Genomic DNA, 72,089 nt, shown 5'->3' with positions numbered 1-72,089 from the left:
ATCTAGTTTACTTGTTTCTCTTATATATCTGGTCCCTCAAAAACATTTTTGTCCACCCAAATTTGCATGCTAATTATTTTTTTCCCAAACATTATCTTTGGATTAAGAGTCTTGCAATTGAGACTTTTAAAAGGGTATGAATCTGCCAAGAACTTGAAGGGCCTGAGATTCAACTTTACTTCCATAATAACAAGTAGTAGCACAGTTTCATAGAGTTGAAAGAGGACACAAGACTCCTGTGTCAGAGACAAAGAATTTCATTCCTCTCAGCAGAGCAAGAAACATGAGGTTTATGGTTCACATCAGTTCCCCTTGCTCCCAAAGGTTGATACTGTACACACAGTAGGTTGTGTCACAGCTCAGGAACCTCAAGCTTAGAAAAATCTCAATTTTATGAAGGGGATGCTAGCAAACCTATTCAATATTAGCCCTGGAGAAATACATTGTCTTTATTGTCATAGTCAAGAAAAAAATCTGCCCTCTTCCCTGGAGGGAAATATTATCTCTGTCTTCCAAAGGTATTTGCTATATAAACTACTTGAACAAAAGTCAGTGTCACTTAAGACTTACAGAAATGCAAGAAATGCAAGAGACATGGAGAGCTGCCATGGATGTGAGGGTGGCCAACAGCAGTTACAGAAATACTGGACTTCATAAAAAAATCTAGAGATTGGACTTCCTAGATTTGGCAAGGGAATATTTCTAAGAAAGCCTCTAAGAGTTTAGGAAAGTGTGGGGAACACTTCTGTTTTTCATTTGCTAATGCAAAATAAAGACATTTAATGGTACGCTTATCCATTGAGGAAGACAGTATTTGTATTATAGAACTTAGGGTGATTGGGGGCATCTCATGTAACCACCAAGTGGTAAGAGGATAAGGTTATTCAGGAATCCCCTTTCTTGTGGGAAATAGTAGATGTCCAGATGCTGGAAGAAGGAAAGTGAACTAGAAGGTGGGTCATAATTCCAATTCCAGTTGGAACCCGGAACACACACATTACCTCCAGCGATTAAGTAAAAGATTGTCTGAATATGCAACAACCACTAGTGGCAGTGAAACGGGCAAACAGTTAGCCATTGATGATTAAACAGCTAGTAACTATGGGGGATCAGAATTGGCCCCCAGCCCCACTAACTACCAAGTGAGTTTGGGATGGGATGCCTGCCCCCAGAACAGACCATTACCATAGACATCTCCTGTGTCTGGGTGGGTCCGTGCTAAGCCCTTTCTTAGTTCAGGTTGCCCTTTATAAAAGACATTTACATTTGTAAAGGAAATCTCCATTTGTAAAGGTATCTTCTTCCCTGCACCAGGAATGGGGTGGGGGATGGCCTTACCTAGAAACTTATCAGAACAGAAGGCAGGCAAGGACTTAAATCTGCATGATAAACTTACCCATTGTTAACTGGGCTGTTTAGGCAACATGCTATCTGACTCCCACTAGGTTCCTATAGGTAACATCCCCCTGGAGCCGGGGTCACCATGGTAATGGGTGTTTGAACTACTTTTTTTCAGGAACTGAAGCCCTTGTCCACTTCAGGCTGGATCGAGACCACCAACCGATCTCTTGGGCCCACACAAACATTTCCTATAAGCGACCTTTTGACGGCAAGAGGTTGGAACTCCACCCTCAGGGCATGCTAATGCCGCCATTCTGTGAACATGTGTCCTACGAAGAGACATGAAGCCTGATTACGCTTGCGCAGATCATCAATTACCTCATCTCTCCTCACCTCCAATCATTTCAGACCACCTTACCTACTTCCCTATAAATACTCCTGAGTCCCTATTTTCCGGAGGCGGATTTGAGACTCATTCTCCCATTTTCCTCACTTGGCTGCCTTGTGATTAAACTCTCTCTCTCTGCAATCTTGTCGTCTCGGTAATTGGTTTTCTGGGCAGTGAGCAAAAATGGACCTGGTGTAGTAACAGCAGGAGAACTGCTATCTGCCTTTGTGGCTGGGATGAGTGAAGATGCCTCTTATGAGACATTGTACTTTTGTGGGAATGAGTAGGTCTCACGTGAGGAAGATGATGAATTAGTGAGTAATCAGAATCACCTACCTGACAACCGTGAAGTCTGCACCTGTAATGCAGGCATGTGGAAACCACTACTCAAGAGAATATAGTTTGAAACAAAGAATCAAGTCCCTGAAATTTGTAGAGGAGAGATGTTTACCTGGAAATGAAATAAATTTACAAGGACAATAAAAAGATTCTGATGGATTCAAAAGTCAAGATATCCTACAAGTCCATTTATTTTAAAAATTTTTTGTATCTTCTTTCTTTCCAATAACATTGCTTCTGATAATTATTTGGGAAAACTGGCTACAAAAATTCTAAATCCCTTCTCTCCCTCTCAATCTTTCTTTTTATTTCTCTCTCTATCTGCTTATACACAAAAACACACATGCAAAAGCAAAAAGTGTGGAAATAGCCTCTCCATATAAGACATCAGAGCTGGTAATCACAAGGGGAAGAAAAATTTTAAAATTTTGTCAAGATAAAAATTGGAAAAAAATCTTTATGAGTAAAAATAAAAAGATCAACCTAAATAAGATTTAAATAATGAGAAATAAAATTTGCAATGCATTGGGAATACTGGGAAAGTGTTAGCTATAGATTGATATTCAGTGGGCTAAATCATTACTATACATGGAACATTTACAAACACAAGCAGAATATCAATACTACAAAGAGAAATGGTGAAAGAACATGAGTAGGTAATTCAAAAAGTAAAAAAATTAAATGTCTAATAAATATGAATACATTCAATCTCATTATTTATGCAAGAAATACAATTTAATAACAATTTATCAAAGCAACAAAGATAAAATCGTTTGACAAAGAACCTGCAATAGCAACTACATAGAATATCAAATAACCACTGGCTGGAGTGTAACTTTTACAATTATTCTGGAGGTCATTTTTATAAAGTGAATGAATTTATCACAGGCTTTTCTGTTTGTTTTTTTACTTCCTTTTCTCTGTTTTCTTTAGTGGAGTATATGAAGGGAATGGTTTTGGTTATAGTAATGTTGTAGAATTAACACATTGATAGTGTTTAGTGTTTGGTATTAGAGGTACTAGTTGCTTTATTATTATCTATTAAATTTTAAATGTTTCTTTCGTATGAAGTAAAATATTTAATAAGTTACCCAAGGGAATAAGATGGAAAGATATTTTAAAATAATGTATATATTTTTAAAGCACTGCCAAACACACAAGGATGTTTATGCTTTAGGAACAATGTCCTTCATTAAGTTATCAGTTAGGCAAAACATAGTGATTTTATGTAATGGAAACTCATGACATTAAAATTGTGCACTTATTTTGATATATTGACACCACAGTGTGTGATTGTTTTCAAGGTTATAACATTATACACACACAAAAACACTGTGTGTGTACAAGATTAAACACTATATCCCCCAAAGTCTTGGAAGAGATCTGCCTATGCCCTAATGACTGAGTGGGAGTATCATAAAAGACCAAGTCATGATCAGTCGAGTAACTTTAGAGGCACACATTTTGCTTTTTCAGATACAACATGACTCTTTCCCCTTTCCCCTGATAGAGCTAGCAACTGGACAAGCTAGGTCAGAAGTGGTACTATAATGGTGTGTAGGAAGTGATTAGTTTCATCTCAGTCCATCTACATTCACCCAGAAGGTGGCTAGGCTGCTCTGGGACGAGATTGTAAATACAAGATAATCAAAAAGTATTGACACTGACTTGTTTCTTTATTTAGGATTACCCAATGCCAAAGTTAATTTAATACCAATACCAAATTACCAAATTTTCTTTTTAAATTCCTCATATTGATTTTTAAGTTTACATTAACCATGTAAGTAGAAGTGTACAATTTTGAAGACCATATCTTCCTCCTAAATTCCTTTGGGTATACCAGAATAGCCATTAGATAATTGAGGATTTCTGAAATAATAAATATTTACATTCTGACAATATTACTATAAAATGAGGTATTTCCTTTAATTTTTTAAAACGTATTATTTTTGTAATTAATTACATATGGTATATGTATGCTATTTTAATAAAATAATAAATGGCTTAAGATAACAGCATATCTTTAAAAATAACAGAAAGGAAAACTAGCACATGAGAAATAACAATTTGGGGGAACTATTTGCAATACATACAACAAAAAGTGATATTTTAATTATGATATAAATAGGAGCTGTGCATAGGAGCTAGAAAATTCATACATGAACACTAAATTACACATGCAAAATAACTACATAAAAACTCAGTCTTATTAGTAATCAAAGAAATACACATTTAAATAATGAAACACGATGTTGCTCAAATTTCCAAAGATTTAGTAAAATGTTAATACTCTAATTTGTATCAGATTGAGGAAGCTTTGACACAGGCAATACAACTGTAAATCATTATAGGTAATGATGGCAAATTTCCGTAATTAATCAAGAATCTTAAGTAGTATGCTTTGAACCAATATTTTTATTTTTATGATTTCATTCATTCCATATTTAGAAACATTCAACATGATATATGACGAAGAACTATCTAAAGTTGTGAGAAATTTTGAACTGCATCATGTACAGCAATAGGGATTCATTAAAATAATAGTTACTATTATGAGAACTAGCATCTATTGAATACTTTCTATTTTATAGACATTGCCCCATGTGCTTTATATGTATTATACATATATATATGTATATACAGTGTTTCATTAATCAGCATAATAATGTATATAAGTAGTTATTTTTATATTACAGAAAAGAAAACAGGTTTAAGGAAGTTAAATTACATGACCAAAATATAGGTGCTGGAGTCAAAAGGTTATCTCAGATTTGTAAGACCCCAAAACTTGTGCTTTTGAGTACCGCAATTACTTCCATTCTTATCATAAGATAAAAGACAACCCAATTCTAAAAATTATTTTATGGAAGTATTTAGAAAAATGCTCAAAGCATATCAAATAAAAGTAAATAATTTAAAGTATAACATGTAAATATAATCCTATTCATGTGTTTATATTCAGAAATACATCAAAATATTTTTGTTATTTAATTCTCGATGTCTAGAATATTTGGTCTTAAATATTATTATTATCATAAAACTCATGATAAGATGAGCTATTGTTTAAATTTAAAGGTATTATTAAATTTGAATAAAACAATGTATGCAATGAATAAAAGATCAAATGCCAACTAGTATCTGAATCAGGGAAAGCAATTAGCAAATTATTTCAACAGTGAATATTTATTCTGCAAATAGGGTTAAACATTTGTTTAAAGATGATGACCTAGTTTCATTAACATCATCACTGCATGTAAACAGTGTGATTATTTTCACAAATATTGTAGAATTACACACATTTTAAACCTCACAGCAGGACTCTGTAATCATGGCAGAAGGTCTTTCTAAAACGAACAGTATTTCTCTCCCAATAGAACCACAAGTAGACAAATGAGGATACTATGAATAATCATGGCTTCCATAAAACAGCAATAATGTTAATTTAGTATAGTTTAAGAATTAGATCTCTTGAGGAAATTTCTGAGAAAAAAAACAAACAGGATTTGCCTGGAAGCCATTGCACAGTACAAAAAGCAAAATAAATATTTTAGTATCAGAATAAGAAATGCATCGTTTCCCAATTTTTTAACCTAAGCATACATTTCTGAAACTGTTAACATGAAACATTTATTGAAATATAAAACTATATATTCTTTTTGACTCTAGTAAAATGAGATTAGCACATGGATTTATCATGGAAACTTGAGTTTGTGAAATATATATGTGTGAAGTAAACATAAATTGCAGCGGTTAGAATTTTGAAAAGTAAACAAGAAAGTAATTTAAAGGACAAATTCTTCCTTCTTCCATTATTTCTTGCAAATGTTTGCTTTTAAATTCACATGATGTTAAAGAGAATTCACTCCTGGAGATAACAGAAATTTAATTAAAATATAGTTATATAAAAATAAAAATTTTTAAGCAAGGATTCTTAAAGGTAGAGTGAATAACAACTTTAAGTTGGAAGATAAACTAATACAAATTAGAAGGTAACTAATTTTTTTAAAAATGAATGGTGAAAGATAGTACCCCTAAATGGTAAAATTAATATTTCCCCTTGGTTGTATAATAAAGTTTTATTTAATTTTTTGTTTTATTTAATTATTTTGACCATTTCTTTGAAAAAAATAAGGAAGTGTGCTATATGGAAAAATATAGTATTTTACCATCAACAACTGTAAAGGATCTGCACTTTTACCTACTTGCAATCTAATAAATTAGCCTACCATCATTTCATTGATGCTGACAGAAGATAGGAAACTCCTGGGTCCGAGAAAAAGGACATTATTACTACCAGAAATAGTAGTAGATACAGTATAAGTATTTTTGGTGTGAGCCTCTGGAGCCTCGATTCTGATGGAGTGACATGAAGAGGATTCAGTGATCCCTGCACACTCAGGTGACATTACATGGGAGGAGCCCTGATCTTAAGAAACCCAAACTTTTTATACTGGACACGAAGCATGCCCACCTTCCATTCTGGAGGGAGATACTACCTCTATCCTCCAGCTATTTGCTATGAAAACATCTTCAAATAGATAATCCACAGTAAAGATAATCAGTAACTTGGTTCACAAAAAATGCTGAAAAATGTGGACTCATAAAAATTATCTCCTAACTCCTATAAATTGAAAAATATCTCATTAAGATTTTGTATTATACAATGAAATCCGTTAGGTATCAGTCTACCATTTTGGGAAAAATCATTACAATCGGATCAAAATATCCATATTTGTTCTGAGTTCACATTATTGAAAAATAAAATTGATATTTATAGATTTAATAAGTGCATTTCATATTTTATGTTTATTTACACTGTTAGAATATAATAATAATTTCATAAAACACCTGACGAAAAATTGGAGGGTAACGTTGTAGGCAGAGCATAAGACTTGGTGACAGAATACATGAAATATTGGCCAGCTCCAATATTAACTGAGAATGTGTCCTCTGACAAGTCACAGAACAAAGCTGTGTTTTATTTCATTTATCTATAAAACATGAAAAATGAACTAGATGATCCCTAAGGATCTTTTAACATCAAAGCGTTAATAAAAAATATGAAATGTGCTAGAAGTTTACAAAAAGTTTGCTATTTTCCTTTTTCTCTCCAATGTAATTTGTTTCATTTCAACTCAGTGAAAATGTATTGTATAAAAGTAGGCTAATATGGATACACAGAGGAGCAAAATATGAACACTTTTCCCCAGGAAATTTAACATATGGGGAAATAGAATTGCCAGGTAATTGTAGGCTGTGATATGAATGGAATTCCCTATATTTGTGTATTATACAACCCGAACAACTATAAAAACCAGTCTACATCTGTTTTCTATTACTGTGTCCCTAATTTCCATAAACTTAGGTGCTTAAAGAAACACAAATTTATTGTCTCACACTTCCTGGTTCAGGAGTCCAGGCCTGGGTTGGCTGGGTCCTCTACTTCAGGGTCAATTACAAGGCTGCAATCAAGATGCTACCTGGACCATGGTTCCATCAGAAGCTCAACTGAAAAAAAATTTGCTTCCATGCTCTGTCAGTTTGTTGGCAGAAATCATCCCTTATGATTGTAGGACTGAGGTGTCCATTTTCTTGCTGGCTATTACTGGGGTGCACTCCCACCTGCTAGAGGCCACCACAGTTTTTTGCTATTGATCTCTCCATAGACCATCTCAGAACAGGCTGTTTACTTCTTCAAGCCAGCAAGGAGAAGGTATTTACTTCCAGTGTGTCAACACAGTTTTATAAAACATAATCACAGGAGAGAGTGCCATGGCATCACTTTATACATACGTGTAACCTAATCAATGAGTGACTTCCCATTACGTTTGGCACGTCATCCTCGTTAGAAGGAAGTCACAAGTCCCACCCATAATCAATGAGATGGACACAAAAGCATGAAAGGAACAGAAACAAACAAGGATGCAGGAATTATTGGAAGACAGGGCTCAACCTAGAGTTTTTCCATCACACAACCCTAAAAGGAAAAAAATAGAGCTATGGAAAAAATAGCGTATATGTTATTGATATTGAGAGTCAATGGTACAATACCCTTGAATATAAGTGTGAAATATTGCTGATATTAGTTTAAAGGAAGTTTTAACACACACACACTCACATGCATAAATGTATTTATTCTTAAAACACAAAAAGCATAGTATAAAAACTGCTCTAAGAGAAGCATATACAAAGTGAAACTAATAATATTTTCTTTGGGGTTGTGAAAATAAAATGAGAAAGCACATGAAACTAGTTTGTTAAATTGAGTTGATTATTGAATGTATAAGCAGAAAGTCACTGTATATGACAAGCATCATTATGCTTTCTCTGAGTACACCAAATTTCTTCATGCCCAAGTTAATAGCTTACGCAGCAAACATGGTATTTCCAGTCAATTGTTAGTATTAAAAAGTACTCTGGTCAACTGAGTTAGACAAATGTGCAAATGCGATTCAATAGAAAAAGATTCTCTTTTTGAGAAAATATCCTGGAACATTTACAAAATAATGAACCTCAATACATAACCTCATATTATATAGAAAAATTAATTCAATATGGACCATAGACTAAGTTGTAAAATGTAACACTATAAAATTTCTACAAGAAAACAAAGGAGGAAATATGTGTGGCCACGGTTTTGGTGATACATTTTTGGATATAATACCAAAAGCTCAATCCATTTAAAAAAATTGAATGTTATAAAAATATCCATAAAAAATCGAACTTTAACTAAATTAAAACAAAACCTTTGCCTTTTGAGAGACACTGCTAAAAGAAAGTAAAGCCAAGGTGCAAACTGCAAGAAAATATTTGGAATCTCACGTCTGATAGACAACACGTCCACAATATATAAAGATCTCTTAAAAATAATAAGAAAATAAACAAATATAGGCAAAATATCTGAACAGACCCTTTACCAAAGAAGATATATTATTGGTAAATAAGTGTATAAAAAGACGCTCACCATCATTTACCGTTTCCAAAATGCAAATTAAAACCACAATGTGACACTACTATTCACCCATTTGAATGATTAAAATCTAAAACACTGACAATAAGAAATGCTAATGAAGATGCAGAGCAACCGGAACTCTCATTAATGGCTGTGGGAATGCAAAATGGTACATCCTCTCTGGAAGACAGCTTGACAGTATCTTATAAGTTTAAGCACAGAGGTCATATGACCCAGCAATTGTACTCTTAAGTAACAGAGGTGAGTTAGAAATTATGTTCAAAAAAAATTCTGTACATTACTATTTATAGCAGCTTTGTTCATAATCATCAAAAACTGGAAGCAATCAGCGTGTTCTTCAACAAATAAATGAATAAACAATATTCTATCTAATGGAATATTATTTGGAGATATAAAAGGATTGAGCTATTAATTCACAGAACCATATGGATGAATTTAAATGCAACTTGCTAAGGGAAAGAATCCAGATTCAAAAGGCTCCATGTTGTATGTTTTCATTCACATGATATTCCAGATGAGGCAAAGCTATAGATAGGGATGAAAAAAGATCAGAAGTTCCCAGGAATTGGGATAAGAGTTACTTGTCTGCAAAGGGAATGCACAGCCAAATTTTTAGGGTGGTGAATACATAATTCTATACCTTCTAAAATCCCATACAAATGTCCATCACAAAGAGTATAGTTTAAAGCATGAAAATTAAAAACACACACATAGGATGATGAGGGTCAACCGTGAAAGATTAATCTATCTCATACATTTATGACATGACCTCATTAAAGGGCATGAGAGGAAAGAAGCTGACCTATTTAGCTTTGGAACAATGTTGATTTTACTGGAAATTCTAAGTCTAAAGGCAAACAGAACTTTACTCTAGTTGGTAACTTTTTTCTCTCATCAGTAGGGTTTAACAATCTTGATAGTATTCTATGTAAATATTAGTGTAGAAAAAAGAAAATAAATGGAAGACAGTGAGAGCCAGGTTTCTCACTGTCAGAAAAAGACTAGAATAAACTCTGTCATACTAAACTATAATCTGAGACATCATTATAAATCCATGTTAAGTTTAATATATACACAGATAAACAGATACAGTAAGAAGTATAAATATGCGTGTATGTATGAGTTTTTATATTTAGATATATTTCCTACTTCTGTCTGTTAGGAGGGCCTAGAAGCAGTGACACTCCAGCAGCAACAAAAATATCCAGCACTCAAATTCTGGTTTCTAAATACCTTTCTACAATAAACAGAACCAAGGTTCTTGGAAAAATGGCTGATTCTAGGGCTGGTGCAAGGAAAATGTAAGATGAACCTAAAGCATCTTGTAGCGCCAGGAAGCAAGGAATTTCTCCATAAGCAAAGAGATGGCAGGCCAAGAGAACATAAGGACCAAACTGAAAGAGCTCCCAATAGCCAAACTTGAGCAATTTGTCCAATAAAATAAATTATCTAGTATTGGATTATGATACTCGATTAGTTTTTTTTTTTATTAATGCTGTAATAACACAAATTTAGAGGCTTAAAACAACACAAATTATCTTATAGTTCTGTAGGTTAGAAGTCCAAGAAGAGGCTCACTAGCTGAAAATCAAGGTGCTGAAAGGGTTGTATTCGTAGAGACTTGTAAGGGAGAATCTGCTTCATTGCCTTTTCCAACTTCTAAATGCTATTCACTTACTTTGACTAGTGGCCCTTTTCCTCCATTTTCAAAGCCAGCAATGTTGCCTTCCTCTGACTATTCTTCCTAAGTGTTAACTGTCTCTCACCATAGTCAGGAAAAAGTACTCTACCTTTAAGGACTTGTTGGAGAAGAATGAACTCACCAAGATAATCGCACCATCTCAAGGTCCTTAACCTTAATCACATGTGCAAAGTCCCTTTTGTCATGTAAAGTAGCATTCACAGGTTCTAGGAATCAGGACATGGACATATTTGGGGAGATGTTATCCTGCCTACCATAACCTAAAATATAAAATAAATATGAATGATTCCATACTGATATAAATAAATGTTTGAATATATAAATAAATAGGGAAGAAGGGACAAATCTTTCTTAAAGAAGAATTTCAAATAGTATATGTAGGTACTCCCTTCTCAAGGAGGTAGAGCCTTTTGGTGAACTGAACTTTATGACTTATTTCTAAAGAATAAAGACTATATAGGGGAATATAATAACTGTAGAGTGGAGAAGCCTTTCAAATGCTACCTTAACCAAGTGATCAAAGTTAACATCACCAGTTGTAAGTCCTATTTATTCGATGTGCCCCTTGATATGATATGTTGAGAAGGCATTTTAACTCTGGTATTCTTCTCCAATATTTATAACTCTAGTCTAATTATGAAAGAAACATGAGAAAAACCCAGATCGAGAGAATTTTACAGGTATCTGACCAGTACTTGTCAAAGTATTCATGTTCATGAAAAATAAGGGCAAGACTGAGAAAGTGTCACAGACCAGCAGAGATGAGGGAGACCTGATAACCAAACACAAAGTGGTAATCTGGATTGGATCATGGTTTCTACTGATTCACAACTCATCTGCTAAAATAATAAAATACCTAACATTAATCATATACCGTGGATTGCTAGAGCATTTTATATGTTCTGGTTCATTTAATATTCACAACAATCCAATATGTCCCCATTTTATAACTGGAGAAACTCGCTCAAGTTTATGATACTATAAATAGCATGGTTGGGCTATTAACCAGGGCGTTGGACTCAGGAGCAGCTGGTCTTTATCATTTGGTACACTCTCTCACTCAGAAATGAAGGACCTGTGTCCAGCCACTGTGGAAGTGTAGCTTACTCCCAGTACAGCCCTCTTTCCTTTGCCTTTTGGTAAAGACATTTCCAGCCACAGCCTCTAACCTGCAATTATTATTATTTTTTTACAACAGCTGTATTGAACAGAGTTCAAATGCCATGACAATCTCCATTTTTAAAGTATACAGTTATGTGATTTTGGTATATTAATAGAGTTATACAAACATCACTACTATCTAATTTTAGAACATTTTAATCATTCCTAAAAGAAAGTCCAATTCACTCACAGTCATTCACCATGCCCCTTTCTGCCTAGCCTCCGACAACCACTAACATATTTGGGTCTCTGTGGATTCTTCTATACTGGACAATTTATATAAATATAATCATACAATATGTAATCTTTTGTGACTGGCTTTGTTCACTTAGTATAATGTTTTCAAGATTCAATTATGCTATAGTATTCAGTATAATATTCAGTTTTTATTGCCAATTAAGATTCCATTGAATGGATATACAATTGAATATTGTTTATTCATTCATCAGTTGATGGGCCTTTGAATTGTTCCCACTTTTTGGCTTTTCTGAATAAGGCTGCGATGAATATTTATGTACAAGTTTTGTATGAAAATATGTCTTCATATGTCTTGATATATAACTGGAAATTAAATCACTGGGTTATATGGCAAATTTCTGTTCAACAATTTGATGAACTACCAAATTCTTTTTGCCAATGTGGCTGTACCATTTTACAGTTCTACTGGCAATATGTGAGAGTTCCAATTTATCCACATCCTCACCAACACTATTATTGTATTTTTGATGATAGCTTATTGAAATATCACTATTATTTGATATTTTTGATATAGTGAGTACAAAGTGGTATCTCATTGAGGTTTTGGTTTCATTTCTCTGATGACTAATGATATTAAGCATCTTTTAATTTGCTTATTGGCTATCTGTATAAATTCTTCAGAGAAAAGCCTGTCCAAATTCTTTGATAATTTTTTAATAGAGTTATTTGGATTTTTATTTTTGAACTCTATGAGTTCTTTATATATTCCATACACAAGTACATTATCAGATATATGATTTGCAAATATTTTCTCCCAATCTGTGGGTTTCCTTTTCACAAACTTTATTGATGAATTTCTTTCTTTTTTTTTTTTTTTGTGAGGAAGATCAGCCCTGAGCTAACGTTCATACCAATCCTCCTCTTTTTGCTGAGGAAGACCGGCTCTGAGCTAACATCTGTTGCCAATCCTCCTCCTTTTTTCCCCTAAAGCCCCAGTAGATAGTTGTATGTCATAGTTGCACATCCTTCTAGCTGCTGTATGTGGGACGCTGCCTCAGCATGGCCAGAGAAGCAGTGTGTCGGTGCGCGCCAGGGATCCGAACCCGGGCTGCCAGTAGTGGAGATCGAGCACTTAACCGCTAAGCCACGGGGCCGGCCCCTGATGAATTTCTTCAAAGCACAAATATTTTTAATTTTGATGAAGTAAAACTTATCTATTTTTTTTTTAAATTTTGCCCCTTGTGATTTTGGCATCATATCTGAGAAACCATTGCCTGACTCAAGGTCACCAGGACTTACTCCGATGTTTTCTTCTAAGAGTTTTATAGTTTTAGCTCTTTTATTTAGGTCAGTGATTCACTTCATTTGAATCATTTGTGTACACTATTCTTTCTCTATTGAATTGTCTTAGAACTCTTGTCAAAAATCAGTTGACTATCAATGTAAATATTTACTTACCATCTCAATTCTATTACATTGAGCTATATGTCTATTCTTATCCAGTCACCACACAGTATTGATTACTATAGCTTTGTAGTAAGTTTTGAAATTGGGAAGTTTGAATCGTTCAACTTTCTTCTTCTATTTCAAGATTGTTTCAGTTATTCCAGTCCCTCAAATTTCTGTAGGACCAGCATGTTAATTTTTGAAAAACAAAACAAAAACACACCTGAGCTTTTAGTAAGGATTGCATTGAAGCTGTAAATCAATTTGGAGAGTATTTCCATCTTAATAGTATTAGGTCTTTAGATACACGATCATGGGATATGTTTCTTTTTATTTAGACCTTTAAATTCTTTCAACAAAGCTTTCTAGTTAGTATACAAGTTGCACTTCTTTTGTTAAATGTATTCTAAGTATCTTATTCTTTTTGATACTATTGTAAATGAAGTTGTTTTCTTCATTTCATTTTCAATTGTTTATTACTACCGATAGAAATGCAATTGGTTATGCATATCAATTTTGTATCTTACCAGCCCACTGAACTCATCTATTAGTTCTAACAAATATCATAGATTGCTTAGCATTTTCAATATACAAGATCTGTCATCTAAAAATAGACATAGTTTTACTTCTTACTTTCTAATCTGGGTGCCTTTTTTCTTATTTGCCTAAGTGCCCTGGCCAGAATGTTCAGTACAATGTTAAACAGAAGTTGAAAGAGAGGACATCCTTGTCTTGTTCCTGATCTTTGAGGGAAAGCATTTAGCCTTTCACCATTAAGTACAATGTTAACTGCTGTTTTTTTTCTGTTTGCTTTCTTTTTTTTTTTTTTTTTTGTGAGGAAGATCAGCCCTAAGTTAACATCCATGCCAATCCTCGTTTTGCTGAAGACTGGCCCTGAGCTAACATACGTGCCCATCTTCCTCCACTTTATGTGGGATGCTGCCACAGCATGGCCTGACAAGCAGTGTGTCGGTGCGTGCCCCGGATCCGAACGTGGGCTGCCAGCAGCAGAGCAGGCGCACTTAACCACTATACCATGGGGCTGACCCTGTAGCTGTTGGTTTTTGAAGATATCCTTTATGAGGTTGAATAAGTTCCCTTTCATTCTAACTTCGTTGGTTGTTATTCCTATGAAAGGGTAATAAATTATATAAAGTGCTACTATAAAAGTTTATGAAGTTTTAGTGTGTGTGTTTGGTGAACATACAATTTATCAGCAATACCAAAATGGGACAATAATCATAAAATAGGAATAGCCAGGTAAATCTGAGTCCAAAGGTGAGACTGAGGCAGTTAAACACAATCAAAGGGATAAAGAAATGTAAGTGTATAAATAACCAAAATGATCTTGTTCAGAAGAAAGATGTTGTTGATCACAACAGGGATAATAGTGCATTATCTGCTTGTATTAGATAATATTTGATGGACAATTTTTATTTGTAAAAAGAAATATAAGAAGGCAAAACATATCTAGTGAGAAAAGAATAGAAACATTCTATAAATGGATGCGTTTCAATGGATGCTGTAACACTCTCAAAAATTGCGTTTGTCACTCAGTCTTCATCTGAGAATCTCAACATACTTAATGTGATATTAAAAGATCATAAATATGAAGAGGAAGTACAAGTTCAAGTTCACATAAATAAACTTTTTAATTTTAGGGTCCTGTATTTCTGAGGAAAAATAATTCATTTTCCACTTTGATATCCATTCCTTGTTTTTTCTTCCTGTGATACTTTTTTAGCTATTGTTTAGGTTAATGAATTAGTCCTGTAAGAGATATCAGAACGGTTTGATTTACAGGAAGTTATATTGCTTAAAAACAACAATAAAATATCAAATGAAAATGATTTCAGGTTTCTTCACCACTTATAATCATACTGAATTTATACAAGTTGACCTAGGTATATTCCGTAGAATTTATTTTATGTAAAACTGGATTGTAATGAAAAACAACAATAACAAAAGTAAGTGCTACTTATTTATTTTAGTAAGAATGAGAAGGGACATTTACAAAGTACTTTTCTTAATGTGGTCAAAAATAAATGGATCTCTGGCATGTTCTTATTCTTTAATGATGAAAAATAGTTTATTATATATTCTTTCCTAATTTAAATAAGATATCTATTTTATGTTTATTATAGAAAATTCAGTGATTAATAAGTAATAATGTATAATTTGCCTATAAATATAGGTCTTTTGCATTTCCCAGGAGAAACCCCTGAAAGCTGGTTGGAAAGAGTCCGCAAGTGCTTGTGAAGTCTCTCTGACTTGGGGCTCCCAGTGAGGCTTCACGCTCTTACAATAGGCCATACATGGCCTTTAGCATTCATTACATTTTAGCAGGCTTCTTACACACTTGTATGGCAGTCTCTTTGTCCTCTTGCACTCTGCCACAGGTGAAATAGTCCACACACAGCGCATCTCAAAGAGATGCTCGACTTCTCACTTCTAGCAATTTAGGCTATTTGCTTGTCCTAAAACCCCATCTCACTGATGGGTTCCGGGGAAGTTATGATTTTGTAGTTTTCTTCTGTTTTTTTTCTTTTTAGATCCAACTTTCTACATTCTAGGGAGAAGTAGAATATGATTCTTCAGCAGATTAAAGTTGAGAACTACTGCTGTAAACAAATAGAAATATAGCTTTGGAATTTGTGCAAACTGAAAATGTACTTCAGGGGTTATAGCAGAGCCTCTATTTATAAGGCATAGCCAAGGATATCTGAAAATTTTCAGAGGTTGCAGAGAATAGAATCCAGATTTGCTATAAAGGAACCTATTAACCTGATGCATGGCCCCACTCAAAATCCTCCAAAGACATGCTCTCAAACTTAGGATGATCTCCATACCACATATAACATTGTCTCTGAGGTTTTCATTGTCTGGTCCTTCATTTCTTTTTAAATCATTCATGACTTTTCCATTGTGATTAAGATACACTTTTCTATTTGTTCTTCAATCATGTCTCAAGGCAATTGTAGTATTTTTCCTCTTTGCTTCAGACTCTCACGTGCCTGTGCTCTGAGCCTCATGATTCAGAGATGTCCATCCTAACTGCTTTCCAAAATTAAATTAAATTATCAAAAGAAAAAAAAAAAAAACATGCTTTCATTCTCCATATTCTTAAATTCTTACCCTGCCTCAGTTTTCCTTCATGCTTCCTGTCTCTAAAACAACATTATTTGTTTATTTTTGATCTTTGATTTGCCCCAGCATAGAACATTGTCAGTCACATAGTGGTCACTTTACACCTATTTGTTAAATGTATAAATATGGATACATTAATGAAGAATAAATGAAGGATTAAAGATACTATCAATAGTTTACAATAAATTGAAATTTTCTACTGTTGCCCTATAGTGATAATACATCACTGTATATTCTGGTGAAACCTTGGGGAAATTCTCTAAATGGGGAAGGAGATCTCTTTAGTACTATCAGGTAATGGTTTTTCATTTTATTTTACAGAAAATGAAAGAAATCAATGGGATATAAGTATGAACTTTCAGCAAAGTACACCACGATATACATATTTTGCTAAGAGACGTTTATCATAAGCAAGGGTAAGTATATTGTGTCTAGAGATCTTTCTTTTACAAAGTCCTGTTTGCTTGAGAATTGTGATAGACTGATTATTTATCCATCTAGCCATCAATTTTTTCATCCAACCACCCAACCATCTATCCATCTATTCAGCTATCCACTTATCTATTGACCAAGATTGTCTTAATAGTCCCCTCAGCTTAACTAAATTTTAGACAGGTTTCTTCCTGAGTATAGTCCCCTGACCTTCTTTTTCTCAGAGCATTTACTTTACAAAATTTGCTATTACAAATTCTTTCTTTGCCCATTTGAGGTGTAAATCTTTTCCCAGTCTCTTGCCAGTTTTACAACCAAGGAAATTCTTTCTCCAGCACCTGGGAGCTATGCCTTTGAAATGTAATCATCAAGAAAAATAATTCCCCTGTCTCCAGGTCTCTGTGGGAGGGTAGGAGCCTAACTTAGATTAATGCCAATTAGCAAACACAGATGGCTTAATCCCATTGACCAACCTCCCCACTAACATCTTCCAGTACATTTCCATAAGTTCACTCCAGCATTTAAAAACCCTCCTGCCTTTTGTTTCAGGGAAGTTGAGTTCAGTCTCTCTCCCCTATTTTAGTAGTGTTGAATAAAGTCTTCTTTGTCTGTTAACTAATCCAGTACAATTCTTCTTTGATACTATCCATCTAGCTCTTGACAGAGACTACCTGAGTTTGAATCCAAATGCCACCATTTAATGACTATGTGACTTTGAGAAATTTTTTAACCTCTCTGTAATAAATTCACTCACCTTTAAAATGGAGAAAATAATGCATCTGCTTTAAAGATGTGTTAAAAGAAGTTAATATAATAATATAATGTACTTATGTAAAAAATATGATGAGATAAATCTTAATAATTATCTATGAAACTTTCTAAGTCTCAAATAAAGTAAAATAAAGTTTATTCAGATGTTACCATGGGCCTTCCTTTTGCCAACTTAAATAATGAAAGAAGTATGATGAATTCCTGAGTCTGCATTGTTATCCTCACTCCTCAACAGGAGAGTCATCTTGTCATAATTGCAGAGACTCAGACAAAAGACTCAATCAATTCCAACTCATGTCTACCCTCATTACATGTATTCAGGGTCCCCAGAGAGCAAGATATTAGACATATCAGGGCCTAATTCAGTGCAGATTGTATCTAGTATATCTAATACAGAAAATAAAGAGAAAATATAATTTTAACCATATTCAAACTCCTTTCTTTTTCTTTGTGTTTAGAATGAAGGGAGGTCTGGAGTTAGGGATTCCCTCTTTTTTCAAATCCCAAACACATATTTCTCTCAAAATCCGGGTATGTAGACAAATACTCAAAGGACACCATGATTGCTGATTAAGGAAGAGGGAGTCCCTGTAGCTTGCTGGGAAACAGCAAATGCTTTTGAGTTAACATGTCACAAGGAGCTCAAAATGGAGTCTCTTTCTGAAATCAAGATATCATATAATTTTTAAATATACAGTCCCTAACAGCAATAAGTTTTCTTTCTGTTTATAATACCCACAGGATTGGACTTTTACGTTTCAGGACGATGCCACTGATGGCAATAGAGAGACAAGACTTTTTACTATCTTTTTTCCTCATGCTTCCCTTCTTAACAAAAATGAAGGGATTTGCCTGAGAGTCTAGACTTATTTATGATTCATTTATTTATTTATTTTTGCTTAAATATTTTCGTACATTCACCACAGGATTTGTGATCACTTCCTCATTCTGTAGCAAATCGGACATCCATTCTAAATGTTTCTCTCTTGAATTAAACTGTTGATTTAAATTACAGTGTCCAAAATATTTTTCTGAAAGTCCGAATTTATTTGAGAAATATTCTTGTTTAGGTACCCATACACAAAATACCTATTCACACAATATGGATTTCAGGAAAGAAAATAACAAGTATTACTAAGAGCACTTGCCTTGAATCAACTATGTACATATCCTATCAAAGAATTTTAGAGCAAAACAATTTATAAGTATCCATTTTCTCTCCAATGGCAAGAAACAAGATATATTTCCTTCAAACCTCATCAGGTATTTATTTGACCAATACAGAAGGAATGACAGAGAAAGTTTATTTCATAATGGAAAACGTGCAAATTCTATTATACATGTACAGTATGAAAAGCTACCAAGAGAGTCTCTAGTCTGTTGATCATATCCAAAGCTTCCCAACCTTTGTAGGACAGTTACTTTTAAAGGGTACGTGTTGAATCTGCCAGTGGCATTGACATTTTCAGGTCTTAGTTTGTTTTCCCATTTGAATCCTCAAGGATTTGCAATGGCTTGCTGGGCATTTGGTTAGTCAAGTGTTATTGTTGGCCTCTGTTTCAGTGTTTCATTGGGGGATTTTTGTTCTAATCAAAATAAATAGGCTGTTTCATACCAAAAGTGATCTTATTGACAGATCCTAAAAATGTTAAATGAGCAAGCTATCCAAGAAATGTTGTGTTCTAATTTAAAATCATTACAGCACTGGAGCCTTGACATGAAGTTATTTGTTATAATTTCTTATTAGTTTAGCGTAAGCTACTCCATGTATTTCTTCTTTGATTTTGGCTTTATTTAAAATTATTAGCACAATAGTTACATTCATATGTATGACTTTACTCTGAAAAAAAATATGGCACAGATGAAAACTATTGCTATTTTATTGTTTGACTTCACACTTGCCAAAGCGGTACTTAGGTATTTTAGTATTTAACAGTTATGAATTTTTCAATAATTTCTATAATTTATCACATTCATTATGCATAAATTTTTCCTAGACATGTAAGGATAATGGTGCTTGATTTCTTTTGTAATTCAAACTCATTTCCCCCAGGTCAAACAAACTAAAAACCATATCAACAAAAACTTTAGTTACCAAGAAAAGACTTTTGAATATTATTTCATATTTTAAGTGTTTAAGATTTCACTATAAGTATTCTTATTTTCGTTATTAAGAAAGTAGTTAAACGGTATCCATATTTAAAAGTAGGTGTTTTATTTAAAAATATGTGCTATATTTTCTTTCTAGGAAACATGTGCTGTTTTTTCTGTTATTGGAAAAGTTTCTTCTTTTGAGAGTATATCGTAGTGACCAGGAGTGCACAGTCCAGGAACAAACCCTGTGGGTTGAATCCCAGCATTCTTTCTAACTATGGTTTTTCACACGCTGCAAAACCAATAATAAAACCCATTTCACAGTGTTGCTATCTTGATAAGGATTAAATAAATTTAGGTAAACAGAATAGTGCCTTGCATATATAAAGCACTATGTTAATATGACATTATTACTATTATCTGCTTTTGACTTGACATATCTTTGTTTAGTTGACATTGAGAATTTTCTTATAGCATTAGTTTCCCTTTTCACACTGTAAAAAGAAAAGCATAAAAAATAAAAGAAAGAGAAAAACAGAAAGAAAGAGAAAAAGGAGGGAGAAAGGAAGGGAAGAAAGAAAAGACGTGGAGGAACTGGTTTAAAAGAACATAGACATATGAAGCCTGAAAGAATAAAATCATAATCAACACAGTGTTCTATGAAAGTATATAATCTTCATAAAAACCCTATATATTATTACACAAGGAACTAATATGTTATTAAGAAGGGTAACGCTTGATACATATTTTTGGTCAGTTTAATCCTCTTGATCTTAGGTATTCTGATTTGCTTATTCAGAGTTCTCCAAAACTCTGAAATTCAAAATAGTCAAAAACTGAATATATGGAATAAATAAGAAAATCAGAAAACCATTAAGTGTGAAAGAGGTTGACCCAGTTAAAATTACTGGAAGTCATTTTCCTTGAATTGTCATACTGACTAAGATATAAATTGAAACCGTATATGAAGATAAAGCTTCAAATTATACTTTCTCTAATTAAGCATTCTTTTTTTCAAATCTAATTTTAAATGCCTTAGAGATAAGATTGTTTGACATTTGCTTCTTAGTATCTGAGGAAAGATTCCATTGTCCTAACAAGGATATTAATCCATATTGCCACATTCAAGCTTGAGACTGCAACTAAAAAGCCCTGTTTTGGCCTCGAATTCTAATCAAAGAGTTAGTCTAGGACTTAGTCTCTGTTGAGCACCACCCTGCCATCATTTCCTTTATCTTTGAAATGGAGCTAAAAATATATTCCTTGCCTTTTTTAGATATTTGTTCAGAAGGATATCTTAGATAATGAATAAAACCATTTTATTCAACTCAAAGCAAGGCCCAGTTAATTATTAATCATAATACTACTTATGAATTATAATGACCAATTAAATTTGCTATTATGCTAGACATTCAATAAATCTTTCAAGTCAATCTTGTACCTCTGTATTTTTCATTCATAGAAAGTATTTCTAGAGCAGCATTAAGTTTACAGTAAAATTGAGCAGCAAGTAAAGTTCCCATATACATGCTTTCCCTGCACTCTTGGTTTTCTGTTATTAAAATTTTGTACTGCTGTAGTGCATTCATTATAACTGAGGAAACAATATTCTTGTCTTATTATTATCTAAAGCCCACAGTTTACATTAGGGTTTACTCTTTAAGTTGTCCAGTTTTATGGGTTTTACCAAAAGCCTAATGTCATGTATCTATCATTACAGTATCATATAGAATAGACCTACTGCCCTAAAAAAACCCCTGGTCTCCACCTCTTCACCACTACTGCCCACAAAAAACTCCACTGATCTTTTTTCTGTCTCTATAGTTTTGCCTTTTTGTGGATTTTGTATGGTAAGAATCACACGCAATACCTTTTCAGTCTGGCTTCTTTCACCTAACAATACGTATTGAAGGTTCCTCTTTGTACGACTTGATGCCTCATTTCTTTTATCATTGAACAATATTCCATTGTATAGATGTATCCCAGTTTGTTTATCCATTCACCTGTAAGAAGACATTTTGGTTGCTGCCAATTCTTGGTAATTATGAATAAAGCTTCTGTAAAGATTAGTGTGCAGGTTTTTGTGTGGACATTGTTTTCAACTCCTTTGGGTAAATAGCTAGGAGCATGATTGCTGGCAAGACTATGTTTCCCTTTCTAAGAAATTACCAAACTGTCTTCTAAAGTGGCTGCATCATTTGCTTTCCTAGCAGCAAGGAACAAGATTTCCTGTTGCTCCATTTCCCCACCAGCACTTGGTATTTTCAGTGTTTGAGATTTTAGTGTAGTGATATCTCATTGTGTAACTTGCAGTTTCCTAATGACATGATATTGATGTTTAGAATTTTTACGTAGGCTTATTTGCCATCTATATATCTTCTTTGGTGAGGTTCCTGCTAAGATCTTTTGCCCATGTTTTAATTGGGTTGTTTTGTTTTCTTATTGTTGAGTTTTAAGTCTTCATACATATTTTGAATACAAGTCGTTTCTCAGGTATGTGCATCGAAAATATTTTCTCCCAGTCTGTGGCTGCTCTTTTCATTCTCTTAACAATGTCTTTACAGAGCAATACTGTGTCTAAAAACTCATTGTCAAATCCAAAGCCACCTGGATTGTCTGCTATGTTATATTTCAGATGTTTTATAGTTTTACACTTACATTTAGGTCTATGATCCATTTTGAGCTAATTTTTGTGAAAGTGTGAGGTTTGTGTCTAGATTCACTTTTCTTGTATTTGGATGCCCAGTTGTTCCAGTACCATTTGTTGAAAAGACTATTCCTTTCTCTATTGGAATGCCACTGCTAATTTGTCAAAGATCAGTTGGCTATATTTGTGCGGGTGTATTTCTGGACTCTGATCTGTTCCGTTGACCTGGTTGTTTATTATTTCACCAATACCACACTGTCTTGATTACTGTGGCTTTATAGTAAGTCTTGAAGTTGGGTAGTGTCAGTCCTCTAACTTCATTCTTCCCCCTTAATTTCATGTTTCACTCTGGGACTTTTGCCTTTCCATAGAAACTTTAGAATCAGTTTGTTGATATCCACAAAGTAAAACCTGCTGGGATTTTGACTGGGATTGCCTAGAATTTATAGAGCAAGTTGGGAAGAACTGTTTATGGCTCAAGTTTGGAAGAACTGATATCTTACCGATAAAGTTTTCTTAACCAAGAACATGGAAGATCTCTCCTATTATTTAGTTTTTCTTTGATTTCTTGCATCAGTTTTGCAGCTTTCCTCATACATATCTTGGGAATATTTTGTTAGATTTATACCTAATAATTTCTATTTTGGGAGTGTTAATTAAAGGGCTGTTGTGCTTTTAACTTCAAATTCCAGTTGTTCATTTCTTGTATATAGGAAAGCAGTCGACCTTTCTATATTCATCTTTTATCCAGCAACCTTGCTATAATGGCTTATTACTTAAAGGAGATTTTTTTTGTCAAATCTTTGGCATTTTGTACATTGACAATCATGCCATCTATGAACAAAGACAGATTTATTTCTCCCTTCCCAATCTGCATATGTTTTATTTCCTCATGTTGTCTTAATTTATTGGCTAGAAAATCCAGTACTATCTCGAAATGTTGAATAGAAGTGGTGAGAGGGGACATTCTTGCCTTTTTCCTGAACTTAAATTAGCTTGAGTTTCTCACCATTAAGTATGATGCTAATAAAAGGGTTTTTTTTGTAGATGTTCTTTATAAAGTTGAGGAAATTGGCTTCTATTCCTGGTTTGCCAAATTTATTTTTTTATAATGAATGTATATTAGATTTTGTCAAATGCTTTTCCTGGATCTATTGATGTGATCATATGATTAATTGATTTTTGAATGTTGACCCAGCCTTGCATATCTGGAAGAAATCTCAGAAATCTCATTGTGTATATAATTATTTTTATACATTGTTGGATTTGACTTGCTAATATTTTATTGAGGATTTTTGCATTTATGTTCATGAGATATTGGTGTGTCGCGTGTGTTCATGAGATATTTCCTTTCTTGTAATGCCTAGTTTTAGTATTAGAGTAATGCTGACCTCATAAAATGAGTTAGAAAGTATTTCCTCTGCTTTCGTTTTCCGGAAGAGATTGCAGAAAATTGGTATCATATGTTCTTTGATGTTTGGTAGAATTGACCAGTAGCCAACCTTGGTGGTCTAGCGGTTAAGATTCGATGCTCTCACCTCCCTGGCCTGGGTCTGTTTCCCAGGCAGGGAATCACACCACCCATCTGTCAGTTGTCATACTGTGGTGGCTGTATGTTTCTGTGGTGCTGAAAGCTATGCCACTGGTATTTCAAATACCAGCAGGGTCATTCATGGTGGACAGGTTTCACTGGAGCTTCCAGACTAAGACAAACTAGGGAGAAGGACCTGACTACTCACTTCTGAAAACATTAGCCACAAAAATCCTATGAATAACATGGGACATTGTCTGATATAGTGCTGGAAGGTGAGAGGATGGCACAAAAAGGCTGGGTAGGGTTCCACTTTGCTGTGCACAGGGTCCTTAGGAGTTGGAATAAACTTGAGAGCACTAACAACAAGAATTGGCCAGTGAAACCATATGGGCGTGGTGCTTTCTGATTTGGAAAGTTATTATTTATCAATTCAAATTCTTTAATAGATACAGACCTATTCAAATTATCTGTCCTTAAAAGAGTTTTGGTAAATTGTGTGTTTCAATGAATTGGTAAACTTCATCTAAGTTATTAAATTTGTTGCCATAGAGTTGATCATAGTATTCTTTTTTATCCATTTAATGCCTATAGGATCAGTAGTGATGGCTCATCTTTTGTTTCTGCTATTAATAAGTTGTGTCTTCTCTTTTTTTTACTTGGTTTACCTGGTTAGGGAGTTCATTAAATTTATTGATATTTTCAAAGAACCATCTCAAGAGTTTAGCTAAGCTACTCCATGGTGTTGCTGCCTTGGCATCCATTTTATTTGGCCAAGCAGCCTGCATTGACCTTAACCTGACACTAGTTCTTCACGCAAGCACATGCCCTAGATGGCAATCTGCAGCGTCAGAGTTAAATGTAATTTCTTGATACGACTTCCCCAACAGCTCTTGTGATTAACAGTCTTCCCTGACTCCCAACAGCTTCCTCTTATGTGCCTCTTAGATAAAACTCCTGTGGGGTTTACCAAAACATTGACCTTTTGATCTGAATTGACCAATCCAGCGTTAGCCCTGGATCCCAAAACACTCCACCCATGGACCCTAATAAAGGCATGTGCCCTATGTCCTGTCTTTATTTGTATTCTGTCTTGACCTGCCTGTGTAGACCCTCAAAGCATGCCGGGTACTTCCTCTAGGACCTGTGAGTAATAAACTTCTCTATTTCAGTTTCTCTTGTGGTCTGTTGTTGAGCAACAGCTCACCTTCCAGCACGCTGTGCTCCATTTAACAAGTGTTAGTTTGACAAATTCATAAACAAACAGCTTTTGGGTTTGTTGATTTTTTTCTATTGTTTACCTGTTTTCAACTTCATTGATTTCTGTCCTGATTTTTATTATTTATTTTCTTCTGCTTACTTTGGATTTAATTTGCTTTTCCTTTTCTTGTTTCATAATATGGAAGCTTAGATGATTGGTTTAAGATCTTTCTTCTTTCTAATACATGCGTCCAATGCTATAAATTTTCCTCTGAGCACTGCTTTTGCAGCGTCACACAAAATTGGTATGTTGTATTTTCATATTAGTTTAGTTCAAAATATTTTTAAATTCCTCTTAAGACTTCTTCTTTGACTCATGTGTTATTTAGAAGTGTGATGTTAATCTCAAAATACTTTTGGATTTTCCAGCTCTCTTTCTACTATTAATTTCTACTTCAATTCCATGTGGCCTGAGAGTATACTTTGTATCATATCTATTCTTTTAAATGCGTTAAGATGTATTTTATGATCCAGAATCATGTCCATCTTGGTGAATGTTCAATATGAGGTTGAGAAGAATGTATATTCTGCTTTTGTTAGATGAAGTGTTTTGTAAATGTCAATTAGACCCATTTGGTTCTTGAGGCTATTCAGCTCAACTATGTGCTTACTGATTTTCTGCCTGCTGGTTCTGTCAATTACTGTTAGAGGGCTGTTGAAGTATCCAACTATAAGAGTAGATTTGTCTATTTCTCCTTGTAGTTCTTTCAGTTTTTGCTTTGTGTACTTTGATGCTGTGTTATTATGTGCATTAAGGATTGCATTAAGGATTGTTATAACTTTTTGGAAAATTGAGTCTTTCATCATCACATTATGTTCATTATCCCATAATGAATTTTACATTTTAAATATAAAATCCAAATCTCCTAAATAACCTACATGTATTAAACAGTCATTGAAATATTTCATGTGTTTAGAAAACAGACTGATAAGACCTTACACTTATTTGTATAGATTAATTTATGAAATAATAAATTCAGTTTGAAACCTGTAGTGAAGGATTGCCACAGTTCTAAATTTCAAATTGTGGCATGAATATGAAAATATACTTTTGTTATCAGTTAAATTAATAATAAAAATTAAATTAATGAAGAAGCAGAAGAGGAGGAGAGGAAGAAGATAATTTCTTTGTTTTGAAGTTTGCTTTGTCTGAAACTAATATAGCTACTCCAGCTTCTTTTTGATAAGTTTTAGCATGGTATATCTCTCTCATCACTTTAATCTACTTGTGTCTAAATAGTTAAAGTGAGTTTCTTGTAGACAATATATTGTTGTGTCTTATTTTTTTAATCCCTCAGACAGTTTCTGTCTTTTAATTGATGTATATAGACCAATAAATTTTAAAGTGATTATTGATATAGTTATCTTACTATCTACTATATTTGTAACTGCTTTCTATCCATTTCTTTTTCTTTGTTTCTTTTTTGTCTTATATTCTTTTTCTGTCTTCTCCATTTTTAATTGACATTTTATATGATTTCATTTTCTCTTCTCTCTTATCAATTATACGTATTTTTTTTTAATTTTTACTAGTGGTTGCCATACAGTTGGCAATATATATTTACAACTAATTTAAGTTTACTTTCAGATGACACTGTACCACTTCATGGGTAGTGTAAGTAACTTAGACTATTTCCAATTCCTTTCTCCCATCCACTTATAATATTGCTTTCATTCATATCACTTGTCCATATGCTATAATAAACAAATATATTGTCCTTTTAATTTTGAACCCCCTGTTGTCTGTTAGATCAATTAACAAGAAAAATAAAATATTTTATTTTACTTTCATGTGTTCCTTCTCCAATGCTCTTCCTTTCTTTATATCAATTCATTATAATTTTTCCTACTCTCTGAAAAGCTTCTGTTGACTTTTCTTGCAAAGCAGATCTAGTGGCAAAAAAATTCCCTTAAATTTTGTGTTAGGGACTGTTTATTTCCTTTTTATTTATGAAGGATAATTTCACTGGATACAGAATTCTAGGTTTTTTTTCCTTTCAATGCTTTAAATATTTCATTCCATTCTCTTCTTGATTGCATGGTTAGTAAAGAGACATTTGATGTAATTCTTATCCTATTTCTCTGTAGGTAAGGTATTTATTTTCTCTGGCTTCTTTCAAGATTTGCCCTCAGTCTTTTATTTTCTGTAGCTTGAATATGGTATGCCTAGATGTAGATTTTTGGGATATTTATCCTGCTTAGTGTTCTCTTAGCTTCCCGGGTCGGTATTTGTTGTTTGTCATTATTTTTGGAAAATTCTCAGCCGTTATTACTTTAAACATTCTTCTGTTCCTTTACTTCTTTCTTTCCTTCTAGTATTACCATTATACATATTTTATGCATTTTGTAATTGTCCCACAGTTCTTGGATTCTATGCCATCTTTTTATTTTTTTTCTCTTTATATTTCAGGTTTTGATGTTTTATTGACATATCTTCTAGTTCACTGATTCTTTACTTGGCCATGTCCAATTTGCTTGTGAACAAATAAAAGGCATTCTTCATTTCTCTTAATTTCTAGAAAATTTCTAGAATTTTCTTTTGACTCTTTGTTACAGCATCTATCTCTCTGCTTATATTACCCACCTGTTCTTGCAGGATGGTCACTTTTGAATTAAAGCCCTTAGCTTATTAATCACAGTTATTTTAAATTTGTGGTGTGATAATTCCAAAAATCTCTGCCATTTCTGAGTGTGGTACTAAGGCTTGGTTTTTCTCTTCTGACTGTGATTTTTGCCTTTTAGCCTGCCTTGTAAATTTTGTTGAAAGCTGGACATTTATATCAGGTAAAACAAACTGATGTGGATAGGCTGTTAGCGTGAAGTTTTATGTTTATCTGGCTGAGAGTTAGGTTGTATTTACTGTTTTCTGTAGCTGTGCTGTCAGAGGATAAAATTTCCTATACTCTCCCTGTTTTTGTCTCCGCTGTTTTCTTTGGGCATACCTAGAGCCACCTTAAATAGCTCTGAGGCTTACAATTCTTTCAGCTGCAATATCCTTTTGTTAAACAGGAGCCCTATTGATGCTGTGTAAAGTTGTCTGGGGAGAGGGAGTGTTCTGTAATCCTATGATTAGATCTTATTCTTTTTGTGAAACTGTATTTTCCTTCCCCCATATTCAAAGGTTAAAGGGGGTTGGATTTGAGTATTCTCCTTTACCCATGATCCTTTGGTGATCCTTTGGTAAAATCCCAGTCAGTTAGGCTCTGGGAAAATAGTTTCCCTTAAGGGCAGGCCTTGTTAAGGAGAACAGAATGCTCTGACACATTTCAAAGTAGTTACTTTTCCCCTTCCCCTGCCTGAAGCATGAGAGGATGTTTCTTTGATTTTCACGGTGAGAAACTGATAGGTCTCCTGGAAGTAAAACTCAAGAAAGTGTGGGTGCCCCCTAAAACTGGCCCCCCTCAGTGGTTTTTTTTTTTTTGATGTTTTAATAGTTTTTAACATTGTGAAATGTGGGGTTGTACATTTTTGTTTGTCCATCACCATATGTATGTCTCCCTTCACCCCTTGTGCCCACCCCCCACCCCCATTGCCCCTGGTAACCACAGTAACTCTCAAGCTAGTCCACACTGTGTCTCCAGCAATTTGTCAGTTATAGTTTGGAGTGTTCCTATTGATACTGACTTTAACTGCAGACGTCTGCTCCTGGGCTTCTGCTCTGGAGCTGTGATTCTCTGTAACCACTTGTCTCTTCTGTTTGGGAGCAGCCATTTGCCTTGTGTCCTCAATTCTCTGAAGGATCTAAGAAAGGTTGATGACTATTAGTTTTGTTCTTCTTGTGAGGATGGGAGAAAAGACTTCCAAGCTCTCCGTGTTTGAGTGAAAACTGGAAGTCTCCCCAATTATTAAGCATGTATAAATGATTGTTCCTGTAAGAAATAATTTCATTTATACAATAAAATAATACATCAAAGCTTATTAGAAATTTTGAGTTTCTCTAATCTGGCATACTCATAGTGTAGATCAGAAAATGTAAGCATAGGTCTAACACTACATTTGGGGCAACACTAGACTTAAACCTGGTTATCCTGAGTTAGGACTCTTTTCTCCTAACGCAAAAAATAAAATAAAGGAGATGGTGAAATCATAAGAATACGTAAAACCCTGTACCTATTCTTATAGCTGTACTGTCTGAATGAGAACATGTTAGAGGAAAGACAGAGTGACTCTGAACCCAGAGGAACTATCAGAGAGAAGGTAAGATGACTTGGTTGTGATCAGTGAAATCATAGAAATGATTGGGTGCAGAGCTTTTAAATAGGGTCAACTTATTCCCTTTTCTTTATACAAGATGAATGCAAAGAGAAAAGGGGTGACAGGTCTCAAGAACTCAGCATACTTACATGTTACTTGATGAACTGACAGGTATTTGACTAAGAAATCTGAAAAATTAAGGAGGTAGGATAAATCTAATGAATAGAAAAGAAGTATTGCTCTGAGTAAAAGGTAACAATAGCTTATTAAAGTTAAGAAAAGGTAGAAAAATGTGCAATCTGTGTTTGAATAACCTGGTTCCTGACACTCTTAAGAGGAAAGGTTGTTTCATCTGGCTTTACATTTTTATTATGCATTTTATCTTAGGGAGTATAGCATATCTAATTAATGTACCATGATAAATGGAGTTTCTGTATCATTAGAACCCACTTAAAAAGAATGAAAAGGGACCTCCATGTGCAAACACAGAAAAGTTAATCCCTAGCATTCAAAGTTCATCTGCTGCAAAGTCATTTCACTTTGTTCATACATTTAATAGGAATCATTTATATAATATTCAGGCAGTGGGAGTAAAACTGCAAAAAAAAAGTTTTAATTGAGTTATTCAGCCATCAATTCAAGCTTGTCAGATTGTAAGAAGAGAAATTGAGATAGAAATCCTAAGAGAGGATTTTCTACTTAAAAAAAGAAAAGTCTGGGAAAACCCAAGTGGATCTTTTCACTATTCTGAGATGGGAAGGATACTTGCCAATTATTATAATTTTTAGAAGAGTGAAACTTCCAGTGGCATTCTATTATACTTAGATTTCTGGGAGCCAGCTGCTTCAGCCTCTAATCTGTGCGACATTTTTAATATGCTTACCTTAAGAGCGACCTTTTTAAAAGAATATATATGATACAGAGAAATATAGGGTAAAGGCAAACTGAGAGATATATTTGCAAATTCTACCTTAGAAGTATTCTTTGTTAGTCACTATAGGAAAGGTATTTCCAAGAATTCATGATAGGGGAACCTTAAGATATTTTATTTTCATCGAAGAGAAGTTGATTTAAAAGGCTGATTGAATTCTCTGTAGACAGGAGAGATAAAAGTCTGCAGTTGTTATACCTTGCAAGTTTACAAGCTGGAACTTTATTCCCTCAAATACACCTCATATAAAACATACCAGCCATATTGACTAATTTGCCAGTCTATATGATACACTTCTCTTACCTTTCCCTGTCTTCTTAGCCAATCAAAATTTACTTTCTTAACATTTTAACTGCATTTGGAGGTCAAATAAATGAATAGAATTCCACCATGCTTCTGCAGAAAAGATGATGAAATAGAGAATTCTCTATTGTGCAAACCAGAATAAAGAGCAAATATGCTATGTCACACGAGACTTCTGTACATTTCTTAGAATCACTTTTTAACAGGCATTGACAAATGGAATATGTAAAATAGGACAGAGGGCGTAAAAGATAAGGAATATTTCAGGCTTGAGAAATTTAGGTGTTTTAGCCTTGTATTTATATATTTGAGGGGTTTAAATTGTATGTAAAAAGAAGGATGTTATTGATGAATTAGAAAACAGAAATCTAAGGTTGAGCAAATATTATTGTAGACAGTTTTCTGCTTTAAGTTATTATTTTAATTCATTATTCTCTCTTTAACTGGAGAATGTTACATAAAGAAAAGTCAAGGAATTGGGAGTCAATGTCTGTCTCTACATAGTTTCTGATATAAAAGTTACATGACTCTATAGATTAAAAAATGAGCATGTTATTAAAAGGCCTCTGCTACCAGTTGACCAATTTTTTAAATAACATATCCTTTCATGCATACACATAAAGTAAATGTTCTAGTTCTTTCCTGCTCTTAATATATCCTGTAAACATATGTCTGTGACACATCCATAAATCATATTTATGTAAACCCCTATGTCTCTAGTGTTGTTCCGGGTAACACGCTTCTTCCAAGATGATAGTACTGGTCTATTCTCCTACCTTCTTTGTCATCTTAACCTGGTGGGGCTTATGTGCTGTCCTCTAGACTAGACATTACCTTCACACATCTTTTTGCTATCCAATTTCCCTAAAAAAATGTAATTTAAATCATTATTTAATCCATTAAGCATTATTTTCTGAGCAATGATTGTGTACCAGGCAGTGTCTCAGACATTGGGGATATAAAAGAGACAAACTCTCTTTCCTGGTAAAAACCTTGAAGTGAAACCTCACTTTCCATCCCAGCATTTCCCCGCTTCTTAATTTTTAAAGGGCATAGGTATTAGAATCTGAGATTAAATCGGGAGAAAATAATGCCTTAAAAGACAACCAAATTCTGCATATATTTATTTAGCATTTTGGACTTGCTTTACTAGACTCTAAGTTTCTTGAAGACAGGGCCATACCTTATCATTCTAGTGTCAAGCATGGGATATTCTGCATATGAATAATGTTTGTTGAATAAATGAGTTAAAGAGAGAACGAATGGATGAAATTTGCATAGTATTCTTTTAAGTGAGATGAGAGAAGAAATTACAAAGATAGAATCTTGGTCATATAGATAAAATAGGAATATAGTTACATTTAAACTTGTTTTATTACAGATAAATGCCACAAAGTCCTATACCCTTTGAAAGTAATAAGGTATTAAAATCAGATATATACAAAACGTATTCACTGAAATATATGTTCCATGAGACAGAATAATTCTCTCTATTGGCCCCAATTGTAACCCCTACCTTTCAGAGATACCTGGAACAAACAGGAGCCTAATAAATATCTGATGAATGATTGAATGATATGGCATAAATATTAATTGTCTTTCTGACCTTACTTAAGGGAATTAATAGCTCTCAATAAATTTATAAAATTCCTGTAGCTACTTACACTGAAGGGTGCTGTCTACAGTAGCTTTTGTAAAGAGAAGCTGGTTATAATTCAGAGCACTTACATTTTTGATATTCAATTTGGAGTTTATCTTTAATTCTTGTTTATTTTTTAAACAGACGCCGTGATGTATACGGCATATATTTCACAACCTGTCGTTACCCTTTCCTTGTTCTATTTTAGTTGCAGTTCCTTAAGTGGACAACTGATGATTTATTTGAAAAGAATCCTAGAATCATCCTATAATGAATTGCTTATATTTTAAAACTCTAATCCCTAATATAGCCTCCATATGTGCTGAAAAGTCATTAAAACATTTTCAAGTTGTTGAGAAGACAGACTAATAGAATCTTATACTTATGTGTATAGATTAATCCTTGAAATACTCAATTTACTTTCAAATCTCTAGTGACGGATCTCCACAGTTCCAAATTTCAAATTGGGGTTATAAACCTAAAGCAGAAGCAGCAGAAGGAGAAGCAGAAGCAGGAGCAGGAGAGGAAGGAGAGGAAGAGAAGGAACAAGAACAACAACAAATATAGTCTAAAGTTTGAACACACGAGAGTCTTGAAATAGTGTTTTGCTCTTGCTGATGGTATTAAATGTTTCCCAGATATAATTTCTACTTAACTATTTCCATTAGCTGATGCTTATCAAAGGCAATCTTTTTTTAAGACTTACCTTACAAATGCACGTTTTTTAAATGCATGAATTTTTTCATTAATTCATATTACTCAATTGGCAAAGTAGAGTTCTCATGGAAAGTGAGTTATAATAAATGCCACAGTACAATACATATTAATATGCAATTGATCATATATTTTTAATGAGAATTTTGGCATACCATATTTTGGAGAGTTCTTTTCCCATTTCTCAAAAGATAGAGGAAAAATGATTCTTCAGGAGTTTTAAATTAATATCATTTAAGGCTCATCCATATTGGACTCAAACTCTACAAAGTTTTAAACAATAAACATCATTAAACATTTCATAAAGGTCATTAACTGGGCTAGATGCTGGCTTGGCTTCATCTTTGGATTCTAATCTACCCAAAGCTGGTACTGTTCTAAGTTATATAGATTCTAAGCTCTAAATATCAATGATTAATCACATTAAAGATATCATAGAGAGTCTATTTTCTCTTACACCAGGGTCCATTGTTATGTGCCCATCAAAATAATAAGCGTATTTATTCACAAACATTATATTCTATCATGCACCTAGGACTGAAATAAATGAATACTTGAAAAATGGGAAAATTTAGAAAAATCCATATAAATTACTATAAGGTAGTTGGCATATTTTGAATCTTCAAATATCTGATTCATGGCTTTCTTAAAGTTAATTTATTGGTGTTTCATTTTGAATATCATGAGCTTTGGCATTTAGATTGCCAGCTATTCAAAATATCTTTCAACTCTTTATTGGAGAAGAGTACTAGAGACCAAGATCTAGGTACTACGTATGCTCATTGCTACTGGGGAATCAGAGTTGTCATTGCAACTACATGTTCTCACTGAGAAAGCATGAAAACATATATGTGTACAATAATCTGTTTATATAAAAATAGTTATAAATATTTCCACATGTAACCATCTGTATCTATATTAAGTTAAACATGAGTTAATTATATACATGTGTCTAAAAATTTTTTAGGCTTTTTTTGTTTTTGAATACCATGAAAGTTTTGAGGAATACTGGTCAGGTATTATGCAGGATGCCTTTATACTGAAATTTGTCTAATGTATTTCTCATGGTTTGACTGGGGTTATGAATGTTTTGGAGAAAGACCAGAGGTAATGTACCATTTTCATCACATTATATCAGGAGTAAGTACTATCAAAATGAGTTTTTACTTGTATTTATTTTAAAAAAACACATAGTATACTATATACTCTATGAATACAACAATCTATAGCATGCAAACTAATCAATAATGACAGAAAGCAGACCAATCATTTCCTGGGTAGTAGTTGTGGAATGGCAGAAGGGTGGGTATAAAAAGAGGCATGAGCAGGGGCCGGCCCCGTGGCGTAGCGTTAAGTGTGCGCGCTCTGCTGCTGGTGGCCTGGGGTTCGGATCCCCGGTGTGCACCGACACGCCATTTGTCAGGCCATGCTGTGGTGGCATCCCGTATACAGTGGAGGAAGATGGGCACAGATGTTAGCCCAGGGCCAGTCTTCCTCAGCAAAAAGAGGAGGATTGGCACGGATGTTAGCTCAGGGCTGATCTTCCTCACAAGAAGAAAAAAAAAAAGGAGGCATGAGGATAATTTTCAGGGTGATGGATATATTCATTGCCTTTTTATGGTATTAGTTTCACAAGTGTATATATATCAATACTTATCAAATTGTACATTTAAAATATTTATAGTTTGTTTTATCTCAAATACACTTCAATAATAAAATAATAACTGCTAAAATAATTTTTAGAAGGCTGTTAAAATAAAAACTGGGGGCTGGCCCTGTAGCTTAGAGGTTAAGATCACGTGCTCTGCGTCAGTGGCCCTGGGTGCACAGGTTCGAATCCTGGGTGCAGACCGATGCACCACTCATCAAGCCATGCTGTGGCAGCGTCCCACATCAAAAAATGGAGGAATATGGGCACAGATGTTAGCTCAGGGCCAGTATTCCTCACAAAAAATTAAAAAATAAAAACTGATATGGAGAGGAGAAAAAGCAAAAAATAAGTTGAAGGTTATTATATATTTTAGATCAATATCAATGTAAACATATGTTGAAAAGAATCAGCATCTGTCACATCATTATTTGAATTTTTTCTGAACAAATGAATTTGTATGAATTTAAAAATACAGGCTTGGTTGCAGGATTGAAACATGAAACCAGAGACAAAGACAAACTCATGCTGGAAAATGTGGTTTAGAATTAGGTAAGCTTAAATTAAGTTTAGAATCAACGTTATCACTAATCTCACTGAGAAAGGAGGCCCACTAGTCAACATTCATGGATAAATTCAAGAAAAATTTGAAGTTAACCAGAGCAAAACATGGTAGCCAGGAAACTAACTCAGAATCTTGTAATCTCTTACACATTCTAAGATTCATTCCAAAGATTGGATATTGATTATGTGAAAGCATATGTCTCTGGAGTGGAGGTCTAATAATATGTTTCAAAATAATTCTAGACACATAATAGTATATTAGTTGGTATCTTGCTTTTAAATAATATTCTATTTTATATTAAAAAATTGTCTTCTTCACCAATGTTAGTTGGTATAGATATATTTTTCACACTTTGAATAATTTTTAAATTGTTTAATGTATGAGTTTATTCAATAAACTATTCAAATCAAACTTTCAAACCAAAATAGCATTTTCTACAGTAGTTATCAGAGACTCCCACATATTTACTTTCTAAATACAGTTTCCAATTGAATCTACTTCCATAATCCCAAATAGTTATATATACTTTATACATTTAAGTATTTTATGCTGACATTTAAATTAATCTTATTCACATATTTTGCCATCTCTCATATTATTTTCCTTTAATCTAACATGTGACAATCTTGACTCTATCTAAAATTCACCAACTAAATTTTTACACTTTCTCTTTTTCACATGTATACCCCATTGGTATCAATATTACCTTTCCAGTCTCACAGGTAGGGGGAGGAATGAAATGTTGTCCATTTAGATAGGAAAATTGGTTTATCCCTGTAGATTAAGATACCTGATAGAAGTTTTTCAAACTGTGGTCAGGGCATTCAAAATACTTCAGTGGCATTATCAGCAAACTAAAATTCTAATTCCTTAAAAAGAGTTGTTTTGAGGAAAGAGTAGCAAACATATCCTATAAGTATAGAAGGATTTCAATCGATTCTCAGTCCTGCATTCATACTATTTTTTTGTGTGTGTGTGAGGAAGATCAGCCCTGAGCTAACATCCATGCTAATCCTCCTCTTTTTGCTGAGGAAGACTGGCTCTGAGCTAACATCTATTGCCAATCCTCCTCCTTTTTTTTTCCCCCCAAAGCCCCAGTAGATAGTTGTACACCATAGTTGCACGTCCTTCTAGTTGCTGTACATGGGACACTGCCTCAGCATGGCTGGAGAAGCGGTGCCTTGGTGTGTGCCTGGGATCCAAACCTGGGCCACCAGTAGCGGAGCATGCACACTTAACCGCTAAGCCACAAGCCGGCCCCATACTATTTTTTATGATCGCAATTAGACACACTGTTAAGATATAAGGACACAGCTAATTATTTGTCAAATAAAGGAACAGCTTCTAAACTCCATAATTTGGACAAGATTCTATTGGCAGAGAGGTTTGTGGAAGTGTTGAAACAGTAACCCATAATTCCTAATATCCAATCTGGAGATCTATTATACTGTATTATGCTCTATCAAGCATGACATAAAATGGCAGGCTTTCCCATCCCCACTTCTTTTTGCTAAAAAAAAGTAGCATCCTTTAGAACCAGAATCTAAGACATATCAAGGACAGCTATATCAAGGCTTGAAAAATTTTGTTTTATCATCACGGATAGAGTATTGCTGTATTTTGAATACTTTAGATAATGATTGAAAACTAGATAGCTTGAAGCACCTAAAAAAAGAACAAGGTGTGAAAATAGCAAGATAGTGTTCTATTTTTATTTTGGTGAAAAATAATTACTGGACTCTGAGATAAATGCTTCAAATGAAAAAAAAAAGGTAGAGCAATAAATGAAACTTTTGATTAGAAATATTTTTCTTCATAAAATTTAGGAACAAGCAGAAATGTAACATTTAGAAATGTCCCTGGACAATATCTCTAACTTTTTATTTAGTAAACTAGTTAAACCTGAAATCCCCAGCATGTGCCATCAATTGAAACCTATTAGAATTCATCTTGATGCTCTCCCAGCGTGGTCTCTTTCACCACCGTTATTACAAGCAACAGTTTAACACTTTAGTGAGAAAAGATGCTCCTCTCCACAGAGAATCTATTAAGTACAAAGGGAGTATATTTACATTTTTGCAGAACAAAACTACAGAGAAAACAGTAAGTGGTTAAGAAAGCAATATTTTTGAGCCCATGGAACACAGTTTAAAATATAGTAATAGATAACTTGCATGTCTTTATTCTTGAGATACTCTAAAATCAAATCTGGTACAATTTCATTGTTTAGGATTTGCAAAGCTCAGTTATGATAAAGGAGTGATGCACTTGAGAATGCTTATTGTTTAAAATATATCCCCCCCAGGAAACAAAATGCCTGAAATACATGAAAAGCAACAAGTTAACATGTTAAAATCATGAAAACATAGTGTCTTCATTTTTTTAATAATAGCAAAAAAAATCATTTAAATTATTGATGAGTTCAAGTATGTACAAACTTAATGTAGAAGACCTCTGTCACTTTCCACTTACTTGATTTAATCCATTTTGAAATTTAGTACATTGGACAATGGCTTTGGTCATATAGTCACGTGGCCGGGGTCCATTATATGTGTGTTCCAGAGTTGTTTATAAATTTATCACTCCATGAAATGCGAATGTATATAGCATTCTGTGTTTCAATAGTTCACCTGTGGATGCTGCAATGTTTATGTGACAGAAATTTAATAATTTATAAGCCCAGATAATTTTTCATATGAATAAAAATTGTAAATATTCTAGTCAGCCCTTACCTTTCTCATATCATGCAATGGTAGACATAGATTATTGTTAAAAATGATGGAGATGCAAACAAGCAGTGGAAGTCTGATTTTGAGTTCCACTCATAAGCAGAAAATGGCCTTATTGGCAAGATTATATATATAAAGCTTCTCCTTAAAATAAAAGTTGTGATGAGCTGAAAACCTTAATATCAGTAGACTTACCTTCTAGCAATTATATCCTCTCCATCTCAAAAGAAATATAATAATGAGCCCCCTAAAGAAGCATATGTCGGCGGGAAGAGGGAGAATCTCCCTCTGCCCTTTCCCTTAATGTTCTTCTGGCTGGCCAAATAATCAACAAGACAGGTTAGCAGGAGAAAATAATACCAAGTTTAATAACATGTATACATGGGAGAAAGCAGGGACACTGCGTTTCTCAACACAATAGCAGAAATTCTCGTCTTAAATATTATTTTCAGCCAATGACAAAGGAGGATTTGGGGGGTGGGGGGAGTCAGTTACAGGAGATTACCACTAAAGCACAGTAAACAAGAGTAAGGTTTATTATACAGCTCAAGGCCTCACCTTCCACATTGATAAGTCACTAGAAATGAGCTCATCCCCCTCTCTTCTCCAAACAGAGAGGGAGATACCTTTACAAATGGAGATTTCCCTTATAAATGTAAATGATTGTCTGGCAACTCCTGGCAGGGTCATCCAGAGAATGTGGCCAGAGAGACAGAACTTCTGATAAGAGGGGTTTGTTGGTGCCTTTCCTATTGTAACATTTACCCTACGTTATCTTTACAGCCATCATGATAGATCTATTCCAGGAAGGAGCTACCATGTCAAATTCTTTAGGCAGTTAGTGGGGGAGGTCAAATGTCCTCAGAGAAAACAACCAAGGTAAAGAGATAGATTTCAGGGTGGCCAAATCTTGATCTCCCACAGTCCTGCCTTTGAAACTAAAAGTTTCACAGTCCTTTTGAAACTTAAAGAAGTTTCATAGTACAGAAGCTGAGTTGGTAGATTGTTTTATCTCACTGAACACATTTCTTAGTCTTGATAATAGATCAGTTCAATTAAGTTCATTTTGGAAGGTGGTGATGCAGGTGGGCTCTCAAGGTTAAACCTATATTGTGGAAGCAAGCAATCAAGTATTTTAATAAGAAGCATTTCTATGTAAACAAAAGAAAAACAAGGTTAATGGTTACAGCAAGTTGTAAAGCAGTTTTTGAGTTCAGAGGACAGCCAGTGAAGAATAATTTTAGATGTCAGCGTCAAAGCATCTTTTGCAGTTTAAAATGTCTCTGATGATGTCATCAAGTCATCTCTTAAGTTTGTATCAAGTCCATCAGCTTTAGTTTGTAAGGCTTCAGGAAAAAGGGCAGGTTCAGTTTTCAGTGATTTCAAATGAAAATGATGGAAAAAATTAAAAACATTAGTTTGGACATCTGTAGCCAGATATTTCAGGAGACTAGAAGAAATCAGGATCCAGTCCAGTCAACAGATATAAAACAAAAACCTTAAAAGACAATTAACAAAACTAAGATCTAATATCCACAAATGTATACTATAGTTTTTACTGAAATATAATTTTTCTCTCTAAAATCACCCTCATTTTTATTAAGATAGCAAAATTAAAACTAGTTTGCAAAATAAGTCTAGTTCCAATAGAGTTGGCCCAATTATTTACATAAGTACAGCAAGAATAGCAGTTGATCACATAGGCTCTTTTAAATCTGCTTTGCTGGAACTTTTTATAAGGAATCTCACATTGAACTTTAAAGGTCTCTCGAGGCCAGGAAAGCCAAGCCAAGGATTTTGTCATCAGACTTTGCCTGAAATACCTATAGATTTGGGTGAATTCCTCTATTCCGAGGTTTTTCCAAAATATTTCAAGGTTCCTTGTACCTTCCAGATAAGTGACATTCTTTACTTATCCTGGTAAGTGCTGCTTGGAACATAAGGTACCAGGCTAATATTTCCATGTGGCTTTATTCCATAAAGTCCAATCTTCATTCCTCAAAGGCTGTATGGTTATATCGCAAATATGATGTTCCAGTCACAACCTTGGTAATAGACCCACTGTTTCCAATTGTGTCCTGTTATAAGGAGAACAGATTCTTATTGAACTTACGCAAATACCTATATTGCCATGAAAACAACAATATTCACTCACTAAGAGTTTCCAAATTTGAGGGATCAGGTAGAGAGAAAAAGGTAAATATTTCAATTTTACTTACAAAAGTATCATTTACCAAATTGCTATACGTCATAGCTAGCTCAGGAGAAAAGAGAGAAAGTTTTTCTTAAATCTGAAAAAACATAAAAAATTCAGCAATACTTCAAACGAAAAATCATAAAAATTATAATCATCCTTATCAGTTTATTCAGTCCTGTGTAATCCATTCTTGATCCCACTCTTTTTGTTAGCAGCTTCATGAAGTTATCAGTCTCTCCATCAGATTTCTATAATTTTTTACCCAGTTCAGTTTTATGATCAGAAAGTTTGTCAGAAACCTGTACTCCAGTGTAAATGTCAGAGTCCTTTCCATGAATTTTTCTGAAGTCGAAACATTTTGCAAAAGCATTAGAGCAAAGAAATAAGTCTGTAAACAACAAGACCTCAAAATGGCAATTGACAAGGAAATTTGGTTAATTTTGTGACATACAACACTTTAAAATGATAATAACCAGAATTATGACTGATAACCAGGACAGATCAGAATTTCAGTGATGTTATACAATTTTAAAACACCTATATCAATAACATTTGCCCCCATAATAGCACCTAAGCAGGCTTATCACCACTTGTCTGACAATGCTTTCCATGTAATTTAACATATTGAATAAGCCTAATAAGTTTAGTATCTTTCCCCTTATAGGAAGAGAGCAAATTTCTTTGAGAAGTTCCAGGGCCCATTGAAAATTCTCAAAGAAAAAAAGTAAAAATAAAGACTTTATTTAAGATACGAATTTTGGGGAGCTTGTCAAAAATATAAAAAGTCAAAGCAAACAGAGCATTAACAGTCCAAAAGCCTTAATAGAGAGACCTCAGTCTTTTGAACGTAGGAAATTATTTTAACAGTTTTTTTTTTTCTGTCTTTTAGGTAGACTTACTCAAAGGTAAAGAAAAATCTTTTGTAACCTCTTTATCAAGTTTAAGCAAATTATCCTTTTAAGAGACAGAAGACCAAATTTTAATTTTGCACCAGCTTATTTCTGCTATTAAAACTCATTTACTTAATTAAATTCATTTCAATCTTAGCCAATCAAGCCAACCTTAATTTGTAAGTAAAAACTAAACAATTATAAACTTTCTTTTACGTTAGTATCTTGTGGCTTGGAAAATTTATAAACACTTCATAACTTCTAGAAACATGTTACTTTATAGTATAATCTTTTAATAAAACACATGTTTATCAATAGACCCAAAACATCTTTTAGTTTTCCTGTAATGAAAAGCCAAAAGTAGACAAATGTATGTATATTTAGTAATCAATGTCTAATATCTTATCTTATTTGGAAATGATGATACTCAGAGAATTTTTATCATAAAATTCAGCAAAACTCTAAAGTTTTAGGTCACCAAAAAGAGTTTGGAAGCTGTAACCACCATAACACATAATTATTGTTTAAAGTTCATCCAACATTCATCTTTTTCACAACTATTTAGTTACTTATTCCCAATAATTATTTAGATTGTCTACAAGACTTCATAAGACTTCAGATAAAATTAGCCATCATTTAAACTACTATTTTTGTTAACCAGTTCTGTAATAGAAATAACATCAGTTTTTTTTCTTACAAAATTTCATGTAAATTTCGTCACCTCTTATACCTTTAAACATAATTATCATTAAGATTTTTATCAATAGGTCTTCATCTTCTAATTTTGGACAAGAGAAGCATTCCCAGTCAGACATTTTAAAACATACTCAGGCAAAGTTGATGTAACCTCTTTGTATAAAATTAGCTCAAACATTCCAACCTTTATAATCTTATCAACACTTACACTTTTACATGTTCTCAATTTAATTGTAACCTGAGTCAAGGTCTTAAGACTAGTCAAATTTTTCCCTTCCTTTTTCTGGCCTTAATTCTTAGGTACCAATTAAGCAATTATGTGAGAGCTCTCAAAACATTTTTTTTTTCCCAATTTAGAAGTTTTTCCAATTCAAAGGATCCGTCTTCTGGCCATTGACGAGTAGGATCTTCATTTGTATATTTATTCCAATAGTGACTCGAACCAATAAGCCTTTTTAAGGAAAGACCCGGAGGTAACTTTCCACGCTTAAAATAAATCTTTCCCATGGACGCAAGAGGCGTCCCTGGTGAGGGCGCAGATGATGTAGCCCCCATGATCCACAGAATTCACTCCCAAAGATATTCAGACTCCCCTGAGAGCTTGGCACAGCCGGACAGAGACAGTTCGGAACCCCAGTCTACTCGACTGGCCACCAAGGTGCACCCCGGTAAATGCACCTTCCGTATGGTGGAGACCAAGGAGAATATTCTCACTGGTCACAAAGCCAAGTTTTCTCAGGACACAGAACAAGACAGAAGGAAAAACCTCATCTGGTTTTTTTTTTTTTTTATGTGCACAATGACAGCTTTAGCCACGCCTTAGGTCTCTTGGAGCCAGAATAATACCTAGCGGGGGAGGTGCCGCGGGGTTGGGGACTGTGTGCTTTACAGAGTACCTCGTCGTTGCACGGACATTTTCTTGCAGTTGGCGGGGGACCTGTGTCATCTACCCCGTTCCGTGACCCAACTTATCCTGTCACGGGAGTCTTCTGAAAGTGGCGAGCGCCCTAATGGCTCTTAACTGCTCGACCCGCGCCCACCAAATTTGCGGCCTTTTTGGCTTCCAAGATGCCCTTGGCAATGACCTTCACTTCATGTGCATAATAACCCACAGCAAAGTTTGTAGATGCCGGTCTGGTGAGACCCGCAAACTCACCAGTCTGTGGGGCCGGCCCGGACAGCAGGCTTGTAGGGCCTATGCCTGCGTCCTACCCTATGGTATTTCCTTCTTATGACAAAAGACACAGACAAAAGAGAAAAACAGAGACTATCTCTGGGAGCAAAAGGGATCAAGATCAAAACCAAGAGTACTCTACCAAATTTAAACCAAGAGTCACTAAAAGCCCAAGAAACTAGTTTCCCAAATATTTTCTCCTGCCAATCTAAATTCAGAAAGAGAAAAAAATTCTCACCACTTCCTTCCGCCGGACCCCGCAGATAGAGATTCCGGGAGGCTGACGTGGTAAGAAGTCTTACCTTTTGCTGGCTTTCGTCAGGCGTTCCCGTATCTCACCATCTGCAGTAGTCCAGGGAGAAGGCAGGTCTTCCAGCCAGAGAAGGCAACTTACCAGCCAGTGCTTCTCCTGGCTGGCTCGCCAAAACTGTCGGGGGAAGAGGGAGAATCTCCCTCTGCCCTTTCCCTTAAGGTTCTTCTGGCTGGCCAAATAATCAACAAGACAGGTTAGCAGGAGAAAATAATACCAAGTTTGTAACATGTATACATGGGAGAAAGCAGGGACACTGCGTTTCTCAACACAATAGCAGAAATTCTCATCTTAAATATTATTTTCAGCCAATGACAAAGGAGGATTTTGGGGGTGGGGGGAGTCAGTTACAGGAGATTACCACTAAAGCACAGTAAACAAGAGTAAGTTTTATTATACAGCTCAAGGCCTCACCTTCCACATTGATAAGTCACTAGAAATGAGCTCATCCCCCTCTCTTCTCCAAACAGAGAGGGAGATACCTTTACAAATGGAGATTTCCCTTATAAATGTAAATGATTGTCTGGCAACTCCTGGCAGGGTCATCCAGAGAATGTGGCCAGAGAGACAGAACTTCTGATAAGAGGGGTTTGTTGGTGCCTTTCCTATTGTAACATTTACCCTACGTTATCTTTACAGCCATCATGATAGATCTATTCCAGGAAGGAGCTACCATGTCAAATTCTTTAGGCAGTTAGTGGGGGAGGTCAAATGTCCTCAGAGAAAACAACCAAGGTAAAGAGATAGATTTCAGGGTGGTCAAATCTTGATCTCCCACACATACCAATTCACTATTATATGGAAACAAAGCAACAAATAGATTATCATCTATAATGATATTTTTCTAAAACTAGACTATTTTATATATTTGTGCAATTGTTGAATAATAAATTTTTATTTCTATCTGTAGTCATTTTTATAGTTTTATATCAAACAAGCAAAGTTAATAAATTAGTGAAGATAATGCTACATATGTTATAGAGCTATGTCTTAAATATAAAAATCTAAATTTTACATGAGCTTTTGTTAATTTTTTTTTATAATTTATACCCTTGTATGTTTCATGATGATACATTATAGTCATGCCTCTTGGCTAAAACAAATTTGACATTGGTAGTGGCTTAAGGGGAAAAGCAGAATAAAAACAAAAATTTAGTCAACAAAGGATCATCTTTTCATTTCATAATAGTCAAAAAAGCATGTTTTTATATAAATACCATGCTAATTATGTGGTATGGCATCTTGACTAATAAAGTCTACTGACCAAAAAAAAAAAAAGAAAAAAAGTCCACAGAGAACCAGCAAAATATTAAACCAATGCTCAGTGACCGTAATTCAGAATGATGATAGATTGCACAAGGTATTTTTTTCCTAAATCATATTAATATATGTGAGCTTTAAAATGCTTTGTTCTTCATTTTTCTGCTTTCTCTCCCACCATCTATAGGTTTTCTGGTTATCTATCCCTGCAAAACAAACATCCCTGAAACTTGGGGATTTAAAACAATAATCTTGGAAACACTTTGGAATGGTGGAGTAAGGGCCTTAGAACATATGTTACTCCATAAAAACAATGAGAACCTTGGCAAAAATTGTCAAAATAAACTTTTTGAGAACTTTAGAAATTAACCAAAGGCTAATTGAAAGAGAGGTTATTTAAGAAAAATGATTGAATCACAGTAAAAACAAGCTTTGTGGTGTTTTAACTTGCCCTACTCCCATCTCCCTATCCCCAGCTCCATTGCAGTCTTGAATTCAGCAGCCTTGCAACAATGATGGTGGTCAAAACCAGCAGCCTAACAGCCATTAAAGAGGGCAGAAAGGCTTTGGAGCTTCTCAAAGGGCCCCATCTCGAGAGATTGTCACTATTTCACCTGGATGGCTGTTTCCTGAAAAAGTTGTACTCACCGAGTTTGTCTATATTGCCGTCAGAGCTCTCTCACCAAGAAACTCTATCCCCAGGGCATTCATAGAAAATGTTCAGTGGCAATTGTTGAACATCACAGTTACCTGAGGTAGAAATACTAGTTGGGGCAAGCAAGAGGCTTTCTAAAAAAACTTAGAAAATCTGGAAAATGAGACGCCTACAGGGACATTGAAAACGTACAACATATTCCAAGGATCTAGATGGTCATGACGCCCACCTCATCTTAGCTCAGCAATAAGGAGCCTCCTCCTTCCCACTCCTAGTATCAGTGGACATTTAGTAGGTAACTTGGACTTCTCTCACCATTTGACAGTAACAAGGCAATGCACTCCCCTGCCAGAACAGTGTCAGAAAAGACCAGTTAAAACAAAAAATTTAAATAAGATCCAGAGTCTAATAACATAATACAAAAATGTTCAGTCTTCAACTGAAAATCAGTCCTCATACTAAGAACCATGACTATCTCAAATTGAATTTAAAAATAGAGATTTGATTGATGACAATGCTGAGATGGCAGAGATGTTACAAATGTCTAACAAAGATTTTAAAACAGCCGCTATAAAAACTCTTCAAGGAGCAATTATGAACACAATGGAAAGAAATGAAAATATAGAGAGCCTTTCAAAGAAACTGAATATATAAAGAAGAATTAAATAGAAATATTACAACTGAAAACTGCAATAACCAAAATATAAGGATCAGAGATGAGCTCGACAACAGGATGGAAGTAATATAGTCATGAACAGCAGCAACAACAAAAACCAGTGAACTTGAAGACAGAACGGTAGAGATTATGCGACCTGAAAAACAAAGAAAATAGACCAAAAACAAGTGAATGAAGCCTCAAGGGCTTGTGGGACAATAACAAAGATTTAATATTCTTGTAATTGAAGTACTGAGAGGAGAGGTAGCTGTAAAAGTACTAGAAGAAATAACAGCTGAACACTCTCTGAATTTTGCAAGAGACATAAACCTATAGATTCATGAAGTTGAGATACCTCCAAACAGTATAAACCCATATGAATCCACACCAAGAAACATCATAATTTATGAAAACTGAAGATAAAGAATACATCTGGAGAGCAGCCAGAGAAAAATGACAGTTTACCTAGGGGAAAAACAATTGGATTGACAGCATATTCTTCATCAGAAACCATGGATGCCAGAAATAATAAATAAATAATAGTGTTTTTCATGGGCCACAAGAAAAGCATTGCCTACTCAGATCATGCCTCATGAACACACCCTTCAGGAATGAAGGGGAAATTAAGACGTTCTCACATGAAGGAAAACTAAGAATTTATTGCCAGCACACCTAAAAAGAAGGGCTGAAGAAAGTTCTCTAAACAGAAAGGAAATGCTAAAAGAAGGAATCTTGAAATATCAATGAAGAAAGAACACAATAAGCAAAATATGGTCAAATAATATAGGCATTCCTTTTCCTCTTATGTTTTCTAAATTATGTTTGATGGTTGAAGTAAAAATTATGACACCATCTAATGTGGTCCTAAGTGGATGTAGAGGAGATATTTAAGGCAATCTTATTGTAAAGTGAGGGGAGAAAAGGAACATAAAGGGACATCAGGTTTCTATTCTTAACTTGAACAGTAAAAATAGAGCACCATTCGACTGTGATAAGTTATGTATACATGGTGCAATACCTAGAGCAACCATAAAAATGCTACATGAAGAGACGCTCTAAAAACTGCTTTTGGTAAATCAAAATGGAATTCTTAAACTATGTTCATGCACTCCACAGACAGGTAGGTGTCTTTGGGTAAAGTTTCATGAATGCTGTCATTGGTGAGTGGGGTGTTCTATATATGTCAATCAGACATTATTGACTGATTCTGTTGTTCAGATCTTTTATATCCTTGTTAATTATATTCTTTTTTCAGTTACTGACAATCAGTTGTTTAAATCTTCAGTTGTAATTGTAAACATGTCTATTTCTCCTTTCGGCTCTATCAGTTTTTGCTTCAAGTAATTTAAGGCTCTGTTGTTTGGTGACAATGCATTTAGGATCTTGTATTTTCCCGGTGGAATGATCATTTTATCATTATTTAATGTCCCTGTTTGTCTCTGGTCATTTTTGTTACTCAATATTAGTATAGCCAGTGCTTTTCCCCCTTGATTAATGTTTGCAAAGAGTATCTTTTTCCATAATTTTTTTCCATCAAATTATCTATGTTGTGAATTTGAAATGAGCTTATTATAAACAGCATATAGTTGAGTTATGCTTATTTATTTTAAGGCACTTTGCCTATCTCTGTCTTTAGATTGTATATTTAGACCATTTGCATTTAAGGTAACTATTGATATAATAGAACTTAATCTGCCATTCTGGTATTTGTTTTTGGTTTGTTTCCTCCAGTTCTTTTTTTTTCTGTTTCTCTTCTCTTGCCTTCTTGTGGGTTGCTCAAACATTTTTTAATTCCACCTTGACTTATTTGTGGTGTTTTTGGTTGTATATCTTTGTATATTTTTGTAGTGGTTTCTCTAGTTATTATGATATACATGACTTACCATATTCTACTGCTGTCAACATTTTACTAATTCTAGTAATTAGTACTAATTTAGTTCTCTTTACCAACATCACTGTTATATATCATTGCCTTGAGTGTCAAACAATGCTATATTTTATTCAATTAAAAATATTATCTATAAAAACCATGTAAAAATATAATCTTTTATATGTATCGATATTGCAGGTCTTTCTATTGTTCTTTCTTCCATCCTAATGCTCCACAATTGTTTCTTTTTTATCTTATCATTTCTGTTTAAAAGACATCCTTCTTTAATGGAACTACCTGCCAGTCTTTAAAGGTAGGTCTGCTAGTGACAAATGTTTTTAGTTTTCCTTTGTCTGAGAATGTCTTTATTTCCCTTTCATTCCTGAAGGATAGTTTTGCCAAATATAGCATTCACTATTGACAGAAATCTTTTCTCAGCATGTGAAAAATGTTGTGCCACTTCCTTCTTGCCACTATGGTTTCAGATGAGAAATCTGCTGTCATTTGAACTGGTATTTCCCCTTATGGGGTAATGTGTCATTTCTCTCTGACTGCTTTCAAGATAATTTCTTTCTCTCATTTTCAAATCTTTAGTGATGCTGTTTCTTGGGATGGATTTCTTTGCATTAATCGTGATTGGGGTTCACTCTGCTTCTTGGATATGCAGGATTGTATCTTTTGCCAAATTTGAGAATTTTCAGCCCTTATTCTAATCCTCTTTCAGTTCTACCTTCTTTCTCCTCTGCTGGGACTAAAATGATATAATGTTGGATCTTTTACTAGTGACCAAAGGCCCCTGAGATTCTGTTCATCTTTTTCAGGCTATTTTCTCTAGGTAGTTCAGATTGGGTAAATTCTATTGATCTCAAAGTCACTAATTCTATTCTCTGTCATCTCCGTTATGCATTGAGTGCATTCAGTGAGATTTTCTTTCTGTTATTATATTTTCCAGTTCTCTATTTTCATAACTTCAATTTCTTTACTAAAATTTTTTTTCTCATTTTTTGCAATAGAATTTGTAATTCACTCTCGAGGCAGTTTTATGATATGCGCTTTAAAATCCTTGTCAGATAATTCTAGCATCTGATTCATCTCATCCGTGTCAGTTGCTTTTTTCATTCCTATCTCAATTTTCTTGGTTCTTGGTATGATGGGTGATTTTTTAATTTTATCCTGTACATTTTGTCTATTTATTAGGTCTCATTTAAATATTTTATTTTGCCAAGCAATCACACTGTTTAGGTTTAGTATGCAGGTTTTGGCCTACTACTGTGGGCTGTATTTCTAACGACAGTTTAATTTCCAGAGCCTTTACAGTGTTATTTTGGTTGGTTTGGTTTATCTGGCGCTGATAACTCTCTTTGGTCCCTGCATGTGCTGCCTGAGGGGTGAAATGGGTTTCTCCAGGCTGGGCCACTGGGTTTCTCTTGGTGGGGAAGGGCTTACGGCAATGAAGAGGCTTTCCTGGCCTGACACTTGTTGTGGAGGAATCCACCCTACAGATGCCTCCAGGCAAATAGTTGTCACTGGGTGGGGTGTGGTGTCTCAGGTCTACTGAGGCAAAGAGACTTCCTAGGCTGTGTCACTTTTTGTGCTGGAGTCTCTCTTGCCAATGTTGCCTGGCCACCTTTATGTCTTTTAGTGGAGGCAGATGTCTCAGGCCCACAGAACAAAGAACTTCTTGGGCCAGGCTACTTATGATGGAATTTCTCTTTGATGCTGCTGCCTACCCACCTTTGTGTCTCCTGGTGAAGGGAGGACATCTCTCACTCATGGAGATAGAGATGCTCCTTGCGCAAGGCCAATTTTGTTGGGGTTCTGATACGGAAGCAAGTGGGCTCGCCTCCTGGTGAGTTAAATAAGACTCTACACCAGTGGAAGATGTCTCACAAAGTAAAGTATATTTGCAGCAAATAGGAGACCATGAGGCATCATTTCCAAAGTCATGGCATCCCTGTACAAAGGGAAGGAGGAACTTTTATTTGGTTGGGGAATGAATATTGAAAAGGGAGAGGGGGATACACTGCAGATTATGGTAATGAGGCTTAATCTCCTCTTGAAGAGACCTTCACATTAAAAGTAAGGCAAGGTCATGGGCGCAGCTCTTGTAGGGAGGCTTGGTTAGCTTCAGTGTGGTTGCTGATTGTGTCTCCTTAACATAAAAAAACAACTTGGAAAAACAGTTAAATGCTTCCAAACACACCGTTGAGTTCCCCCGGGCACTAGTCAGTGACAGTTCCTTTTGTTGTTGCGCACTGGTTGTCCCACCGTTTATGAGTCACTTATTATTGAAGGACCCTTGATTTTTCCACCCACTGCTCCAGATCAATCTGCCATGATCAGGGAGATGTTGAGGGAAGGGGAATCTTGGGTCCAATGGGGAATTATGATGCTTTCCCTGGCTGTTTATTGTTAGCATGTCTTCTGATCAATCATTCTTACCATTGGTGCTAGGCTTCTCTGATGTTGTTGAGGGGTCTCCAGATTGATCTAGGGGAGGAATGAGCTTACTTGAGCTGCCATCTGTTGTTACGTAAGGGGTAGGGGAACAGTGTGTTTGGGTTGCCTTCTTTTGTTGTGTCAGGGGATCTATGGTAACCTGCCACTGTATTGTTTCTCTAGTCTTGGGGGCCACAAACCAGTTTGCCTTTCTCTCATCACGTTTCAGAGATTTTCGTGGTTGCCTCTTACATTACTTCCAAGGTTTATTGTTATATTTACCAGAGAAGAGCCGTGAGAAAATTCGCTCTCTCTTTATATATATATATGTGCATGTATACGCCTGTTATTACAATTTTACTGCTTCTATATCAAGATTTCTCACGAATGCACCCTATATACAAGTGAATAATAGATATGAATACTAACTTGCTTACCAATTGTAGCTACATTAATTAAGTATTGTGCAAATTAAAGATTAAGGAAATAAATATTATCTGTTGTTTTTTTTTTAATGGCACTACCATTTCATATCTGTAAAAAATTTATACCATGCTAAAATTGTTGTAGTAAAGTTTCATTGAATTATAACATACAGCAGTATATCTTAAGTGTACAGCTCAATGAATGAGCACATTAGAATGAACCTGCTTAATCACAATGGGAATAAAAAATAGAACATTAACAGTACTGCAAAATATACCCATATAAATCCCTCATAGTCACAAACCTAAAAGGAAACCACTATAATGACTTAAAACAACATAGATTAATCCAGCCTATTTTTGAATTTCATATAAGTAAAATCATATTGCATGTATTAGTTCTTTCATAGCTTCTATTCTAAATATTATGTTTGGGTAATATGTCCATTTGTTCACTCTAACTGTACTTAATTTTCATTGCTGTTTAGTATTCAATTTTTCGATACACTGCAATTTATTTATCTATTTATTTGTCGATCTACTAATGGACATTTGGATTTGTTTTCCAGTGTGCTGCTCTTGGGAATAGTGCTGCTATAAATACTCTTGTACACTCCTTGGGTATTTACCTGGAATAGAAATTGCTGGTGTGCAGAGTATGCATATGTTCATCTTTGATATATCATGCCGAAGAGTTTCACTAATATTTTTTCAGATTCTGCATAGTAGAGAACATCTGCCAAAGTTTTAGGTCTGTAAAGAGATGTAAATTATGGCCCCTAATGTCTATAAGATGTAGAAATATAAAGATAGAGCTATATATGATAAGGCATATATTTAAAACATCAAAATCTGCTATTAATAGGAAATTATATTCAGGTCATAATAATGGTTGTTAATGACAGTTTTAGCATCATTAATTGCCACTCTAAAAAGCACTGTTTTTTTTCAGTGTTCACTAAGCTTAGTTATTTTCCACACATCGTCTCTAAAATTGCTAACAATCATATAGTGTTATATCTATTTTGTGGATGAAAAAAATGAGGGTAGGTGAAATTTGCTGCATTCTCTCGCTTCTCATTTTACCTGCATCTTAGACCTTTACACTGTGTCTCAAATGTCTCAGTTAACCATGACTCTCTGTAGTTTCTACACTTACTCTCCCAATTTGGATATTTTCATCTGATCTACCCTCCAGATTACCCCTTCTCTATTTTCTGTGTTTATTCTGCCATTAGATCCATTTTATGATGTTTAATTTCAGTTATGCATTTTTCATTGTTAGTATTTCCATTCGGCTTTTCTCAAAGTGGTAATATTCTGCTTAAATTCTCCATCCAGTCATCTAATTTCCCATACATTTAACCACAATTATTTTAAACTCCTTATATAATTCTAAATCTCAACTCCCAATTAATTTTACAATTGTTGTTCTCTTTATTCTTCTTTTTCTCCAAATGTTATTTTAAAAATTTTCAAACATACAACAAAGGCAAACCTGAAAGATGTGAAAGAATTCAGAACTTTTTCCAAAGTGAGTATACAATTTCTATGTTCCCACCAAAAGTGTTTGAGACTCTGTTGTGTTATTTTGTTAACAACATTTGGTTTTGCCATTGTTTTCAATTTTAGCCATTTAGGATGTGTAGTGATATCTCCTGATGAGTTTTATTTGTATTTTCCTAATGACAAATGATGTTGAGAACTTCTTCATGCGTGTATTGGCTATTTGCATGTCTTCTTGTATGTTTGTCTGTTCAAACTTTTTGCCCACCTTGAATGGTGACCATAAATAATATTTTCTATCTCTGTTTTTTGATATTCAAATGCTTGGAAAAATTAAAATTTAGAAAATTACTTGTCAAATATAAAGAGTTACACAGTTATTTGTTACTGTTATCATGGTTACGTTTTCCTGAGCCAGGTTAGTGTGAATCTGATCTTAAGTTATTCAGACAAGACCTAGTTGAAACTCAGACACAAAAATCACAAATTTCCTTTTAGGTAAATCTATATTTCTCTAAAATAAAACCAAATACCCCCCAACACTATCAGATAATAAGCTGTATTTTATTTAATAGTGTTCATGTAATATGTAATGCTCTTCATACATAAATGTAAATGAAATGCCAGTGAAGAAAGTTTAGTTCTTTACACCTCATAAATGCGATATTAAGAATTGGTGGTTGTATTGGTCACAGTTTAATACAAGGGAAAAAATATCTTTGGTATTCTAAACTATGGAGGATTAAATAAAGCGACTATAAAACCTTTTGAAGGGGTGGATTAGAAGTAAGGGGGTGGGCATTGGACATTTGTTTTCAAGATCCCTTCTCTGGGAGTGTTATCCAGAGGGCAGGGGGCTGCTGTTATTGCTCCCACCTCTGCCACTGCCCCAACTGCCTCCCACCAACAGTACATGTGAATGGATTGTCTAGCTGCTACAATACTTATTTGGGGGATTTGTGTGTCAGCTGCCATAAAGAAGGAGGTGTTACAGAACCAAAAGTGAGTTCGCCTCCTGGAGAGTTAAAATCAGACTCTCGACCAGAAGTAGTTGTCACACTAAGTAGAACTTATTTGGAGCAAATAGGAGGGGACGTGCAATCATTTCCAAAGTCATGGCTGTCCCCGAACAAAGGGAAACAGGGACCTTTTATTTCAGATAGAGAATGAGTACGCAAAAAGGCATCTCTCTAGTGGTAGGGCTTGGTCTGGTTCAGGGTGGTTGGTGATGGCATCTCTTAAACAGTTAAATGCTCCCTAACCAACCCTTGAGTTCCTCGGGGCAATTAGTCAGTGACAGAGGTATTGTCTGTTTAATTTCTGCCCTCCAAATTTTGTACAATTACCTCTAATTGGCACAACTTCATTCAGCCACAAAAGATTCTGAAAAAATCAGTTTCAGCTTTCTCCTGGTAGAAGAGGATGAGAGAGCTAATCAAAGTACGGATCTATTTCAGTAGTTAACGGGATTTAACCCAACATTTTATCTTTTATTGTGAACGTCCCAGAGTGAAAGGCAATCCCACCCAGTTTCTCTATGAATCCTCATTTGCAAAAGCTTCAGTATTTGAGGCATTCAAGATGTCTTAAATCTCTACTTTTGGACTGTTTCTGAGATGTTTTTAATAATGAGAACTAAAATCTTAATATGTATGAAAGTATCAGAAAGATTTCTGGCTTCGTACCTCTTTTCAAGTGTTGTAATGGGCCTATAGTTAATAAAACAAAACAAAAATTGGAATACCAATTATGCAGCCATTTCTCTTTACCTAATTCTAAACAATAGTTCATGCTTTTTGATTGACCAGAGATTATGTACACTTCCACTCATTTAGCTTCTATCAGAACTATGGTCGAATAATTCATAATGTTTTGTCTTCTATGTTTTTGTTTTTTCAAAAAAAATACCTCATCTTCCAAGGTGTTTTCACTCTGAATATAACAGAAAAACTCCCCGTGAATAACAACTAAAACATTTTTTGCTTTAATGTCATTGCATTTTGAACATTATAAGGCAGAGTTAATAATGTAAATGCATGGATTTACTTTATAATATATGTCTGCTTAGTTTAAATGAAAAAGATTTGTAGTAATGTTATCAGTAGTGCATATAGTTTGTATAGTATGAAAGAGTAACTTGGCTGTTTTATAATAAATATTCATTTCCTTCAAAAAATTACACATAGGCAACAGAGTTAAAACAAAATACAGGTACTGAATATGTGCACTGTTTTTACCCTCATAATGTCACCAACTAGGCACCTCGAGAAACTCAAGGGTGGGTTTGGAAGCATTTAACTATTTTTCCAAGTTGTTTTTTTCCCTTTGTATGTTAAGGAGATGTAACCACCAACCACTCTGAAACTGACCAAGCCCCACCACAAGAGCTACGCCCATGACCTTTGCCTTATTTTTAATGCAAGGATCTCTCCAGGAGGAGCTTAGGCTTCATTATGTGGAAGCATGTTTTCCAACTGAGCATGCGCAAGCCAAGCGAATACCTGCCTCTCCCTTTTGAGTATTCATTTCCCATCCAAAATAAGTTCCTGCTTCCCTTTGTTTGAAGACACAATGACTTCGAAATGATTCCTCATGGCCTCCTATTTGCTGCAAATACACTTTACTCTGTGAGACAACTTCCACTGGTATAGAGTCTTATTTAACTCACCAGGAGGTGAGCCCACTTGGTTCCGTAACAATAACAGGGAAAAAACAAAATGTAACCAATCAATATGCATTGAAAACGTTGAAACTAACCACATGTTTTATGCGGGGTATCTTTTCCCTTTCACAAAGAATTGATTAGAAAAAAAAATGTAGTTGGGCCAAAGAAACAGACCCAAGCAGGTCACAATTTCCTAAACTGTACAAAAACGCTTAGCAGAAGCAGAAGGTCAGCTGTACCACTGACTTCTTCAGCAGATATTTATAACCGAGAAATTCCTCTAAGGATGAAGCAACTGGATTGTACTTATGGGAGGTAATATAACTTCTAACCAGATTTTACTTGGAATCATACCTGACCAATTGTTAAAATTAGAAATGAAATGCAACGATTGAGCTTATTGATATTTCAATATCACCTTTTTGGTAATAATCAATTTCAAGTTCAAAGCCAGTACATCCTCTTCCGTCAATTCAAGTGGCTGCTATGGGGATAATTCATTTTTCTTTGATGTATATTTGTATTTTACCATGACTCAGAAATTACTACAAAGACCAATAAAAATCTATTCTTTATGCATTTTAACTTTATATCTATAAAAATAATAGTTACATGATCAATCTGTCCAAATAAAACATAAAACAAATTTGGGGCTTAAATATTTTTTAAACATAAATTTGAATGAAAATATCTCTTATATTTAGTCTCTAAAGATGGATGTATGCATTTTTAGCAATTCACCGAAACTATTTATAGAACTGAGATAGGCAGGAAGCTAGATATGAGCTGGGAGCAAGGTCACTCCACCAGGTGCAGCATCCTAATTACCAGGCGGCGGCTCTTGGGACGTGCAACACTCCCCCTGACCCTGACCGAGAGTAGCCCCACGCCTCATTATACCCTCATTTGCATTGTGGTTTTGACCCCTCTTTCGGGGGGTCACTGCCATGACAGTTCCGGAGATGCCTATGTAGGGAAAAAAATCTCCCCCTCCGGATTGGAGGTGGAGACAATGCCATGATTGGCCCATGTTCCAAGACCTTTACCCACCCCTGGGACCCCACATTCCAAAGCCACCGACCACCACAACTGTGGTGCAGTTGCTCCCCTCAAGCCTGCCTGCCAATCCCCTGGGGGTGTACTTTTGCTTTGCTAATAAATCCTCCTCTGTTAAAACTTCTGCTGTGTGTCCACTGTCAAATTCTTTTGTGTCTGTGGACCAATAACCTGAGACCTCACCACACCAATCTGACTGGTGCCGATAACAGAACTGGGTGTACCTAGCTCAATGCACATGATGAAAAGGGCAGTTAAGAACTCTGACAAAAATGATGTGCTACTGATTTATCATTTAGATTGTACAAAAATTAATATACCCACATTCTAGTCTTCATTTCTACTTAAGAACACTGAGAAGCAATGAAAAGAAACTAGTCGATATCAGAAGTGCTCATAACAGTGAAAAATAAATATCAAACTAGCCCATAAAATTTCAATGGTCCTTGGCTTCATTATTCACTTGAACCATCAATTACTCAGAAAATAGATCATGTATGAGACAAATGCAGTTATAAATTATATTTTGTACATCAATAACAAAGAGTAAAATTAAACTATGCTTATGACTTTTTCTACATATACGTGTTTGATTTCTTTCCTGAATTTTTATCTCATTCCTGACTTTTAAAAATTCTATTTCTTGTATTATTTCATGCTTTTTATCATTTTATTAACATCTTCACTCATTTGTAGTAGAAGCTAATAATTTTAAATCTGTTCTGTGAGCAGATCTTTTTCTAGCACATCTTCATATTCTGTAGTCAAGTAATTCTGTTCTATTTTTTGTTATAAAAACATTTTATGGGATTTGACCTCAATACTTTTATGTTGCTCATTTTTTTGTGAAATTAGTTTTCTTGATTGTTTAGAATGAAAAATTTTCAGGATAACTATTCTGATTTCACAGAGTACCCTATTCTGTCATTTTTCACTACAATGTTCCAAAATATAGTGGCTTGGCTTTTCTTTTTTTTTTTTTAAAGATTTTATTTATTTATTTCCCCCCCCCCAAAGCCCCAGTAGATAGTTGTATGTCATAGCTGCACATCCTTCTAGTTGCTGTATGTGGGACGCAGCCTCAGTATGGCCGGAGAAGCAGTCCACACCCGGGATCCGAACCCAGGGCACCAGCATCAGAGGGCACGCACTTAACCGCTAAGCCACAGGGCCAGGCCGTGGCTTGGCTTTTCAAATTCCCTGGCTCTATTATCCTCCTCCACTATTTTTTCTGGTCTTTCTCTTTCCTTTGTTTCTGTTTTCCCTATCATAATTTTTTTACTGCCCAACACTTTCTCTTTCCTCTGGGTTCCTGAGCTGGAACAGAGCTGTGGCAACTCAGTTTCATGAGATTATAGGCTCTAGACTGCTTAAGTTCCATTAGTCCCCATTGCAAACATGGCTCTCAGAAGCTATTGGACTAGGCAGAATCACTGTCTACTCACTAGTTTGAGGTCCTCAGTTCTCTGGTCTATCAGGCCCTCTCTTACCTCTCTCTGCTCTCCTTTGTTCATGCATGGAAAACACACAGGTGTCTTGTAGCTATTGCTTTGTTCCCAGCATGGTCTTTTGGAGTGTTACTTTGGATAACTTGACACCTAGGTTAGTGTAAACAGTGTTTATGATTTCCGGTTTTGCTACTTAGTTGTTCTGTCTGATTTTAGGTTGGGATTTACAGAGAGTAAAAAGCTGCAGCTATTACCACCACCTTCCTGGAAACTACTTCTTATGTTTTTTTCTTTTAAATTCAATTATGAGTGGATTTTTCCTATTAAATTATTAAATATCATTTCTGGCGTTTAAGAAATTTAATGATTTTTTCATAAAACCATATTAAACAATCTGAACGTTTTAACGTATGTACATACGTATTCAATTATTTACTTTTTTATCTCTTTATTTATGTTTTGTAAGGGAAAACTGTATGGTTTCTCAATATGTTTTTATTATTTGGTTATGGGTCTATTCAGATGTTTCAATACTTACTATAAATTACCTTTAGCTCAATATCTACATCATAATTTGAAATTTCATCAATATTGCAAAAAAAAGATTTATTTTTCATTTTGAATAATCAATTATTTTTTGTTTCAATTAAAATTTAGTCAAGAAGTTAACTGTCTTATTTCTTTACCAAGAACGATTCTTGGATTCATGTATATCATGATAGATTTCTTTTGTAGCTGTTATTGTTTTTCATTCCATTAATTTTATCTTTATCTCATAAAGCTATTTGTTAAATATTACTTTAATCTCTTTCTAGTTTCTTAAACAAAATTTTACATAATCTAAGTTTTTTTTATTTTTTAAATTACGATTTAAGACTTCCAAGACTTCAATTTAAAAACAAAATGTCTTGACTGGTTTTTTTGCTATTACAGATATATATAGAAAATGAATAGACTTAAGATTGTATGTACCTTTACTTTTAAAAATGTGAAATTCAAATAATATCAAGGTCAGTTAATAAATTTTAAAGAGTAACTAATATGCAAAATTTTGAGATTTTGGCAAGGATTTTGCAATGTATTAGGTTGAAATACTGCTTATATATGAGGAACACTTATAGTGGACAAAAAAATTCAAAATTTTAAAATGCTATATTTATAGGATGCCAAACAAGTAGTTGACTTCATTTTCCCTTTTCAGTTGCCTCTATGAAGTAATGAACACATAGTAAATTCACTATTATTCTCCTGTGAAATTGACACTGCTCATCTTAAATGCTGCTTAAAAAATCTATCACAGCTTGCATAAATTACAGAGTCATACTGTTTGAAGATATGAAATTAGAACTCAGGAACTCCTCGCATTTAATTTTAAACTCAATGCTCCCAGATGCACATCTTTCTGAACAGTCCATTAATCAGAAAAGCTAGAAACTATTCATCATAGCTCAGTGTAACAATTCTTTCATATGTTCCTATCTTTGTTGGGCTATACATTTTGAAAATTGCTTACTCTTGGGCATTTTCTCCATTTGAAGATAAAATATCATGCCATCAACCTAAAATCTCTTCTATAATGATCTGAAAATGTGCTGTTCATTTTTTAAGGCATTCTGGAAAGCTGACAAGATCAAACATTCAGCATTTGACTCATCACTAGCTTGAAGGATTTGATTATTAAAACATGTCTTCATCATTATAAAACTCATTCAGATACATCTAAAAGAAAAAACAACATTTTTCATAATGGAAGATAAAAACCGATAGGGTAAGGATTGCACGCAATGCCTCTAATTGCTGCGGTGTTTTAGGTTTCAAAGGGAGGATGGGAGAGGCAGAAACTCTCAAGCCATCAGAAAGGGAGAAACTGATATTCCACTGACTACATAATTTCCACCATACTAAGGGAGAGACTTTCATTGTATTATGCCTCCTCCAATCTCCAATTATATCTATCTCCCTTCCCTTGACACCCCAGAGTCTGTTAAAATGGGAAACTAACGGTGAAAGGCCCTCTTATACATCTTGCAAAAACATTTGTTAATAAAAACAGGACTGCCTTTCTCTCTAGTGACAAATGCTAAATCTTACCCCACAGACGCCCCTGACACTGGACCCCTGACAATGCAAATACAGGTCTTGATTCTGGAAAATGTATGTGGTTGTTACGTCATTACAGTACTGGCTTCTGATTCTCTGTCAGGTGCATCTGATTATCCAAGCTTTCATTCATGCGCGAGCCAGAGCTACAAGAGAAACTTGGTAACCTGTATTCAGCTTATAGAGTGCAATTCAATATTTGCTTCAAATGTAGGGAATTGCTGAAGCATAGAGAGACAATTCAGACCATGAAGCCAACAAGGATATTGATCGTTTCAATTTTATGTCAATAGACATTTTTGCAAGCAGTTATACAGCAATCACCTTATAGATGTTCTTTTTATAAACATTTGACTTGAAGAGCAGTTATGCTAGTTTTTTGTTTTTAATGTTATATATGAACATGTAGTAGACTGATAGAGTGTAATTCTTCTGAACCTTTTTCATATCATGGAACACACAGTAAATAAAAATGATATGACACTGGGGAAATCTGCCAAGGCTGACCATTGCTGCTCCAGATTCTGCCCAGAGGTCCCAGTGCCTGAAGGTGGTCAACATCTTGGCTCACCTGGCACCTATTCACAGCATCTCACTTGGGAAGATTTAGTTTATGTGAATCACTTAATCTCTAGGATCTACTTTTCCTGATTTATAAAATGGAATTAAAAATATATAAGTACATCTATATCTTAGGGATATAAATATACCAATATCAACATAAGTAGATATTGATTCAAAACAATCAAGACCATTATAGAATTAAATAAAGTGGTCAGATATTAACGTTACTGTTATGTTAATATTATAAAGTATAACTTCCGTTAAGATTGCCTGGGTTAGTTTTAAAAGTAGATATAATAAAGGTGTATTTTTCTTTTACTTTTTAATAACTTTTTATTTCAAAATAGATTTACAGAAAAGTTGCAGATAGTACAGAGTTCTCATACACACCGTGTCCAGTTTTCCCTATTATTAATATCTCTCATTAGTATGATACATTTTTCACAGTTAATGAAGCAACATTTATGCATTATTTTAAACTAACACTAATCTCTTATTTAGATTTCCTTAATTTTTACCTAATATCCTTTTGCATTTCCAGAAACTCTTCCAGGATACCATATCACATTTACTGATAATGTCTCCTTAGTCTCTTTATGTCTGTGACAGATTACAATGTATTATTTATTCTTATCTGTATGAATGCTAATAAAATACGTAATATTGTTTTGTATAGGTGACTTTTCAATTGTAGAAATGATATTTTGCTATAGATGTCATTCTTTTGTTTATTTTTATAAATATATAGCTTTCAACTCCCTGCTACTACCCGAAAAAAAGTTTTACAATAAACATCATTGTTTATGCCCCATTATGGATTTGTATGAGAATTTATTTGAAATATATACACAGAAATGACACTTCAGAGTTATAAATTTTCCTTCTACTTACATTGGTATCCTAGGCAACAACTGACATCATCTAACTATTGAGTTAGAAAAGTTTCTTTTTATTCAAAAAGCTATCAAATGCTTAAAAAAATGATGAAACAAATTTTATGGCTTTTTTCTCTTTCAGGCTAATAATGTAATTACATTGAAGGGATTTTTAACATTGAACCATCTTTGCATTCTCTGGTGGATAGAATTCTCTGATGATACCATACATTCCCACTCCCTTTTGTACATGCTCTTCATAATTCCCTAGACTTGAGTGTGGGCAGGATATGATAGATTTTACTTCTGTGACTAGGTTACATCATATGGCAAACGGGAAGAGATTTTGATGTAATTAAATTCCCTAATCAGTTAACTTTCAATTAGGGGATTATCCTGGGATTATTCAATTTAATCGGTTGGGAGGGAGATTATCTTTGAAAGATCTAACTAAATCAGTTGCAAGTCTTTAAAATAGAGCTTAGGCTCTCCCTGGAGAGAGGCTGAATCTTCACAGTGGACAGCAGCTTCCTTCTGTGGCTGTGTGGTTCCAGACTGCTCATGATCTTCCCTTCCTGGTAGCTGGCACTGTGCACTTTGAACTTGCTTAGCCACCTCCTCCACTCGATTGTGTAAGCCAATTTCTTGTAATAAATAATATATGAATGAGTATTAAATAAGTAAACAAATATTAACTAGTTATGTAAGTATATGTATGATTGCCAGATTGTCTCAAAATTAACAGGAATTAGAGTAAGTTATTGAATATGTATTTGTATATTTATATATATTTATATATTTATTTTCAAGGATATGGATAATCCACTGATACAGTACTTTCTTAAATGAATGCTTCAGTTCCTGTTTAATATTTTGCATTCCAAGTTTCTACTACATGAACCAATGAGGATCTTAAGCAAAAGGTTTCTCGTGTACTTGTTGTTTCATTTATAATGTCAAAATGGTGAATATCAAATCCATTCATAACTAAATTAAACTAATTTTATCATTCTAAGTAAAATTAAACAATTCATTTTGAAAATTCTTTCAAAGTTTCAAAGAACTTCTTTCAGTGTTTTCCTAACACATTTTTACCCTATGTAAGACAGATTGACGTGAAATATGACAAGTACCTGGACAATGCAATTGATTTAAATACTTACAAACCAATATATTATTCATCAGTCAAATCACACAGGAGTATATGAAGAAGACAATCTGAGATAGTCAAATGACTATAGTTAGAAGTGCTCTCTTGAATACTGTTACCAAGTTTTTTTCAATCGGTAGTCTGTATCATTCTTCTCTATTCTCTAAACAACACATTCCAATCAACTGTAGGGTTTCAAACAAGGAACACACACACATAAGAATGGTGATAGGGGCTAAGATTTCTGGGTTTTTATATTTAAATGATGATATATTATAAAAATTGGTGAAATAACTGTCTCTTGCTTATATTCTATACTTATATTCTATACACGATACATAATTATTATAAACATATTTATATAAATAAGCTCAAAGACATTTTTTTTCACAAATCCTTATAAAGAGATATCAGGTTTGATTATTCAACTACAATAGTACATTTCATTTGGCTTTTTTTCTTTTTAGTTATTAAAGTGTACTGATACTTCCTAGGCTTAAGAGTGCAAACTCTGGCAGTGTTGCCTGGACTTTATTTATAACTCCACCGTTTACTCCCTGATGACCTCATGCAAGGCACCTGTAAAATGGAATATTATTGCCAACTGCATGAGGCTAATGAAGATAAAAGATGTGTTTTTGTGTGTGTGAGGAATATCAGCCCTGAGCTCACATCCATGCCAATCCTCCTCTTTTTGCTGAGGAAGACTGGCCCTGGGCTAACATCTGTGCCCATCTTCCTCCACTTTATATGGGATGCTGCCACAGCATGGCCTGACAAGCCGTGCCTCGGTGCAAGCCTGGGGTCCGAATCTGGAGCCGCCAGCAGCGAAGCATGCACGCTTAACCGCTACGCCATGGGGCTAGCCCCAGAAGATAAAAGATTTTAATGGACATAAACTGCTTAGCATATTGACCAATTCACAGAATGCTCTCAGTATATATTATATAGTTTTAGTAATTTAGTGGTAGAAATATTTTATCTTTATCTTTAGTAGTAATAATGCCTTCCATGTCTACAAAATGTTTCCTCGTTGGTTGATACACATTTGAAAGAAAATAGCAGAGTTTCATTTTACCTTTCAAAGATAATTTCTATTCATTCTGCTCCTAGTCCAGTGGCTATTTACAAGGCTCCTTAAAAAAAAAAAGATATAAGATGAAAAATATGTTTTTATTTGCAATACGCTTTTGCACATTTGTGAGAAACTAGTAAGAAAATAAGTGTGTTTATTTTATTTATCATGTCTTTTTTTTATTTTGCATTATTGGAGAGAGTATGCTGGGAAATAATTTAGGGGATCATGGGTAGGGAGAAAGGAATGTTGCATAATAAAGTTGTTGAAATGTATTCAATAGTATATTTCTTTTCCAGATGTAGTTTTCATTATCTCCCTTTAAACTTGTTTATTTCTTTCAAACAATTTCTTCTCTAAGAAAGTATAAAATTATTAGTTCTCTGTGTTTGGAAGCTTACTTAATGTGCTATGCACTCCCATATAGCCTTTCCCTAGGCTATTTATTATAGCGCCAGCAGATGAATTTTAGATGTCAGTTAATGATGCAAGATGGGTCACAGTGATGGTTTTTATTGGAAAATGGGATAGCCTAAGAAAATGAAAATCTGAATCTATGCAATTTATATAGAATAGTTAAATGACTTCTTAAACTTTGTTCAAATATTAAAGACTGTAGCAACTGCAGATTTTAATGAATACTTCATTGTGAGCTTCCAACATATACTCTCACATGTGTATATTTTGTGTAAATTTTTGCCTGTATTTTTTATTCCTACTTATTTTCATGTTTTGAAGACTAGAATTCTTTAGGGGCCACTCTGATGTATAACTTGTAAGACATAAACTACAAATTTGTTTATAATCATAAATGAATAACAGAAGCTAGTTTAGCTTTGGCCAATAAAGTCAAAGTCATTAACTAACCCATTGAATCCCTGAAATCAGCTCACTCTCTGGATCATGGCTAGTTCTATTGGAAATGTCAACATGAAACAGACCATATTAAGGTTGAGAAGTCTTTGTACCTTAGCTTTGATGTATGTAAATATTAAGTATACTCATTAAAACATACTTTAAATATAACTCTATGGAGAACCATCATTTTGACTGAGTAATTCACAATGTCATTAGATGATGAATATCATTTAAATCATACCCTAGAATCAGAATGTATATCACAGGAGAGAGAAGGGGGCTAATATTTCTGATTACACCTTATGTGAGAGGTGTTCTACGTGGAATTGTTACTCATGGTCAATCTGAGATGTGTGCCCTCATTCTCCCATTTTATAGATAAAGTAACTAAGACACAGAAAGAGTGATTAACTTACCCACTGTTACAAACATGGAGATTGATTTTACCTTCTCATATATGACTTCAAAGCCTGGGCTCTTCTAGCATGCTACCACACCTCCCAAGTAAGTTAACTCAAGTTCAAAAGTGTGCAGATGTGTATATTTTTTTCTCTCTAAACTTACTTTATTGAGATACGGTTCACATATAATAAGATACATCTGTCTTAAATGTCTATTTTTCAAAATTTAGACAAATGTATACACTCATAAAACCACCACCATAATCAGGATATAGAATATTTCCATTCTCCAAAATATTCCCTTCTGTCCTTTCTCAGTCAATCCCCCCAATTCTCAGCTCTAGACATCCACTAATCTGTTTTCTGTTATGTTAAGTAACTTTTGCATCTTCTAGAATTGCATGAGATCCTACAGTATGTATAATTTGTGTCTGTCTTCTTTCATTCAGCATAATATTTTTTGAAATTCATTTATATACTTACGTTGATCACTATTGAGTTATCTTTTATTGCTCAGTATTCAACTGAATGGATATAATAATTTATCTACTCATCAATTGATGGACATTTGTTTTGTTACCAAATTTGGGTTAATGTATATAAAGCTGTTATAAGCATCCACATACATATTTTTGTGGATATATACTTTTATTTTTACAGGGTATTTCCTATAAGCAGAATTGATGAGTCAAATGTTAAGTGTTCGTAAGTGGAGAATCCTTGTTTGAACACTTGTAGCATTCAGCAGAGACCCCAAAAGGCTCATATCTTAGAGTAAAGGCTGCTCTAGACCCTCCATAACAAAACAAAAATATATTTTAAAAGGATAAAGCTTTTTTCCAAGTCAACTTAATTTACTGCAGAAATAAAACTCCACACTCATTAACAGAAAATCTAGACACTTGAAACCATCCCATTCATAATGTCCAACATCCAATCAAAACTTACAGCACGTGCAAAAAAACAGGAGAATGTGATCCACAACCAAGAAAAACAAATAAACAAACAGGAAATTAAAACAGACCTAGAAATAACATAAATAATAGAATTAGGGACTTAGCAAATAACCTTTAACTCTGCAAGGATTTTTATTGCAGCTCCTGGCCTATATCTATGCTACAATTTTCCATCCCTAGATCCTGAAACTAAATACTGCAAAAACTGCTGGTGTTAGACAATTTTACAGCCTTCTAAGAAAATAGGATAATTTGAAAAAGGTGCAAAAAAGAGAGAAAGATCCAATCAGTTATAATATTGATATATTTGTAACTTCACTGTAAAATGGATTACTTTTTCCCTTCCAATTTACATGTGCTGCCCATGAGAACGTATGTTTACTGCTAATCTACAAACGCGTCTGTTTATATAAATTATCCATCTAATTGAGGTACCATAGTATATATAAAATTTAAAAGTTATAGGCCATTAAACAAATTGACAATTATATTAGTATTTCTCTTTATTCTGGACTTCACGCAGTCTATTTATTCTGCATGAAAAATAATTCCTGATTCAAATAACTGATTGGGGTGGCTCCTCATTTCCAAATTTTTTTTCTAAGATTAATTCATACTTCTATAATGAAAAAATTAACAATCTACTGTTCCATACTCTTAAAAGTTAGTGTCATTACTTCAGTATAATGTTAAATATTTATTAAATAATTGTGAATTTAAAAATTCACTTGAGATGGCTCTCTTCAAATTGAACACTGATCCCATTGAAATCCTTTCCATTGGTCTATATATGATGGTCACAAGAATATTTGTGTATTTGCCTATGCCAATACGTTCCATAACTTATTGCAATATGAGCATACACACACCCACTCATTTGTTGGCGTGGTTTTTTCCTGACATTGTAGCCTCTCGTGATTCTATCCTTTGGATATCGTAGGCCACGTTTCTCTCTTTTGTTTATGTTTCCTTAGGTTATTTTTTGTATTTCCTTTTGTTATTAAATACAACATATCCAAAATAGGAATCTGTTTTTTATATTTCTGCTTATTGAAATGGAAATATGGTACTTATCACAGGCAATTCATGGATTACTAAAGATTTTATTCAGATATTATTTACTAAATATGCTCTAAGTGAATTTTATAAGCAGTGAAAATCCTTGGTCAGGTCACTATCTATCATAAACTAGTCTCCAAAACATTCATTGATGTTGTTTAGCCTAAGAGGATCTTTATTAAAATTATTGTCCTCAAATCCATTGTAATGTCTGACATATAATACTTTGAGCATAGTTCACATAACATACCTTATTCTAACATGTTTTGCATTACACAGAAGAGGCTATCAAAGATATGGTGAGTCTTTATTTCTTTTTCATTCTTCCCTATATTTCACTTAAAGGATTCACATGTGTAACAAAATCTCCTCTAAATCTTGATGTAAAGGTCTTCTGAAATACTCTCCTATATTAACATGAAACAAATTAGCAATAAGATTGCATCACATGGTGATATTGTTTTCCCATCAAACTGTTTATTGTCCTTTCAGTCCACAAAACTTTAGTGCCTTTTCCCAGGAGAAAGCCTTCAGCAAAGTGAGGACACTTCAGAGCACAGAATAGAAGAATTATAAAACTGTCATAGATGTCAGAATATATTGCAATCAGCAGCAGAGTAGCATTGCCTGGAAAAAAGCCATTTCATCTAAGGAGTTCTTTATGGTCTGGTAAACTGCATTACATTTAAACAAAATAGAAATGACATTCTTACACAAAATAGTTTAATCACTCAGTACATGGTTAATTTTTCTGACATACCCTATTTCTTCATTTTATGAAATGTGTGGGGTTTTTCATTTGCTTTGAATTCAGGAGAGTATATTGAAATAAACTTTATTTTACCAAAGGGGATGGAACATAGAAAAGAAAGCCACTCTCCTATAAAAAAGCAATACAGACTTTTACAAAGATACTGTAGAAAATAATTTCAAATATTAAATCTAAATAATTGTGTTTGTATGTGTGTGTGTGTTGATAGAGAAACAGACAGAAAGAGAAAATATATAGAGAAAGCAATACCAAAATAGCAACACTAGTAAGTAAAGTTGTTAATCAAAACATGTGTTGTTAATTTTAAAGTCTTATTATCTTGAATAGGGACCATTGTGAATAGAGACCCCAGGATACTAAATATAGTGTTCTGGTTAGTATGATTTTTCCTCCTTTTTCATTACATCATTTTATTCTTCTTTGCTCTATTTTTTTTAACTTATGCTCACATTTCGAGGCAATGGACTCATTTGGTCGTGTCATTAAGAAGTGCTGGATCCAGGATTTTATTATTCGATTATTGAGTGTTTTGCACGTTCTGAAGCAAATTAGTATTCTAGCTTTGCTGCTCACTGCTAGACACTGAACGCAGATAGAACACATTTTGCGTTAGACTAGTTAAGAGGTTTTAAATTAGATTTGTGACTTGAAAGTTTGAATAAGAAAGCTAATAGAACACAAAATGAAGCAGAGGGAAAATTAGATTAATTATCTACATCATTCAGTGTGAACGGTTGCTGATGTACTGTGTTGTTGAGTGGTATTTTGGTACTAAAATATGCCTTAATTTTGCCTACATTAAGTTGCCGTAATTGTTGTGAAAACTCATATACATATTTACAGATCATAGTATCCTGGAGTATTTTTAAAATAAAAATATATTTAAATAGGTCATTCATATTCTCTGTCTCTCACTCTCCAATTAAGAATATTTACATTTGTGATTAGTCCAAATATTTATTATGTATACTGTTTTCCATTAAAATAACTGCTCTTGTTAGTTCAAGATATTATATACTAAGTGCAAAGACGTATATTTTTCCTAGTCATTTTTATTCTCGAACCCCCCTAAAAAGATGTTATTTTCCATTCACCCAGAGAAAATGCCAAAGAGTAATGGCCTCTGCAGGAATTGCACATTTCAGTGCAACAGCAAAGATCAGACTCTCTTGATCTATTTCTGAGGCTACTTCCTCGTACTTTAGGTAATCCAGAGAAATTGAACCCATCCTCCTGCAAATCTGGTTCAGCTCAGATGCCTTAAATTCCTATGACGTGTGTGTGTGTGTGTGTGCACGTGTGTGTGTGTGGGTGTGTGTCTTTTGCTCCTGTTTAAGTCTTCTCTAATGGCAATGACATTGATATTTAACTGAAATAATTCCTGCTGGTACATCAAATATGCCTGAATAAACATCCACCTGTTCCTCATAAATGGCATCAGGTGCTCTTTCTGTGTGACAAGCTATATTTTAATTTTAAATATTCATTTCTTTAATACTCTGAATCTCAGTAGGGTAAGACTGCCATAACATCCTCTGATTGGTAAAAGAGTGAGGGAATCAGGAAAGAAGGTTTGCAGCTTCTGCTTGATAATGAATGAAGGATGACATTTAGTATTAAAGTTATTAAAACATAAACATACGATAATTCCTAGTTAAGATTTTTTTAGAATTTTATGGATTAATTTTGTAAATTGAGAATAAGGAAGAAGCTGCTTATCTCTCTAGAAGACAACCAAGTAGATTACAAATTATCTCTCATTCTACGTATATATGCATTTTTATATAAGGTAAATATTTTCAATAACTATATTTCTTTCAATTTAAATTTCAACTGATTAAAATAAAATTATAAAGGCCTGTTTACCAAAGTGAGTTAGAAAGATATGGATTACATAGATTTTTTTTAGGCAAAAATGCAGCGTTCATGGATAAGATAACACGAAGTATCAAATCAAACGATCACAAACCATAAATTTTACCCAGTATCAAGCTCTACTATTAATTCTAAGTAATGACTAAAGACCATACTCAAGAGAAGCACAGTGAGGTCTAGGAATGTCTTTACGTCTCCTCACATCCTATCCTGCCTTCTCAGGATGCACTCAGGCTGAGATTAACATATTAAAAATCTAAGTTTTATATGTATCCCCATGACTTAAAGGTGAGATGTTCAACCCTGAAATAACTCCACTTTATACTCAGATAGCTGCACAGATTCTGTGATATTTTTTACAAAGAATGCCTCAAAAATCTATGATTCCAGGTTTGTTTACCATGGTGTTCTACACAGACTAAGCATAGCATATTTAGGAGAAATCGTTCCATACACAAGCACTCTCCAGCTGGTAAAAACCATTTATGTGATGTCCAAGAGTTCTGTCATAAGCACCTGTATGTGAAGATTTGACTGGATCATCTTTGTGTATCTATTTCCAGGGGACATTCTGCTTCTTTCACCACAATTGTAAAATGAAAGAAAAGATTGCAGACTTGCTGCTAACCATTTATTGGCAGTTTTGTCATTTGTTGTTTACTGTGTGAAGGATTCAGAGAGAAGAAGATGGAATACATGTAAAGAGCTCACAACAATGCCTGATACAGAATATATTCTATATATGTGTTTATTATTAATGTTACTATTATCCTTTTAAATATAAATAGTTCTCATTTCTATAAATGTCAAAAACATATACTCTATAATTTTAGTAGGGTCTTTCAATATCCACAAACATTTCATGAGTCAAGGCAAAACGTAAATTTTCTTGCAAATAAGAGTGGAAAGGAGAGTCTGAACATAATGTTTAATAATGAAGAATAGTTCTTACTAATCAGATATCAGCATTTACTGCTAGCCACAGTAAAAGAATACCTTCCTCGGGCACTGTCTGAGACTTAATTTTCATATGGTTTAAAGTCATGAGAATTTTTAAATACATGCAAAAAAATCTTCCTACACGGCATGCTATTAGTCTAAAAAAAAAGGATCTATTTTGAGGAAACTATCATTCTCATTTATTGCTTAAAATGTGTAATTTGATGTGTTTAGAACTTAACAAGCTATGGGCTATCAATATATTAGAGGGGAAACTATGTTCCTATTAGTGCAAATGATGAATATTTTATGCTAAGGAAAAAAAATGTTCAATGATTTGTACAAATCACACCTGGAAACAATCTCAGTGGAGGCTAAGACAGAACCTAAAGCCAATGCAAAATTTGATTAGAATGATGAGCATGGATCCACACGAGAAAGGAAACAAAGGATTATGTATTTGGAATCTACATATTCCATGTCCATCCCTACACACAGAAAATAGCAGAAAAGGAAAACAAGAAAATTAAGATTATTCACATTGAGAGCTGATTGTTCAGAAAATGAGTAAAATAATTGGATAATTATGGGAGCAGAAGTAAAATGGAACATGTACAGCATAGACCAAAGGTCTTGAGAAGGACATCTTATAAAAATTGAATTGTCGTACTCGTTTTTAATGTACATAACCTGAGGTTCAGAAGACTCCTACAGAAATAACTCTAACACTAAAATCCAGAATGCACTAAAGAGGCTAAATAAAGCATTAGCCACAAGTCTCCTAAGGGTGCTTCTGCATATATCCTTGTTTGTCACCAATTCTGTCTCTATGCTATATAGAAAAACCTATATGGAAACAGGTATGGAGGTATTCGTTCTTTTATTTTTTTAAGTGCGCATTATATTTCCTAGGGGAGAGGAAATACATTTATTTTAAATGAAAATTCTAGACTGGGCAGATAAATTTTATTTTCTGTGTTCAAGACAACCTGGGTAAATATTTATTTTACTTATTTTTTTTAATATTCACAACAATTTGTTGAAGGAATAATCAGATAGGTTTTTAAAAAATTTTTATTAAAAAATTAATAAAACAAAAAAGGATTAGAATATTGAGCATTACTTACCCATGTTGCCACAGCAAACATATCTTAGCATTAGCATTTGGTACCACGTATATATGGTATCAAAATATAAAATATTTAGATTAACACATTACTTTAGAACATAGTGTATTAAAAAGTAACTGGGGGAAAGCCACTTCCAGAATGGCAGAGTACAGATATTCATGGACCCTCTCTCTAGTGAAACAACTATAATTGCTGGAAAAAAAAATTAAAGTCTCTGAAATTGCTCTAAGATCACACAGCAAATAGAGAAACATATATTCAAGAAAATCTACTAAATCTCAGTAAGGACAATGACAGTATGTGAGTCTGGAGACATGACTCACTCCCACCCCTCTCAGATCAGTGATGGAAGCTCTACTCCTGATGGGTACAGGAAAGAAGACAGGGCTCCCTCTCCCTGGAAGCTCCTAATCTAGAGCAATGTTTTCTTCCTGGTAGAGGCAGACAAGAATTTATCATCCCCCATTCCCAGATGTACATTGCAAAGTCTTTATTTTAAGCAAGAAGAGAAAAAAACAATTATCTGCTTCATCTATCAAGCCTCTACTTATCGAGTGGAAGACTACTCCAGTGTGGCAGGTTGATAATCCCAGACCTTGGTCATCCTACCACAGCTCGCTCATATGGTAAGTGTTCCATGGCAGGAAAAGCAAGCCAAGAAACCAGGGGCTCTCATCCATGTCCAGTGCTCTGCTTTTAGAGTAGGAGTGAGACAAATGGGCCACTATCCATGCCCCGAGCTCTGGAGCAATGCACATAGGTTCTGCCCAGGTGGAGTGGAAGGCCATAATAACAGAAATTTGTAGCTCTCTATAAAGTGACTGACTTTATTTGAAGCAGAGCTTGGGGAGCTTCAAACCTAAGGATACTGTCAACAAATGGAGATCTTAGTGGTAAGCAATTAAGAGGAGGCTGATAGCTCTTTGATAACAACAA

The sequence above is a fragment of the Diceros bicornis genome, chromosome 9, assembly GCF_020826845.1.
Source record: "Diceros bicornis minor isolate mBicDic1 chromosome 9, mDicBic1.mat.cur, whole genome shotgun sequence".
Taxonomy (NCBI): Eukaryota; Metazoa; Chordata; class Mammalia; order Perissodactyla; family Rhinocerotidae; genus Diceros; species Diceros bicornis.
The sequence above is the reverse complement of the archived record's forward strand: the minus strand, read 5'-3'. Positions refer to the sequence as shown.